The sequence below is a fragment of the Triticum urartu genome, chromosome 4A (assembly GCF_056163025.1).
Source record: "Triticum urartu cultivar PI428250 chromosome 4A, HENAU_Tu73, whole genome shotgun sequence".
Taxonomy (NCBI): Eukaryota; Viridiplantae; Streptophyta; class Magnoliopsida; order Poales; family Poaceae; genus Triticum; species Triticum urartu.
In genome coordinates, this window is record NC_141876.1 from 125,352,787 (window position 1) to 125,424,875 (window position 72,089).

Here is a 72,089-nt window from a genome sequence, read left to right on the forward strand (position 1 = left end):
ATCCAAACTGCTAAACATACATATACAGGTCCCTGTTGCATGACAAAAGTGGACCAGACACTGTGGTCCGGACATATAGTGGAGGTTTGAGAATCCGCTTTGGAGATGCCCTAGTGGACTTTTCTATTTATGGGAAGTCTTTTTACGATTGTTTAAGCAATCTTGATCGAGTTTTGCGGAGATGTGAACAAACAAATCTTGTCTTGAATTGGGAGAAGTGCCACTTTATGGTTAATGAAGGCATTGTCTTGGGTCATAAAATTTCTAAAAGAGGTATTGAAGTGGACCAAGCTAAGGTTGATGCAATTGAGAAAATGACATGTCCCTAAGATATTAAAGTTATTCGTAGTTTCTTAGGTTATGCTGGTTTCTATAGGAGATTTATCAAAGACTTTTCTAAAATTTCTAGGCCTCTTACTAGTCTCTTGCAAAAGGATATCGCTTTTGTTTTTGATGATGATTGTTCAGAAGCCTTTGAAACACTCAAGAAAGCCTTAATTTCTGCACCTATTGTTTAACCACCTGATTGGAACTTGCCTTTTGAAATTATGTGTGATGTTAGTGATTATGCTGTTGGTGTTGTTCTAGGACAAAGAGTTGATAAGAAACTGAATGTTATTCATTATGCTAGTAAAACTCTAGACAGTGCTCAAAGAAATTATGCTACTACTGAAAAAGAATTCTTAGCAGTTGTGTTTGCTTGTGATAAATTTAGACCTTATATTGTTGATTCCAAAGTAACTGTTCACACAGACCATGCTGCTATTAAATATCTTATGGAAAAGAAAGATACTAAACCTAGACTCATTCGATGGGTTCTCTTGTTACAAGAATTTGATTTACATATCAATGATAGAAAAGGAGCTGAGAACCCAGTAGCTGATAATTTGTCTAGGCTTGAAAATTTGCCTGATGACCCACTACCTATTGATGATAGTTTTCCTAATGAGCAGTTAGCTGCAATAAATGTTGCTCATAATACTCCTTGGTATGTTGATTATGCTAATTATATTGTTGCTAAATATTTACCACCTAGGTTTACATACCAACAAAAGAAAACATTCTTCTATGATTTAAGACATTACTTTTGGGATGACCCACATCTTTACAAAGAAGGAGTAGATGATATTATTAGACGTTGTGTACCTGAGCATGAACAGGGACAAATCCTACGGAAATGTCACTCCGAAGCTTATGGAGGACATCATGCTGGAGATAGAACTGTTCACAAGGTATTGCAATCTGGATTTTATTGGCCTACTCTCTTCAAGGATGCCCGTAAGTTCATCTTATCTTGTGATGAATGCCAAAGAATATGTAATATCGGTAAGCGTCAAGAAATGCCTATGAATTATTCACTTGCTGTTGAACCATTTGATGTTTGGGGAATTGATTATATGGGACCTTTTCCTTCCTCTAAAGGGTATACACATATCTTGGTTGCTGTTGATTATGTTAATAAATGGGTAGAAAATATTCCAACCAGTAGTGCTGATCACAACACCTCTATTAAAATGCTTAAGGAAGTTATTTTCCCAAGGTTTGGAGTCCCTAGATATTTAATGAATGATGGTGGTTCACACTTTATTGATGGTGCTTTCCGTAAAATGCTTGCCAAGTATGATGTTAACCATAGAATAGCATCACCTTATCATCCTCACTCTAGTGGTCAAGTTGAACTTAGCAATAGAGAAATAAAATTAATTTTGCAAAAAGATTGTTAATAGGTCCAGGAAGAATTGGTCTAAGAAATTAGATGATGCACTTTGGGCTTATAGAACTGAAGGGTTTCGTAGTAATTTCAAAAATTTCCTACGCTCACGCAAGATCATGGTGATGCATAGCAACGAGGGGAGGAGTATGATCTACGTACCTTGTAGATCGACAACGGAAGCGTTTGGTTGATGTAGTCGTACGTCTCCACGGCCCGACCGATCAAGCACCGAAACTACGGCACCTCCGAGTTCTAGCACACGTTCAGCTCGATGACGATCCCCGGACTCCGATCCAGCAAAGTGTCAGGGAAGAGTTCCGTCAGCACAACGGCGTGGTGACGATCTTGATGCACTACTGCAGCAGGGCTTCGCCTAAACTCCGCTACAATATTATCGAGGACTATGGTGGAAGGGGGCACCGCACACGGCTAAGAATATGATCACGTGGATCAACTTGTGTTTCTCTGGGGTGCCCCTGCCTTCGTATATAAAGGACCAAAGGGGGGGTGCGGCCGGCCTAGGAGAGGCGCGCCAGGAGGAGTCCTACTCCCTCTGGGAGTAGGATTCCCCCCCCCCCAATCCTAGTTGGAATAGGATTCGCGGAGGGGGGAAAAGAGAGAGGGAGGCCGGCCCCCTCTCCTTGTCCTATTCGGACCAAGGGAGGGGAGGGGCGCGCGTCCCACTTTGGGCTGCCCCTTCTCTTTTCCACTAAGGCCCATTAAGGCCCATTCAGCTCCCGGGGGGTTCCGGTAACCTCCCGGTACTCCGGTAAAATCCCGATTTCACCCGGAACACTTCCGATATCCAAACATAGGCTTCCAATATATCAATCTTTATGTCTCGACCATTTCGAGACTCCTCGTCATGTCCGTGATCACATCCGGGACTCCGAACAACCTTCGGTACATCAAAACTCATAATAACTGTCATCGTAACCTTAAGCGTGCGGACCCTACGGGTTCGAGAACAATGTAGACATGACTGAGACACGTCTCCGGTCAATAACGAATAGCGGGACCTGGATGCCCATATTGGCTCCTACATATTCTACGAAGATCTTTATAGGTCAGACCGCATAACAACATACGTTGTTCCCTTTGTCATCGGTATGTTACTTGCCCGAGATTCGATCGTCGGTATCCCATACCTAGTTCAATCTCGTTACTGGCAAGTCTCTTTACTCGTTCTGTAATACATCATCCCGCAACTAACTCATTAGTCGCAATGCTTGCAAGGCTTAAGTGATGTGCATTACCGAGAGGGCCCAGAGATACCTCTCAGACAATCGGAGTGACAAAACCTAATCTCGAAATACGCCAACCCAACATGTACCTTTGGAGACACCTGTAGTACTCCTTTATAATCACCCAGTTACGTTGTGATGTTTGGTAGCACCCAAAGTGTTCCTCCGGTAAACGGGAGTTGCATAATCTCATAGTTACAGGAACATGTATAAGTCATGAAGAAAGCAATAGCAACATACTTAAACGATCAAGTGCTAAGCTAACGGAATGGGTCAAGTCAATCAGATCATTCAACTAATGATGTGATCGCGTTAATCAAATAACAACTCTTTGTCCATGGTTAGGAAACATAACCATCTTTGATTAACGAGCTAGTCAAGTAGAGGCATACTAGTGACACTCTGTGTTGTCTATGTATTCACACATGTATTATGTTTCCGATTAATACAATTCTAGCATGAATAATAAACTTTTATCATGACATAAGGAAATAAATAATAACTTTATTATTGCCTCTAGGGCATATTTCCTTCAGTCTCCCACTTGCACTAGAGTCAATAATCTAGATTTACACAGTAACGATTCTAACACCCATGGAGCCATGGTGCTGATCATGTTTTGCTTTTGGAAGAGGCTTAGTCAACGGGTCTGCAACATTCAGATCCGTATGTATCTTGCAAATCTCTATGTCTCCCACCTGGACTAGATCCCGGATGGAATTGAAGCGTCTCTTGATGTGCTTGGTTCTCTTGTGAAATCTGGATTCCTTCGCCAAGGCAATTGCACCAGTATTGTCACAAAAGATTTTCATTGGACCCGATGCACTAGGTACGATACCTAGATCGGATATGAACTCCTTCATCCAGACTCCTTCATTTGCTGCTTCCGAAGCAGCTATGTATTCCGCTTCACACGTAGATCCCGCCACGACACTTTGTTTAGAACTGCACCAACTGACAGCTCCACCGTTTAATGTAAACACGTATCCGGTTTGCGATTTAGAATCGTCCGGATCAGTATCAAAGCTTGCATCAACGTAACCGTTTATGATGAGCTCTTTGTCACCTCCATATATGAGAAACATATCCTTAGTCCTTTTCAGGTACTTCAGGATGTTCTTGACCGCTGTCCAGTGATCCACTCCTGGATTACTTTGGTACCTCCCTGCTAGACTTATAGCAAGGCACACATCAGGTCTGGTACACAACATTGCATACAAGATAGAGCCTATGGCTGAAGCATAGGGAACATCTTTCATCTTCTCTCTATCTTCTGCAGTGGTCGGGCATTGAGTCTTACTCAACTTCACACCTTGTAACACAGGCAAGAACCCTTTCTTTGCTTGATCCATTTTGAACTTCTTCAAAATCTTGTCAAGGTATGTGCTTTGTGAAAGTCCAATTAAACGTCTCGATCTATCTCTATAGATCTTTATGCCTAATATGTAAGCAGCTTCACCGAGGTCTTTCATTGAAAAACTCTTATTCAAGTATCCTTTTATGCTATCCAGAAATTCTATATCATTTCCAATCAGTAATATGTCATCCACATATAATATCAGAAATGCTACAGAGCTCCCACTCACTTTCTTGTAAATACAGGCTTCTCCAAAAGTCTGTATAAAACCAAATGCTTTGATCACACTATCAAAGCGTTTATTCCAACTCCGAGAGGCTTGCACCAGTCCATAAATGGATCGCTGGAGCTTGCACACTTTGTTAGCTCCCTTTGGATCGACAAAACCTTCCGGTTGCATCATATACAACTCTTCTTCCAGAAATCCATTCAGGAATGCAGTTTTGACATCCATCTGCCAAATTTCATAATCATAAAATGCTGCAACTGCTAACGTGATTCGGACAGACTTAAGCATCGCTACGGGTGAGAAGGTCTCATCGTAGTCAATCCCTTGAACTTGCCGAAACCCTTTTGCAACAAGTTGAGCTTTGTAGACAGTAATATTACCATCGGTGTTAGTCTTCTTCTTGAAGATCCATTTATTCTCAATTGCTTGCCGATCATTGGGCAAGTCAACCAAAGTCCACACTTTGTTCTCATACATGGATCCCATCTCAGATTTCATGGCTTCAAGCCATTTTGCGGAATCTGGGCTCACCATCGCTTCTTCATAGTTCGTAGGTTCATCATGATCTAATAGCATGACTTCCAGAACAGGATTACCGTACCACTCTAGTGCGGATCTTACTCTGGTTGATCTACGAGGTTCAGTAGTATCTTGTTCTGAAGTTTCATGATCATCATCATTAGCTTCCTCACTAATTGGTGTAGGTGTCATAGAAACAGTTTTCTGTGATGCACTACTTTCCAACAAGGGAGCAGGTACAGTTACCTCGTCAAGTTCTACTTTCCTCCCACTCACTTCTTTTGAGAGAAACTCCTTCTCTAGAAAGTTTCCGAACTTAGCAACAAAAGTCTTGCCTTCGGATCTGTGATAGAAGGTGTATCCAATAGTCTCCTTTGGATATCCTATGAAGACACATTTCTCCGATTTGGGTTCGAGCTTATCAGGTTGAAGTTTTTTCACATAAGCATCGCAGCCCCAAACTTTCAGAAATGACAACTTTGGTTTCTTGCCAAACCATAGTTCATAAGGCGTCGTCTCAACGGATTTTGATGGTGCCCTATTTAACGTGAATGCGGCCGTCTCTAAAGCATAACCCCAAAACGATAGCGGTAAATCTGTAAGAGACATCATAGATCGCACCATATCTAGTAAAGTACGATTACGACGTTCGGACACACCATTACGCTGTGGTGTTCCGGGTGGCGTGAGTTGCGAAACTATTCCGTATTGTTTCAAATGTACACCAAACTCGTAACTCAAATATTCTCCTCCACGATCAGATCGTAGAAACTTTATTTTCTTGTTACGATGATTTTCAACTTCACTTTGAAATTCTTTGAACTTTTCAAACGTTTCAGACTTATGTTTCATTAAGTAGATATACCCATATCTGCTTAAGTCATCTGTGAAGGTGAGAAAATAACGATATCCGCCACGAGCCTCAATATTCATCGGACCACATACATCTGTATGTATGATTTCCAGCAAATCTATTGCTCTCTCCATAGTACCGGAGAACGGCGTTTTAATCACTTGCCCATAAGGCACGGTTCGCAAGTACCAAGTGATTCATAATCAAGTGGTTCCAAAAGTCCATCAGTATGGAGTTTCTTCATGCGCTTTACACCGATATGACCTAAACGACAGTGCCACAAATAAGTTGCACTATCATTATCAACTCTGCATCTTTTGGTTTCAACACTATGAATATGTGTGTTACTACTATCGAGATTCAATAAGAATAGACCACTCTTCAAGGGTGCATGACCATAAAAGATATTACTCATATAAATAGAACAACCATTATTCTCTGATTTAAATGAATAACCGTCTCGCATCAAACAAGATCCAGATATAATGTTCATGCTCAACGCTGGCACCAAATAACAATTATTTAGGTCTAATATTAATCCCGAAGGTAGATGTAGAGGTAGCGTGCCGACCGCGATCACATCGACTTTGGAACCATTTCCCACGCGCATCGTCACCTCGTCCTTAGCCAATCTTCGCTTAATCCGTAGCCCCTGTTTCCAGTTGCAAATATTAGCAACAGAACCAGTATCAAATACCCAGGTGCTACTGCGAGCATTAGTAAGGTACACATCAATAACATGTATATCACATATACCTTTGTTCACCTTGCCATCCTTCTTATCCGCCAAATACTTGGGACAGTTCCGCTTCCAGTGACCAGTCTGCTTGCAGTAGAAGCACTCAGTTTCAGGCTTAGGTCCGGACTTGGGTTTCTTCTCTTGAGCAGCAACTTGCTTGCTGTCCTTCTTGAAGTTCCCCTTCTTCTTCCCTTTGCCCTTTTTCTTGAAACTAGTGGTCTTGTTGACCATCAACACTTGATGCTCCTTTTTGATTTCTACCTCCGCAGCTTTCAGCATTGCGAAGAGCTCGGGAATGGTCTTATTCATCCCTTGCATATTATAGTTCATCACGAAGCTCTTGTAGCTTGGTGGCAGTGATTGGAGAATTCTGTCAATGACGCGATCATCTGGGAGATTAACTCCCATCTGAATCAAGTGATTATTATACCCAGACATTTTGAGTATATGCTCACTGACAGAACTGTTCTCCTCCATCTTGCAGCTATAGAACTTATTGGAGACTTCATATCTCTCAATCCGAGCATTTGCTTGAAATATTAACTTCAACTCCTGGAACATCTCATATGCTCCATGACGTTCAAAACGTCGTTGAAGTCCCGGTTCTAAGCCGTAAAGCATGGCACACTGAAATATCGAGTAGTCATCAGCTTTGCTCTGCCAGACGTTCACAACATCAGGTGTTGCTCCAGCAGCAGGCCTGGCACCCAGCGGTGCTTCCAGGACGTAATTCTTCTGTGCAGCAATGAGGATAATCCTCAAGTTACGGACCCAGTCCGTGTAATTGCTACCATCATCTTTCAACATTGCTTTCTCAAGGAACGCATTAAAATTCAACGGAACAACAGCACGGGCCATTTATCTACAATCATACATAAACAAGCAAGATACTATCAGGTACTAAGTTCATGATAAATTTAGGTTCAATTAATCATATTACTTAAAGAACTCCCACTTAGATAGACATCCCTCTAATCCTCTAAGTGATTACGTGATCCAAATCAACTAAACCATGTCCGATCATCACGTGAGATGGAGTAGTTTCATTGGTGAACATCACTATGTTGATCATATCTACTATATGATTCACGCTCGACCTTTCGGTCTCCGTGTTCCGAGGCCATATCTGTATATGCTTGGCTCGTCAAGTATAACCTGAGTATTCCGCGTGTGCAACTGTTTTGCACCCGTTGTATTTGAACGTAGAGCCTATCACACCCGATCATCACGTGGTGTCTCAGCACGAAGAACTTTCGCAACGGTGCATACTTAGGGAGAACACTTCTTGATAATTTAGTGAGAGAGCATCTTATAATGCTACCGTCAATCAAAGCAAGATAAGATGCATAAAAGATAAACACCACATGCAATCAATATAAGTGATATGATATGGCCATCATCATCTTGTGCTTGTGATCTCCATCTCCTAAACACCGTCATGATCACCATCGTAGCATCATGACTTGACCATATCACATCACAACATGCCCTGCAAAAACAAGTTAGACGTCCTCTACTTTGTTGTTGCATGTTTTTACGTGGCTGCTACGGGCTTAAGCAAGAACCAATCTTACCTACGCATCAAAACCACAACGATAGTTTGTCAAGTTGGTGCTGTTTTAACCTTCGCAAGGACCGGGCGTAGCCACACTCAGTTCAACTAAAGTTGGAGAAACTGTCACCCGCAAGCCACCTATGTGCAAAGCACGTCGGGAGAACCGGTCTCGCGTAAGCGTACGCGTAATGTCGGTCCGGGCCGCTTCATCCAACAATACCGCCGAACCAAAGTATGACATGCTGGTAAGCGGTATGACTTATATCACCCACAACTCACTTGTGTTCTACTCGTGCATATAACATCAACATATAAAACCTAGGCTCGGATGCCACTGAAGGGTTTCGTAGTAATTTCAAAAATTTCCTACGCTCACGCAAGATCATGGTGATGCATAGCAACGAGGGGGGGGGAGTATGATCTACGTACCTTGTAGATCGACAACGGAAGCGTTTGGTTGATGTAGTCGTACGTCTCCACGGCCCGACCGATCAAGCACCGAAACTACGGCACCTCCGAGTTCTAGCACACGTTCAGCTCGATGACGATCCCCGGACTCCGATCCAGCAAAGTGTCGGGGAAGAGTTCCGTCAGCACGATGGCGTGGTGACGATCTTGATGCACTACTGCAGCAGGGCTTCGCCTAAACTTCGCTACAATATTATCGAGGACTATGGTGGAAGGGGGCACCGCACACGGCTAAGAATATGATCACGTGGATCAACTTGTGTTTCTCTAGGGTGCCCCTGCCTCCGTATATAAAGGACCAAAGGGGGGGTGCGGCCGGCCTAGGAGAGGCGCGCCAGGAGGAGTCCTACTCCCTCTGGGAGTAGGATTCCCCTCCCCCAATCCTAGTTGGAATAGGATTCGCGGAGGGGGGAAAAGAGAGAGGGAGGCCGGCCCCCTCTCCTTGTCCTATTCGGACCAAGGGAGGGGAGGGGCGCGCGGCCCACTTTGGGCTGCCCCTTCTCTTTTCCACTAAGGCCCATTAAGGCCCATTCAGCTCCTGGGGGGTTCCGGTAACCTCCCGGTACTCCGGTAAAATCCCGATTTCACCCGGAACACTTCCGATATCCAAACTGTTGGAAATATGCCCTAGAGGCAATAATAAAAGCATTATTATTATATTTCCTTGTTCATGATAATTGTCTTTATTCATGCTATAATTGAGTTATCCGGAAATCGTAATACATGTGTGAATAACAGACACCAACATGTCCCTAGTAAGCCTCTAGTTGACTTGCTCGTTGATCAACAGATAGTCATGGTTTCCTGACTATGGACATTGGATGTCATTGATAACGAGATCACATCATTAGGAGAATGATGTGATGGACAAGACCCAATCCTAAACATAGCACAAGATCGTATAGTTCGTTTGCTAGAGTTTTCCAATGTCAAAGTATCTTTTCCTTAGACCATGAGATCGTGTAACTCCCGGATACCGTAGGAGTGCTTTGGGTATACCAAACATCACAACGTAACTGGGTGACTATAAAGGTAGACTACGGGTATCTCCGAAAGTGTCTGTTGGGTTGACATGGATCAAGACTGGGATTTGTCACTCCGTATGACGGAGAGGTATCACTAGGCCCACTCGGTAATGCATCATCATAATGAGCTCAAAGTGACCAAGTGTCTGGTCACGGGATCATGCATTACGGTACGAGTAAAGTGACTTGCCGGTAACGAGATTGAACGAGGTATTGGGATACCGAGGATTGAATCTCGGGCAAGTAACATATCGATTGACAAAGGGAATTGCATACGGGGTTGATTGAATCCTCGACATCGTGGTTCATCCGATGAGATCATCGTGGAGCATGTGGGAGCCAACATGGGTATCCAGATCCCGCTGTTGGTTATTGACCTGAGAGTCGTCTCGGTCATGTCTGCTTGTCTCCCGAACCCGTAGGGTCTACACACTTAAGGTTCGGTGACGCTAGGGTTGTGAAGATATGTATATGCAGTAACCCGAATATTGTTCGGGGTCCCGGATGAGATCCCGGACGTCACGAGGAGTTCCGGAATGGTCCGGAGGTAAAGAATTATATATAGGAAGTGCTGTTTCGGCCATCGGGACAAGTTTCGGGGTCACCGGTATTGTACCGGGACCACCGGAAGGGTCCCGGGGGTCCACCGGGTGGGGCCACCTATCCCGGGGGGCCCCATGGGCTGAAGTGGGAGGGAACCCAGCCCAAAGTGGGCTGGGGCGCCACCCCCCAAGGGCCCATGCGCCTAGGGTTGGGGGGGAACCCTAGAGGGGGCGCCCCCTTGCTTGGGGGGCAAGCCCCCCACCCTTGGCCGCCGCCCCCCTAGTAGATTCCATCTACTAGGGCCGGCGCCCCCCCCTTGGCACCCCTATATATAGTGGGGGAGAGGAGGGACTTCATACACCAGCCCCTGGCGCCTCCCTCTCTCCCCGTTATGTCTCTCCCTCGTAGTATAGGCGAAGCCCTGCTACTGTCACGCCCTGCATCCACCACCACGCCGTCGTGCTGTTGGATCTTCGTCAACCTCTCCTTCCCCCTTGCTGGATCAAGAAGGAGGAGACGTCTCCCGTCCCGTACGTGTGTTGAACGCGGAGGTGCCGTCCGTTCGGCGCTTGGTCAACGGTGATTTGGATCACGTCGTGTTTGACTACATCATCACCGTTCTTTTGAACGCTTCCGTGCGCGATCTACAAAGGTATGTAGATGCATCCAATGACTCGTTGCTAGATGAACTCCTAGATGATCTTGGTGAAACGAGTAGGAAATTTTTTGTTTTCTGCAACGTTCCCCAACAGTGGCATCATGAGCTAGGTCTATGCATAGTTCTTCTTGCGCGAGTAGAACACAATTTGTTGTGGGCGTAGATTTGTCAACTTTCTTGCCGTTACTAGTCTTTTCTTGCTTCAGCGGCATTGTGGGATGAAGCGGCCCGGACCAACCTTACACGTACGCTTACGTGAGACCGGTTCCACCGACTAACATGCACTAGTTGCATAAGGTGGCTGGCGGGTGTCTGTCTCTCCCACTTTAGTTGGAGCGGATTCGATGAACAAGGTCCTTATGAAGGGTAAATAGAAGTTGACAAATCACGTTGTGGCTTTAACTTAGGTAAGAAGACGTTCTTGCTAGAACCCTAATTCAGCCACGTAAAACTTGCAACAACAATTAGAGGACGTCTAACTTGTTTTTGCAGCAAGTGGTTTGTGATATGATATGGCCAAAGTTGTGATGAATGATGAATGATCTATATGTGATGGATGAGATGTTCATGCTATTGTAATAGGAATCACGACTTGCATGTCGATGAGTATGACAACCGGCAGGAGCCATAGGAGTTGTCTTTATTCTTTTATATGACCTGCGTGTCATTAAGAAACGCCATGTAAATTACTTTACTTTATTGCTAAACGCGTTAGCCATAGTAGTAGAAGTAATAGTTGGCGAGCAACTTCATGGAGACACGATGATGGAGATCATGATGATGGAGATCATGGTGTCAAGCCGGTGACAAGATGATCATGGAGCCCCAAGATGGAGATCAAAGGAGCTATGTGATATTGGCCATATCATGTCACGTTTATTATGTGATTGCATGTGATGTTTATCATGTTTTGCATCTTGTTTACTTAGAACGACGGTAGTAAATAAGATGATCCCTCATAACAATTTCAAGAAGTGTTCTCCCCTAACTGTGCACCGTTGCTAAAGTTCGTCGTTTCGAAGCACGCCATGATGATCGGGTGTGATAGATCCTTACGTTCACATACAACGTGTGTAAGACAGTTTTACACATGCAAAACATTTAGGGTTAACTTGACAAGCCTAGCATGTACAGACATGGCCTCGGAACACAGTAGACCGAAAGGTCGAGCATGAGTCGTATAGAAGATACGATCAACATGAAGATGTTCACCGACGTTGACTAGTCCATCTCACGTGATGATCGGACACGGTCTAGTTAACTCGGATCATGTAATACTTAGATGACTAGAGGGATGTCTGATCTAAGTGGGAGTTCATTAATAATTTGATTAGATGAACTTAATTATCATGAACTTAGTCTAAAATCTTTGCAATATGTCTTGTAGATCAAATGGCCAACGTAGTCCTCAACTTCAACGCGTTCCTAGAGAAAACCAAGCTGAAAGACGATGGCAGCAACTATACGGACTGGGTCCGGAACCTGAGGATCATCCTCATAGCTGCCAAGAAAGATTATGTCCTACAAGCACCGCTAGGTGAAGCTCCCGTCCCACAGAACCAAGACGTTATGAACGCTTGGCAGACACGTGTTGACGACTACTCCCTCGTTCAGTGTGGCATGCTTTACAGCTTAGAGCCGGGGCTCCAAAAGCGTTTTGAGAGACATGGAGCATATGAGATGTTCGAAGAGCTGAAAATGGTTTTTCAAGCTCATGCCCGGATCGAGAGATATGAAGTCTCCGATAAGTTCTTCAGCTGTAAGATGGAGCAAAATAGTTCTGTCAGTGAGCACATACTCACTATGTCTGGGTTACATAACCGCTTGTCTCAGCTGGGAGTTAATCTCCCGGATGATGCGGTCATTGACAGAATCCTCCAGTCGCTTCCACCAAGCTACAAGAGCTTTGTGATGAACTTCAACATGCAGGGGATGCAAAAGACCATTCCTGAGTTGTTCTCAATGCTGAAATCAGCGGAGGTAGAAGTCAAGAAGGAACATCAAGTGTTGATGGTCAATAAAACCACTAAGTTCAAGAAGGGCAAGGGTAAAAAGAACTTCAAGAAGGACGGCAAGGAAGTTGCCGCGCCTGGCAAGCAAGCTGCCGGGAAGAAGCCAAAGAATGGACCCAAGCCCGAGACTGAGTGCTTTTATTGCAAGGGAAGCGGTCACTGGAAGCGGAACTGCCCTAAATACTTAGCAGACAAGAAGGCCGGCAAAACAAAAGGTATATGTGATATACATGTAATTGATGTGTACCTAACCAGTACTCGTAGTGACTCCTGGGTATTTGATACCAGTGCCGTTGCTCATATTTGTAACTCACAGCAGGAGCTGCGGAATAAACGGAGACTGGCGAAGGACGAGGTGACGATGCGCGTCGGGAATGGTTCCAAGGTCGATGTGATCGCCGTCGGCACGCTGCCTCTACATTTACCTACGGGATTAGTTTTAAACCTCAATAATTGTTATTTAGTGCCAGCTTTGAGCATGAACATTGTATCGGGATCTCATTTAATTCGAGATGGCTACTCATTTAAATCTGAGAATAATGGTTGTTCCATTTATATGAGAGATATGTTTTATGGTCATGCTCCGATGGTGAATGGTTTATTCTTTATGAATCTCGAGCGTAATGCTACACATATTCATAGTGTAAGTACCAAAATATGTAAGATTCATAATGATAGTCCCACATACTTGTGGCACTGCCGCCTTGGTCACATAGGTGTCAAACGCATGAAGAAGCTCCATGCAGATGGACTTTTAGAGTCTCTTGATTATGAATCATTTGACACGTGCGAACCATGCCTCATGGGTAAAATGACCAATACTCCGTTCTCAGGAACAATGGAGCGAGCAACCAACTTATTGGAAATCATACATACTGATGTGTGCGGTCCAATGAGTGTTGAGGCTCGCGGTGGCTATCGTTACGTTCTCACCCTCACTGATGACTTGAGTAGATATGGGTATGTCTACTTAATGAAACACAAGTCTGAAACCTTTGAAAAGTTCAAGGAATTTCAGAGTGAGGTTGAAAATCAACGTGACAGGAAAATCAAGTTTCTACGATCAGATCGTGGAGGAGAATACTTGAGTCACGAGTTTGGCACACACTTAAGAAAATGTGGAATAGTTTCACAACTCACGCCGCCTGGAACACCTCAGCGTAACGGTGTGTCCAAACATCGTAATCGCACTCTATTAGATATGGTGCGATCTATGATGTCTCTTACTGATTTACCACTATCTTTTTGGGGCTATGCTTTAGAGACTGCTGCATTCACTTTAAATAGGGCTCCGTCGAAATCCGTTGAGACGACACCGTATGAATTATGGTTTGGGAAGAAACCTAAGCTGTCGTTTCTAAAAGTTTGGGGATGCGATGCTTATGTCAAGAAACTTCAACCTGAAAAGCTCGAACCCAAGTCGGAAAAATGCGTCTTCATAGGATACCCAAAAGAAACTATTGGGTACACCTTCTACCTCAGATCCGAAGGCAAGATCTTTGTTGCCAAGAATGGGTCCTTTCTAGAGAAAGAGTTTCTCTTGAAAGAAGTAAGTGGGAGGAAAGTAGAGCTTGATGAAGTATTACCTCTTGAACCGGAAACTGGCGCAACTCAAGAAAATGTTCCTGAGGTGCCTGCACCGACTAGAGAGGAAGTTAATGATAATGATCAAGATATTTCTGATCAAGCTCCTACTGAGATTCGAAGGTCCACAAGGACACGTTCCGCACCAGAGTGGTACGGCAACCCTGTCTTGGAAATCATGTTGTTAGGCAACGGTGAACCTTCGAACTATGAAGAAGCGATGGCGGGCCTGGATTCCGACAAATGGCTAGAAGCCATGAAATCCGAGATAGGATCCATGTATGAAAACAAAGTATGGACTTTGACTGACTTGCCCGTTGAACGGCGAGCCATAGAAAATAAATGGATCTTTAAGAAGAAGACAGACGCGGATGGTAATGTGACCATCTATAAAGCTCGGCTTGTCGCTAAGGGTTATCGACAAGTTCAAGGGATTGACTATGATGAGACTTTCTCACCGGTAGCGAAGCTGAAGTCCGTCCGAATCATGTTAGCGATTGCCGCATTCTATGATTATGAAATATGGCAAATGGACGTCAAAACGGCATTCCTTAATGGTTTCCTTAAGGAAGAATTGTATATGATGCAGCCGGAAGGTTTTGTCGATCCTAAGAATGCTGACAAGGTATGCAAGCTCCAACGCTCGATTTATGGGCTGGTGCAAGCATCTCGGAGTTGGAACATTCGCTTTGATGAGATGATCAAAACGTTTGGGTTTACGCAGACTTATGGAGAAGCCTGCGTTTACAAGAAAGTGAGTGGGAGCTCTGTAGCATTTCTCATATTATATGTAGATGACATACTTTTGATGGGAAATGATATAGAACTCTTGGACAGCATTAAGGCCTACTTGAATAAGAGTTTTTCAATGAAGGACCTTGGAGAAGCTGCTTATATATTAGGCATCAAAATCTATAGAGATAGATCAAGATGCCTCATAGGTCTTTCACAAAGCACATACCTTGATAAGATATTGAAGAAGTTCAATATGGATCAATCTAAGAAGGGGTTCTTGCCTGTGTTACAAGGTATGAAATTGAGCTCAGCTCAATGTCCGACCACGGCAGAAGATATAGAAGAGATGAGCGTCATCCCCTATGCATCAGCCATAGGTTCTATTATGTATGCCATGCTGTGTACCAGACCTGATGTAAACCTTGCCGTAAGTTTGGTAGGAAGGTACCAAAGTAATCCCGGCAAGGAACACTGGACAGCGGTCAAGAATATCCTGAAGTACCTGAAAAGGACTAAGGAAATGTTTCTCGTTTATGGAGGTGACGAAGAGCTCGTCGTAAAGGGTTACGTCGACGCTAGCTTCGACACAGATCTGGATGACTCTAAGTCACAAACCGGATACGTGTATATATTGAATGGTGGAGCAGTGAGCTGGTGCAGATGCAAGCAGAGCGTCGTGGCAGGATCTAAATGTGAAGCGGAGTACATGGCAGCCTCGGAGGCAGCACATGAAGCAATATGGGTGAAGGAGTTCATCACCGACCTAGGAGTGCGTCGGGGCCAATCAAACTCTTTTGTGACAACACTGGAGCTATTAGCTTGCCAAGGAGCCCAGGTTTCACAAGAAGACAAGGCACATCAAGCGTCGCTTCAACTCCATTCGTGAAAATGTTCAAGATGGAGACATAGAGATTTGTAAAGTACACACGGACCTGAATATAGAGGATCCGTTGACTAAACCTCTCCCTAGAGCAAAACATGATCAACACCAGAATTCCATGGGTGTTCGATTCATCACAATGTAACTAGATTATTGACTCTAGTGCAAGTGGGAGACTGTTGGAAATATGCCCTAGAGGCAATAATAAAAGCATTATTATTATATTTCCTTGTTCATGATAATTGTCTTTATTCATGCTATAATTGAGTTATCCGGAAATCGTAATACATGTGTGAATAACAGACACCAACATGTCCCTAGTAAGCCTCTAGTTGACTTGCTCGTTGATCAACAGATAGTCATGGTTTCCTGACTATGGACATTGGATGTCATTGATAACGAGATCACATCATTAGGAGAATGATGTGATGGACAAGACCCAATCCTAAACATAGCACAAGATCGTATAGTTCGTTTGCTAGAGTTTTCCAATGTCAAAGTATCTTTTCCTTAGACCATGAGATCGTGTAACTCCCGGATACCGTAGGAGTGCTTTGGGTATACCAAACGTCACAACGTAACTGGGTGACTATAAAGGTAGACTACGGGTATCTCCGAAAGTGTCTGTTGGGTTGACATGGATCAAGACTGGGATTTGTCACTCCGTATGACGGAGAGGTATCACTGGGCCCACTCGGTAATGCATCATCATAATGAGCTCAAAGTGACCAAGTGTCTGGTCACGGGATCATGCATTACGGTACGAGTAAAGTGACTTGCCGGTAACGAGATTGAACGAGGTATTGGGATACCGACGATCGAATCTCGGGCAAGTAACATATCGATTGACAAAGGGAATTGCATACGGGGTTGATTGAATCCTCGACATCGTGGTTCATCCGATGAGATCATCGTGGAGCATGTGGGAGCCAACATGGGTATCCAGATCCCGCTGTTGGTTATTGACCTGAGAGTCGTCTCGGTCATGTCTGCTTGTCTCCCGAACCCGTAGGGTCTACACACTTAAGGTTCGGTGACGCTAGGGTTGTGAAGATATGTATATGCAGTAACCCGAATATTGTTCGGGGTCCCGGATGAGATCTCGGACGTCACGAGGAGTTCCGGAATGGTCCGGAGGTAAAGAATTATATATAGGAAGTGCTGTTTCGGCCATCGGGACAAGTTTCGGGGTCACCGGTATTGTACCGGGACCACCGGAAGGGTCCCGGGGGTCCACCGGTTGGGGCCACCTATCCCGGGGGGCCCCATGGGCTGAAGTGGGAGGGAACCCAGCCCAAAGTGGGCTGGGGCACCACCCCCCCAAGGGCCCATGCGCCTAGGGTTGGGGGGGGAACCCTAGAGGGGGCGCCCCCTTGCTTGGGGGGCAAGCCCCCCACCCTTGGCCGCCGCCCCCCTAGTAGATTCCATCTACTAGGGCCGGCGCCCCCCCCTTGGCACCCCTATATATAGTGGGGGAGAGGAGGGACTTCATACACCAGCCCCTGGCGCCTCCCTCTCTCCCCGTTACGTCTCTCCCTCGTAGTATAGGCGAAGCCCTGCTACTGTCACGCCCTGCATCCACCACCACGCCGTCGTGCTGTTGGATCTTCGTCAACCTCTCCTTCCCCCTTGCTGGATCAAGAAGGAGGAGACGTCTCCCGTCCCGTACGTGTGTTGAACGCGGAGGTGCCGTCCGTTCGGCGCTTGGTCATCGGTGATTTGGATCACGTCGTGTTCGACTACATCATCACCGTTCTTTTGAACGCTTCCGTGCGCGATCTACAAAGGTATGTAGATGCATCCAATGACTCGTTGCTAGATGAACTCCTAGATGATCTTGGTGAAACGAGTAGGAAAATTTTTGTTTTCTGCAACGTTCCCCAACACAAACATAGGCTTCCAATATATCAATCTTTATGTCTCGACCATTTCGAGACTCCTCGTCATGTCCGTGATCACATCCGGGACTCCGAACAACCTTCGGTACATCAAAACTCATAATAACTGTCATCGTAACCTTAAGCGTGCGGACCCTATGGGTTTAAGAACAATGTAGACATGACCGAGACACGTCTCCGGTCAATAACCAATAGCGGGACCTGGATGCCCATATTGGCTCCTACATATTCTACGAAGATCTTTATCGGTCAGACCGCATAACAACATACGTTGTTCCCTTTGTCATCGGTATGTTACTTGCCCGAGATTCGATCGTCGGTATCCCATACCTAGTTCAATCTCGTTACTGGCAAGTCTCTTTACTCGTTCTGTAATACATCATCCCGCAACTAACTCATTAGTCGCAATGCTTGCAAGGCTTAAGTGATGTGCATTACCGAGAGGGCCCAGAGATACCTCTCCGACAATCGGAGTGACAAAACCTAATCTCGAAATACGCCAACCCAACATGTACCTTTGGAGACACCTGTAGTACTCCTTTATAATCACTCAGTTACGTTGTGATGTTTGGTAGCACCCAAAGTGTTCCTCCGGTAAACGGGAGTTGCATAATCTCATAGTTACAGGAACATGTATAAGTCATGAAGAAAGCAATAGCAGCATACTTAAACGATCAAGTGCTAAGCTAACGGAATGGGTCAAGTCAATCAGATCATTCAACTAATGATGTGATCCCGTTAATCAAATAACAACTCTTTGTCCATGGTTAGGAAACATAACTATCTTTGATTAACGAGCTAGTCAAGTAGAGGCATACTAGTGACACTCTGTTTTGTCTATGTATTCACACATGTATTATGTTTCCGATTAATACAATTCTAGCATGAATAATAAACTTTTATCATGACATAAGGAAATAAATAATAACTTTATTATTGCCTCTAGGGCATATTTCCTTCAAGAACAACATATAAAAATCATATGGGTATGTCTCCATATAAAATGGTTTATGGAAAAGCTTGTCATTTGCCTCTTGAGTTAGAACATAAAGCATATTGGGCCATCAAAAGAGCTTAATTATGATTTCAAACTTGCCGGTGAAAAGAGGTTATTTGATATTAGCTCTTTAGATAAATGGAGAACCCAAGCTTATGAAAATGCAAAATTATTCAAAGAAAAAGTAAAAAGATGGCATGACAAAAGAATCCAAAAGCATGAGTTTAAATTAGGAGAATTTGTTCTTTTGTACAACTATCGTTTCATATTCTTTGCAAGAAAACTCCTCTCAAAATGGGAAGGCCCCTATGTTATCGAGGAGATTTACCGATCTGGAGCCATCAAAATAAATAACTTCGAAGGTACTAACCTGAAGGTTGTCAATGGGCAATGAATAAAGCATTATATCTCAGGTACGCCCATTAATGTTGAAAGTAATGTTATCCAAACTTTGACACCGGAAGAACACATAAAAGAGTCCTTCCGGAACACTCTAGAATCATGAAAATATGGAGGTACGTGATAAGGTAAGTAAATGGACTTCGAAAAATCCGCAAAAATATGTATTATCAGTTTTGGAATATTTAAAATTTTGGAAATAAAGAAACTTCCAGGAAGCGTCCCCTGGTGGGCACAAGACACCAGGGTGCGCCAGGCAGCCTGGCGCGCCCAGGTGGGTTGTGCCCACTTGGGACACCTTCCGTACTTCATTTTTCTTCCTTATGCTAGTCCTCCAAGATAATATATATATACACACTTCCCGAACCTGTTGATCACCGTATCGCAGAGATAATCCTTTGTTCTCTTTTCTCGCTATTTTCTGCGCAGTTCTGGAAATATGTCGTCCCAAGACTCTGACGGAGAGTGTTATGTCTCACATCTCATTACTGACCCAAAGACCTATGGGGACCTATCCCCTTATGGTCGAACTACAGATGACGAAGAGGATGCTCACTTGATGAAGACCGATGATTCAAGCTCGGAGGAGGAGGATGTCCCTCTACCTGAACCTGGGGATATGCACGTGGAATTCAAGAAGTCAAGTCTTCCCAAGAGAGCTAACTGGTCTAAAATCCAATCTATTCCTTTTCGTTTTAGGCAGAAATGCAAAGGGGATTTATGTGACAAGATCTTGAAGCTGGAGTTGGAAGTCGATGATTTAAAGGAGGAAATTGCTCTCCTCGACTATAATATGAATAAGTTGAAGGCACAATTGTCATCATCACCATCATCTTCTTCACCACCAAAAGAGAACTGAGTATCGGGTATGGGCACTCCCCTTGGCTTCCGCCAAGCTTGGGGGAGGTGCCCCGGTATCGTATCACCCCACTATCTTTTTGCTTTTAATTATTTTAGTTCGATCTTTTGCTTTAGATGAATAAAAGTTTAGTTCGATCCTTTCTTCTTTGAGAGTTTTCTTAGTGATCTATCCTTCTAATCGTGTGCAAGTTATATAATAAAGTTAGTTTGAGTTTTTGCTTTCTTTACTTTCATGTTTGCAAATAAAAGAAAAAGAAATAAGAAAGAATAAAAGAAAGGAACTAAATAGGTGAAGAAAATATCATATGCTAATCCTATGGTAGGTGATGACACCACATAAGGAAAAGTAGAGTTAATACCACTTGTAGTGCATAAAATTGTCCTGGTGGGAACAAGTTCATACAAGAACTAAAAAACCCCACAAAAGTAGTACAACAACTTTGCTAACAGAACATTTTAGTCCATTTCCGTCTATTCTGCCGGTGCGTCATCTCCTGCCGTTATAACATGCTTCTACAGTTGCTGACGTGAAACCGGGCCCGTATGTCAGTGTCACAAAGAAAGAATAAACCAAAACAACAAAATAGCGAGCTGAGGGGTTTCGAACCGCAGACCTCGTGCACAAGTTAGCTTGCAACTAGCAGCGCGCTAACCACCCCAACATAAGGCGCGAGTCAATCCAAACAGAGCTGCACATCTTATAGTCTTTGGTCGCGCACGGCACGAGAACACTTCAACCGATCACTGATCGGTATACCTAAAAGAAATATGTACTCCTATTTAATACAAATACTTTTTGTGGGCCTAAGAGCAACTCCAACGGGGCAACCCATGTCCGTTTGAGTCGTCATGGACAAAAAAACCAGCCCAACGCACCGACCCATTTCAAAAATCGTTCGCTTCGCGTCCGCACGAACCCATTTCCGGCCCAAAATTGCGCCTAAAATGCATCGGCACGGACGCGAAGCGGACGCGCTGCGTGTCCCATCGGTGTCCGCCGCGGTCCCACTTGGCCGCCACGCAACTACTGACCGTCATCTAATTTATGACGACCACAGACACCAGGTCCACTAGTCAGCCGGTGAAAACGTTGTTTCTTAACCCACGTGTGCGGGGAAGGGGGCGGCCTCATCCACTTCCGTCCACATCTGGCCCCCACCACCCCTTCATGCTTCCTCGCCGGCGACAACCTAAACCCTAGCAATGGGCCTCTTCGGCAACAGCTCCGGCAGCGACAAGGGCAAGGGCACCCCGGCGCCTCATCCTCCCGTGCTCCTCCTCCCCCCCTCCTCCACCGGCGCGTTCCCACTTAGGTCGGCAGCGTCTGCACATCCCGGTGCACCAAACATGGTGGCACTAGGAGTACAGGCAGTCATTGCCTTACCCTGACATGACGCTGTCGTGCCACTGGCACCTTGATCTGTAACAGATCCCGGTGCCGGCGATTCCGCGGTCACAGCGGGCGCATGACGAGGAGGTGCGCAGCTCACGCCAGCGCAGCGGCGAATGCCCGAGTATGCCACTGACTCTCCCAACTGGGAGGCCTGATTTACCCTCGAACACGAGGAGCAACGGCGGTGAAGCGTCCACATCAACCCCTTGTTTCCACCGCCGCCCCTTAGGGTAGAGCCGGAGGAAGAGGAGGTGGAGGCGGAGTACCAAGCCACCCTCGAGGAGGCCCTGCAGCACGCACTAGAGACGAGCTGACTCAAGGAGGACGACCATTAGGATGGGATGGAGCAAGCCCTTTTGTCTGCGGCGGGGGACTCTTTCTAGGCACCCTTGTTCGTGCCGCCACCGCTGTCGGCACCGCCCGTCGTCGAGCTCAAGGCTGAGCTGGAGCCGAAGCACGATCCAACTCTCACGTGCAAGCGGTCCCCCCTCTTGGCCGGAGGAGACCTAATCGTGGACCGATGAGGTCCGTGAGTGGGTGAGCACGCCTCCCTGCTACTTCGATGCCACGCCGGAAGAAGAGGCGGCCCAATTGTGCCTCTACATCAAATGATGCACACAACCAATGATTTATGGTTACTGATGGTGAATTATGAGAAAATGATTCCTTACAGTGGCCGCCACCCCAAAACCATGGTTTCTTTGCCTCCCACTGACATCATCCCCGGTCTGCCTCGCCTCCTGTGAAGGGGACAATGTTGTGTTGTGGGATAGTGACTGTATCGGCGGGATGACGGATCTGCTCAATGTAGCCAGCACAGAAATATAGCTATGTTAGCTGGCCTGGTTATTTGGTCTCGGTCGTTGAATATATGCTAGTGGTTCATATATCGAAGCTAGTGAACAGCGGCATCGTGGTCCGGCTCATGTACAAGAAACCCTGGCTCAAACATGAAGCATACATACTCAAATGGATCACTGAACGTATCTTTAGTGGAGAATACAGCTCTTCGTATTTAAGAAAAAATTATGAGTGTAAACTGTACGTGAATAAAATATTATAAAGGTTGCAGCTCCAATTTGTACAACAAGTGTTTTTTGTCAGAGTGTTTAGCGCGTTGCAGTTTTGGCAAGCAGACTGAGTGCACGAGGTCTTCGTTTCGAATCCGGCTGCGTACTATTTTATTCTTTTGTGTGCGACACTGACAAATGGAGCCGGTTCCATACGTTATAACAGCAGAGACGGTGCACCGGCAGAATAGACGGAAATGGACTAAGATGTTCCGCTAGCAAAAGTTTGTGTACTACTTTTATGGGTTTTTTTTAATTCTTGTATGAACTTGTTCCCACCAGGACAAGTTTATGTACTAGAAGTGGTATTAACTCAGAAAAGTATAAGTAGAAAAAAATATTAGAGATTAACAAACATAGCATTAGTCAATGATGCAACTCATGAAAGAATTAATAAGGGAAGAGAAGATTCACATATAAATATACTATCCTGGAAATCCTTTGTGATTGTGAGCCCTCATCAAAATATTATATGCTAAAATTGTTGACGTTCGACAAGGAATACAACCTAATGGTTTATGTTTTTTATATTCACATAGAAGTCATATTGTCATAGATCCTTTAACATGTGGTGCTTGCCCCTTATTTTTGCTAGCCAAAAATTCCGCACTAAGTAGAGATACTACTTGTGCATCCAAAAACCCTTAACCCCAAATCTTATTTTCAAACGTCCACCATACCTACCTAGGGATTGAGCAAGATCCCTCGAGTAAGTTGTCATCGGTGCAAAAAGGCAATAAAAACTGCTTCTAAAAGTGTGATATCATTTAGTGTAAGAGAAAATTGAGTGTTGCATGAACTTGTGACGGTGAAGAATAAAAGCGACAAACTGCATAATAAAGGTCGCTATCACAAGGGGAAATGTAATGTGACATTCTTTTGCATTAAGGGGTTGACCATACAAACAAATAAGCGCATGGCAACCTCTGCTTCCCTCTACGAAGGGCCTATTTACTTTTATGTATTTACTTTTATGCAAAGGGTCAAAGTTTTCCTTCTATTCCTTTTAATTTTTCTCCTTTGGCAAGCATCATGTGGTGAGGAAAGATCTAGGCACATATGTCCAGTTGAATATAGATAGCATGAGTTATTATGTTGACATCACCCTTGAGGTGAATACGTTGGGAGGCGAAACTATAAGCCCCTATATTTCTATGTGTCCGGTTGAAATGTTTTGCTCATGTGTACACGGTGAGTGTTAGCAATCATAGAAGACCATATGATGGTTGAGTATGTGGACTTGCCTAAAGGCTCCAATACGTGACTCTTCCTGAAAAGATGATGAATTGTAGTTGCAAAGTTGACTGAGAACATGATTGTGTGATGAATTGTTACTTATCCATGAGAAGTATATGATAAAAGTTCTATGATAAAAGTCTTATGTTTAATTGTATTGCTGTTATAATAATCAACATGATGCTTCTATGTCCGTATTTTGTTTTATTGACACCTCTCTCTCAAAGCATGTGGACATGTTTTTCAATTTTGGTTTTCGCTTGAGGACAAGCGAGGTCTAAGCTTGGGGAGTTGATATGTCCATTTTGCATCATGTTTTCTTACTGTTATTTATAATGTTTTTATCCATAGTAATGCTTTTTGGAGTAATTCTAATGCCTTTTCTCTCATAATATGCAAGGTATACGCAAAGAGGAAGAATTCTGGTAGCTGGAAATCTGGACCTGAAAAAGCTACGTCAGGCTACCTATTATGCACAACTCCAAATGAGCTGAAACTTCATGAAGATTTTTTATGGAATATTTAAGAATTATTGGAGCAAATAACTACCGGAGGGGGCCCACCAGGCGGGCACAACCCGCCTGGGTGCGCCAGGGAGCCCAGGCGCGCCCTGGTGGGTTGTGCTCACCCAGGCCCACCTACGGTGCCCATCTTTTGGTATATAAGTCATTTTAACCTAGAAAAAAATAAGGAGAAGACTTTTAGGACGGAGCGTCGCCGCCTCGATTCGAAACTTGGGCAGGAGCACTTTTGCCCTCCGGCGGAGCGATTCCGCCGGGGGAACTTCCCTCCTGGAGGGCAAATCATCATCGTCATCATCACCAACAACTCTCCCATCTTGGTGAGGGCAATCTCCATCGACATCTTCAACAGCACCATCTCATCTCAAACTCGGGAGGCTCTTTATGCTTCCCCAAATTTTCCGGAAAATAAACCTTCGTGAGATCCGTTAGTATAAGAGTAATAAATCACTACTATAAGTGCTATATCAAACCAATTCATATTTTGTTCTTGTATTATATCTACTGTATTCCAACTTTTCTATGGCAAAAACTCATCAAAGAAAACCATAGAGCCATCAAAATAAGCACACAACACAAAGAAAACAGAATCTATCAAAACAGAACAGTCTATAGCAATCTGACTATTTCGAATACTTCTGTAACTCCAAAAATTCTGCAATATTAGGACAGCCTGAGTAATTTGTATATTGATCCACCGCAAGTGGAATGGGTATTTTATTGCTCTCTGATAAAACATGAAAATTATTTTTGTGAGCGCAAAAGTTTCTGTTTTTTCAGCAAGATCAAACAACTATCACCCAAGAAGATCCTAAAGGCTTTACTTGGCACAAACACTAATTAAAAGATAAAAACACAATCATAACAGTAGCATAATTGTTCTAACACTCAAAAACAGGAAGCAAAAAGCAAAAATAATTTTTATTCATTGGGTTGCCTCCCAACAAGCGCTATAGTTTTACGCCATTAGCTAGGCATAAAGCAAGGATCTAAGTTTTGTCTTCCAAAGTTTTAGCAACTTTTGTAAGTGTTTTCTCAAACCCGGGAGGCTCTTTACGCTTCCCCAAATTTTCCGATAAATAAACCATCTTTAGATCCAAAATACCCAATCGCTTGTTACAAAGAGTAATAAGGGTATTCATGTGATTGATACTACCATTGAGATGTTTGAGAGGTTCATTATATGTTTGTAATTCAACCATGTGTCTATGCAAATCACCAAGTTTGTCCAGCATTTGAACCCCCTCTGGGGTGAAAGTAAACCCCTTCTTTTGAGGTGGAATCCCCAAAATTCCTTCTAAAATTTCATAGGCAGCATTGGCATCAAGCTCAATAAAATTCCCTTTGGCAGCAAAATCTAGGAGTTGTCTATGACGCAAGGCTAGTCATATGTAAAAATTACGAAGCAAAACCTTAGCGCCCCCCTTTAGATTGGAAATACGATACGATTCCATAAGCCTATACCAAGAATCTTTCAAATTTTCTCCTTGTCTTTGATTGAAGTAAAGTACTTCAAAATCTGGTGACAAAGGAGGAGTAGGAACACTAGCCATTATGGCTAGGAAGCAAGAACTCAGATAGATCTGGCAAGAAAACAGTGAACGGAAAAGAGGGGCGAATAAAACGGCAATTTTTTTATGAAGTGGGGGAGAGGAAAATGAGAGGCAAATGGCAAATAATGTAAATTGCGAGGAGATGAGATTTGTGATTAGAAACCTGGTATATGTTGAAGATCCTCCCAGGCAACGGCGCCAGAAATTGGCACGTGGCCGGGAGACTATCTTGACTTGATCCTCCCCGGCAACAGCGCCAGAAATTCCTTTTGATGTCGCTTGAGCTACGTCGGTATTTCCCCAAAGAGGAAGGGATGATGCAGCACAACGGCGGTAGGTATTTCCCTCAGATATGAAACCAAGGTTATCGAACCAGTAGGAGAACCAAGCAACACAACGTAAACAACCCCTGCACACAGATAACAAATCCTCGCAACCCGACGTGTTAAAGGGGTTGTCAATCCCTTTCGGGTAATGGTGCCAGAAATTGGTGCGTGATGGGAAAAAGTTGTAATAGATTGAATAAATAGATCACAAATGAAATAAAGTGCAGAAAAGTATTTTTGGATTTTTGGATTAGTAGATCTGAAAATAGAAGCAAATAAAAGTAGAATGCAAAGGCAAATAATATGAGAAAGAGACCCGGGGGGCGTAGATTTCACTAGTGGCTTCTCTCTAGAAAAATAGCAAAGCGATGGGTGAACAAATTACTGTTGGGCAATTGATAGAACTTCAAATACTCATGATGATATCCGGGCAATGATCATTATATAGGCATCACGTCCAAGATTAGTAGACCGACTCCTGCCTGCATCTACTACTATTACTCCACACATCGACCGCTATCCAGCATACATCTAGTGTATTAAGTTCATGGAGAATCGGAGTAATGCAATAAGAACGATGACATGATGTAGACAAGATCTATCTATGTAGAGATAGATGATATGTCTCCAATGTATATACTTTTCCAAACACTTTTCCCCTTTTTTGGACTCTAACTTGCATGATTTGAATGGAACTAACCCGGACTGACGTTGTTTTCAGCAGAATTGTCATGGTGTTATTTTTGTGCAGAAATAAAATTTCTCGGAATGACCTGAAAATCAACGAAGAATATTTTTGGAATATATAAAAATACCGGCGACAGAATCAAGGGCAGGGGCCCACATCCTATCGACGAGGGTGGGGGCGCGACCCCTGCCTTGCGGGCCCCCTGGTGCTCCACCGACCTCAACTCCAACTCTATATATTCACGTTCGAGGAGAAAAAAATCAAAGAGAAGGATTCATCGCGTTTTATCGATACGGAGCCGCCACCAAGTTCTAAAATCTCTCGCGGGGCTGATCTGGAGTCCGTTCGGGGCTCCGGAGAGGGGAATCTGTCGCCATCGTTATCATCAACCTTCCTCCATCAGCAATTTCATGATGCTCACCGCCGTGCGTGAGTAATTCCATTGTAGGCTCGCTGGACGGTGATGGGTTGGATGAGATTTATCATGTAATCGAGTTAGTTTTGTTAGGGTTTGATCCCTAGTATCCATTATGTTCTGAGATTGATGTTGCTATGACTTTGCTATGCTTAATGCTTGTCACTAGGGCCCGGGTGCCATGATTTCAGATCTGAACCTATTATGTTTTCATGAATAGATGTGAGTTCTTGATCCTATCTTGCAAGTCTATATTCACCTATTATGTGTTATGATCTGTTAACCCCGAAGTGACAATAATCGGGATACTTACCGGTGATGACCGTAGTTTGAGGAGTTCACGTATTCACTAAGTGTTAATGCTTTGGTCCGGTACTCTATTAAAAGGAGGCCTTAGTATCCATTAGTTTTCAATAGGACCCCGCTGCCACGGGAGGGTAGGACAAAAGATGTCATGCAAGTTCTTTCCATAAGCACGTATGACTATTTACGGAATACATGCCTACTGTGACGCCCAGATAATTAGACTACAGTAATTCCCTGCTAATGATGCCACGTCACCTCTATCACTGTAATTAATCTCGGATTAGTTCAAAACCGATTCAAATTCAAAATTGAGTTAAAGGCAAACAACAAAAGTTTTTAAACATTTAAAACTAAAATGTTCTATATGTGCCAAATAATTCATAAGTAAATATGGTGAAGAAACCACTTTGTTATAAAATGCTTAAAGATAAATAAAACAGCAGCAAAATAATTATTAAAAGCCTTTTATAAATTTATAAAATATTAAACTATTTTATTTTGGGTTGAGAATTAAGGTGGCAGTAGTATATTTATAAATACAAGTTTAGGTGCCAGTGTTTATTTTTACAAAACTGTAATAATAGGGTACTTAAAAGAAAATAGAAAAGAAATAAAAGAAAAGCAAAAGCAAAAGGAAGTAAAGCCCCACCCCCCGGGCCTTAGCAACTAGGCAGGCCATGCCGGCACTGGCCCACAGGCCACAACCCCCTTCCCCGGTCACCCCTTTCTCTCCCTCCTGTTCAATCGACCAACCGACCGACCACACCGCTCGTCCCCGCCGGACCCGGTGCGGCGCCCCGCGCTGCCACGCCGACTGGGGGATAAGGCCACTCCCTGGCGCCTCGGTCCCCTGCCATTTTCCCCACTCGACCCCCTCCCCTTCCTCCCTCGCTCGCCTCTCTCTCTCGATCTGGATCGAGGCCGAGCGCCGAGGTCGCCGTGCGGTGCCCATAACCGCGGCCACCACCGTTGATTTGCCAGCACGCCGTGCCTGCGAGGTCCGCCTTAGGGTCTTCTTCCACTACACCGATGAACGCCTTCGGAGGAGCACCAAGATGACGCGACCGAACCCCGTCGCCAACCTTCTGCATTGCAGGCGGCCATCTTCAATTCACCACCACCGGAGACTCCTGAGCCCGCTGCCTGTCCCTACAAGCACCACTGTGAGCTCCTCTCCTAGATCCTCTCTCTCCCTGCTTTGATTTGTCGTCGTTGAGGTCGTCCCCGCGCTGCGCCGCCATGGCCGAAGCTCGCTCGGCACGTGCTCGCCCGCGGCCCTGACCGCGCCCGTCTCCGGGCTCCCCCCAGCGCACGCCCACGAGCTCCTAGGCGCCCCCGCACACGCGACCCATGCCATCCGGTCGCGCTCTGCAACTGCCCCGCTGTAGCCGGCGCGCGCCTGCCTCCTCCCCTGTCTGCTGCTCGCGCTGCTACAGCCGCCGGCGACCTCTCCGCCTGCGCGCACGCGCCGGCCGCGCCCTGTCCTGGGCACGCGCCTCCCCACGACGGCAAGGCCGTGTCTCCCGCACCATTGCCCCCACTCTTGGGCTTCCCCCGCTTCTCGCCTCAGGCCTCTGCCGCGGCGCCTCCCCTGGCCGCCCGCCCGGCTTCCCTCTGCCCTGCCGCGTTGTGGCCAAGCCGGCTCCGTCGACCACTGCCGCGGCTCGGCCCCACCCCGGCTCCCCTGGCCGCCCCAGTCACTACGCGCTCACCACTCCCCCTCCTTGTGTTAGGCCGCGATCGGCCATGGCCAGGCCTCGTCCTGTGCTCGCGCGGGCGCAGCTCCCCTCTGTGGCCGGTTGAGGCCACTTCCAGGTGGGGCCGGCCCTTAGAAAGTAAATGAAAGAAATACTAGTTAAATAATTAATTAGTTTAGTTAATTAATTGTTTAGGATAATTAGTCTAACTATCCTATGAAAGTGGCCCCCCTCACTTAAATACCCCTTTAAAAATAAAGGACAAGTCATTGTGTCAATGACATGTAGGCCCCGCTGACCCTTTTGACTAGTCAATGTTGACTGGTAAACTGCTGAGTGTGCATGCTGACCGGACCCCCTGGCCCACTGTCATACACTCTGGCTATTTCAGCACTAGGTGACAAAACTTTATTCTGCTTATTATTCGAATTAAACAATTTCAGAAATTCTAGAAAATCATTAAAACTTTGATAAATCATAGAAAATAAACCGTAACTCGGATGAAAATATTTCGTACATGAAAGTTGCTCAGAACAACGAGACGAACCCGGATACGAAGACCGTTCGTCCGCCACGCATCCCTAGCATAGCGAACATGCAACTTTCCTCTCCGATTCATCTGTCCGAAAACGCGAAACACCGGGGATTCTTTCCCGGATGTTTTCCCCCTTTGCCGATATCACCTCCTACCGCATTAGGGCACACCTAGCACCGCTCATTGTTATGACATGCATCATCATGCTTATGTTTGCATTGTATTTACTGTTTCTTCCCCCTCTTCTCTTCGGTAGACTACGAGACAGACGATGTTGATGCCCAGTTCGACTACGAAGTTGACGACCCGTCCTTCTTGCTAGAGCAACCAGGAAAGCCCCCCCCTTGATCACCAGATATCGCCTATTCTTCTCTATACTGCTTGCATTAGAGTAGTGTAGCATGTTACTGCTTTCAGTTAATCCTATACTGCTGCATAGCCTGTCCTTGCTACTACTGTTGTTACCTTTACCTGCTATCCTATTGCTTAGTATAGGATGCTAGCGTTCCATCAATGGCCCTACACTCTTGTCTGTCTGCCATGCTATACTACTGGGCCGTGATCACTTCGGGAGGTGATCACGGGCATATACTATATACTTTACGCCGTTACATTACCTCTGGTACTGTTCGGAGATGGGGGCTGAAGGGGCAGGTGGTTCCACCCAGGTAGTGGTGGGCCTGGGTTCCCGACGGCCCCCGACTGTTACTTTGTGGCGGAGTGACAGGGCAGGTTGAGACCACCTAGGAGAGAGGTGGGCCTGGCCCTGGTCGGCGTTCGCAGACACTTAACACGCTCAACGAGATCTTGGTATTTGATCTGAGTCTGGCCACTGGCCTATACGCACTAACCATCTACGCGGAGACAGTTATGGGCACTCGACGTCGTGGTATCAGCCGAAGCCTTCGTGACGTCAGCGACTGAGCGGCGCGCTCTGGATTGGACTGGAACGCCTGCTAGGCTAGGTATGCTTCCGGCCGCCCTCGCAACGTGCAGGTGTGCAATGGGCGATGGGCCCAGACCCCTGCGCCATAGGATTTAGACCGGCATGCTGAGCTCTCTATTGTGCCTAGGTAGGGCTGCGACGTGTTGATCTTCCGAGGCCGGGCATGACCCAGAAAAGTGTGTCCGGACAAAGGGGATCGAGCGTGTTGGGAAATGTGGTGCACCCCTGCAGGGAAGTTAATCTATTCGAATAGCCGTGATCTTCGGTAATAGGACGACTTCGAGTTGTACCTTGACCTTATGACAACTAGAACCGGATACTTAATAAAACACACCCTTTCAAGTGCCAGATATAACCCGGTGATCGCTCTCTAACAGGGCAATGAGGAGAGGATCGCCGGGTAGGTTTATGCTATGCGATGCTACTTGGTGAACTTACCATCTACTCTCTTCTACATTCTGCAAGATGGAGGTGGCCAGAAGCGTAGTCGTCGACAGGACTAGCTATCCCCCTCTTATTCCGGCTTTCTGCAGTTCAGTCCACATATGATACCCTTAATCCATTTGATACCAATGCATACATATGTAGTGTAGCTCCTTGCTTGCGAGTACTTTGGATGAGTACTCACGGTTGCTTTGCTCCCTCTTTTCCTCCTTTCTATACCCGATTGCTGCGACCAGACGTTGGAGCCCAGGAGCCAGACGCCACTGTCGATGACGACTACTACTACTCGAGAGTTGCCTACTACTACGTGCAGCCCGCTGATGACGACCAGGAGTAGTTAGGAGGATCCCAGGCAGGTGGCCTACGCCTCTTTTGATCTGTATCCCATTTTGTGCTAGCCTTCTTAAGGCAAACTTGTTTAACTTATGTCTATACTCATATATTGGTTCTTTCGCTGACTCGTCTATGATCGAGCTCTTGTATTCGAGCCTTCAAGGCCCCTGGCTTGTAATATGATGCTTGTATGACTTATTTTATTTGTAGAGTTATGTTGTGATATCTTCCCGTGAGTACCTGATCTTGATCGTACACGTTTGCATGTATGATTAGTGTACGATTGAATCGGGGGCGTCACAAGTTGGTATCAGAGCCAACTGCCTGTAGGAATTCCCCTTCCACACTCCTTGGCCGAAGTTGAGTCTAGACATTACAAAAACTTTTACTAACATGGATGTGTGCCTTACGGGCCCATGTCGCCATTTGGGTGGTATTAAGATCTTTTATTCCTTGTCTATACTCTGGGACTCTGATCTCTCTTCTATTCGGGTTTAAATGGTTTTACTAACTCTAACATTCGGATCTCATGATCACGTCCACCTGGAGTTCCCCTTATTACAGATGATTGCCTGCTGCACCAGAAGATTCTGAAGGTAATCTCCGATGTTCTCTTAAGACAGTTGTGCCCACCGCCTTTGCAAATTCCCTACCACTGTTGTATCATTATGGATAACTACATACACTTGCCCTTTCAAATCCCATTGATCTTGTTATTACAAGATACGCCGAAAATTCTCTCTATTGTTCCGAGAATACTTTATGCCTACTGCCTTGCAGTTCTAAGCCACCTGAATACCTCTACGGATAATTCCTCGCACTTACCAAGTATCCGCCCTTCCCCAGTTGTTTATGTGTTTCACTAAGGTATTCTAAATAATATTCGATCTCTCGAAAATCCTTAGCACTTATTGCTCTTGAAATTCCTGCTTGCTTGCATTATGGTTAAGCCCATAAGTATAGTAATCTTATTGGCAGCCTTTGTCACTATCATTTTGAGTCCATTGATTTAATATATTGTGAATGCTCGCAATTCTCAATCAGATCCTAGAATTCATCCTTTCGGCTCAGACGTCATTTTAAACATGAGCTGAATCTTGACCAATCAAATTGTTGTCGATTTTACCCCTAAGCTTACTCAACTTCTCCATCCCTAATCAGAGCATTGCTTCTGATCCCTTGTCTTGGAATTCATAATTCCTTTGCATTTGAGCCTTGAATTAGTCAGTTGTTTGTATAATCTTATGTCCTTGCATTCTTTCTTCTTCTGGTTGAGTACCGATGCTCACATCAGATCCCTTATGGACCACCAGATCCTTTGTTGGATTTTATCTGACAACATCCTTCATATTCAATAACCTTGTGAGCCTTCCCTCGGATACATAATGCCTTTGGTAAATTGTATCCTCTGCTTTCTCAACCTTGCTCTGCTCTCGAGCTGGTGATATTTACTCTTGAAGCTTGTGGTATATGTCTCTAAGATACCCAATGGTTTGAACTAATGCCTTCCCTAATCTGTGCGAACCCGGAAGATTTCATGGGTCATACTTATCTGGTATTGCAGCAGGTAAAACTTTCAACAACTAATGTCATTTTCAAAATACGAGAGGTGAATGAAAGGTTATGTGTTGAACAAGTGGGAGTCGACCTTGAGCCCTGTGTTCATGCCCATGGAAACGATGTATACCTTATCATGGAATCTTCTCTTAAAATAATTATCCCCTTGTTATAAGTTCATCTTGTATCTGTGGACATGGTTCCGACCATGTTTCTCCTTGATTCCATTTCTCGTGCAAGTTTGAGCACTTGTCTTCTGCAGAGCATTACCCTAGTCCAACCTCTACTATGATTTGTCGTCGAGTATTACCCCCTGGTATCTTGAGATTATCATGGAACTGCATACTTCTTATGAGTTCTTCATCAAGTGCTACATACTCACTGATTCCAATTTTTCACGGGTTCTGAGTTATTAAACACTCAAAGACACCGATAACTGACTGAAGTCCACACCGCAATTAAACAAATTTTGGTAAGCTTCATGACTTACGAATTTGAACTCGATCATGTCATTCCTAGCCTGCTTGGCTATATCCTTGTCATGCCGATTTTAACTGTGCTACCTGGTCCTTCTTCCCAGAGCAAAAATTTCGAGGTAAGCTAATCTTACATCGATCTTCCTCGTCATAATAATTGTCCTTGAATGACAAGCTTGATTTCAAGTTTTTGTCGTACCTATGGTTCCAATAACCTTTCGCTTCATCATTCCTATTGACTTGATGTCATCTCCGACCGATTACATCTTCATGAAATCTCTCGACAACTGTGTCGTGATCATCATCAACATCCTAAGCTCTTCCAAGATATATATCGAATTCTTGATGGGTAATACCATCCTTGCCCCTCGATGATTCGTGTTATCATCAACCACTTTATTGCCTTCCGTTCAACACAAACTTGTTCGTGTTTTGTGTTATACCTTGAGATCCTTGCTACCCAGCAGTTGTTCTTCTTTACCTTGGAAGTATTACCATCTTTTATGTCAAGAAAGTCATGAGAATTTCGCCACCTCTTTAAGAACTCTTGATACTAGTAATACTTCTTGCCATCTCCATTCATTCCTTGGTCCGCGTGTTGTTTCTAACCGGAAAATCGACAATTGAGTTATGATATGTGACTTTAAAACTTCAAGCAACCCTATTACTTTGAAGTTAATGGTCGATAATTCATTCTTAGACCATTGGTTATCGAATCACCATTCTAACATTGATCATGCTACCTAAGCCCATATTTCGGGCGCACGTTTCAACCAATGTTTAACTGTGTATGTTTTCCTCGAGCATACCTCATTATATCATTTGATCTGACAAATGTTATCTCCTTGTTCACATAATTGTGAAATCCACCTTTTTGAAAATCTTGACGAAATGTTGCTGAATCCATCAGCCACCTCCTCATCTCTCCTTGGATTAATGATGAACTCTTGTTTCGTAACTCGCTTCCATAGTTCATTTCCTGGAAATCTTACAATGTCAACTCGTCAATTGTGTTCCACCTTTTCTTCTCAGGCATCCCGAGTCTGAGGTATCCTGCCAATCAAATCTAAATCTCGGTCAGATATGATGGTTGGAACATATTTCCAAGAGTTATAACATTGGTCTTTATATGACCCGGTAAGGTGATGTCATGCCTATCACACCTGGCCGGAGGACCTATTGCTATAGTTTCCTTTTGGCAAGGTTAGTAATTCTTCCGTGAGGAAATTGTAAGACTTATTCTAAAAGTTGTTCCTGATGGATCCTTTTTGTTTCCAAAGTCTGATCTTCACCTGTTGACCATGTCAATGCTATCTTGAAGCATGTCTATGGTACCCTGATTTTCAACAGGAACATTTGAAGACCAATGTTAAATGTTTCCTACTCAATTATCCAAACACTGTTGTATGGGTAATGTCATGAAAATTCTCTCCCGTACCTAAAGAGTTTTCTACATTATATCTTGTCACGGATATCAGGATCTGCTTGTCCTTGGGAAGGATATACCCTTGAAATATGTGCTTAAACACATTTTCCTTTCCATTGTTTTGTTTAATCTGATAATCATATTTTCCTTTCCATTTGGTTGGTTTAACGTTGCTTGTGATCTATATGATCTAAGCAGTAATATTCTCCTGCTTATGTAAACACCCCGGTGTACTATTCTGTCAGCAAGACCCTGTTACTATTGTTGATGACATCCCGGTAGCTACCGATGGACGAGAACTTTTCCTATTGGTTCGCCTCGTTTCAACGAGCGGGAAAATGATTCTCTTCGTCCCTCGCCCTTGGTATCGATGTTGTTGCCGACATAGCTGACAGGCTATCCTCTGACATACCTTGCTTGCATGATCGTGCAAATCGTCACTGCCTTCCTACTTTTAACCCACATGGTGGGCCCATAACCCACAGGTCCTAGGATCGAAACCTGACTCTCCTGTACACCTTGTTGTCAAAGTTATTCCTCGCGCTTGACTTCATATGTAATTCACGGGCCACCTGCCAAGTGATCTATTCTAGTATCAGACACAATACTTATTCTCGTTGCTCTAGACCCCTTTCACACTTTGTTTCAGGCATCGAACGATTCCCTACCCGCTTGAAACTTCTCATGGTACCTACTTACCTTGCTCTCGATATTGTCTTAAGTTTCCATTCAAGAGTTACTTTTTACCACATTCCCTGAGTTATAAACCAAGATAGCCACCTTGTAGAGTTCCATTCTTCCAAAGCTACCCCTTATCCTTTTCGTAAGTACGAAGGAGTTCCTGAAGGAAGGATGCCCACTTCATCATGATGACCTCAGGCCGAAGTATGAAAACCTCAGCGTTATGGATCGACCACTTCGAGGAGAGCAACTAAGACCGAGAACACTCGCTAGAATTTCGTAACTAGAATCTTCTTTCCCCCTTACGCCTCCTAAATCTCGGGACAAGATTTCTTGTAGTGGAGGAGAATTGTGACGCCCGGATAATTAGACTACAGTAATTCCCTGCTAATGATGCCACGTCACCTCTATCACTGTAGTTAATCTCGGATTAGTTCAAAACCGATTCAAATTCAAAATTGAGTTAAAGGCAAACAACAAAAGTTTTTAAACATTTAAAACTAAAATGTTCTATATGTGCCAAATAATTCATAAGTAAATATGGTGAAGAAACCACTTTGTTATAAAATGCTTAAATGCTTAAAGATAAATAAAACAGCAGCAAAACAATTATTAGAAGCCTTTTATAAATTTATAAAATATTAAACTATTTTATTTTGGGTTGAGAATTAAGGTGGCAGTAGTATATTTATAAATATGAATTTAAGTGCTAGTGTTTATTTTTACAAAACTGTAATAATAGGGTACTTAAAAGAAAATAGAAAAGAAATAAAAGAAAAGCAAAAGCAAAAGGAAGTAAAGCCCCACCCCTCGGGCCTTAGCAACTAGGCAGGCCCTGCCGGCAGTGGCCCACAGGCCACAACCCCCTTCCCCGGTCACCCCTTTCTCTCCCTCCTGTTCAATCGACCGACCGACCGACCACACCGCTCGTCCCCGCCGGACCTGGTGCGGCGCCCCGTGCTGCCACGCCGACTGGGGGATAAGGCCACTCCCTGGCGCCTCGGTCCCCTGCCACTTTCCCCACTCGACCCCCTCCCCTTCCTCCCTCGCTCGCCTCTCTCTCGATCTGGATCGAGGCCGAGCGCCGCGGTCGCCGTGTGGTGCCCATAACCGCGGCCACCGCCGTTGATTTGCCAGCACACCGTGCCTGCGAGGTCCGCCTCAGGGTCTTCTTCCACTACACCGATGAACGCCTCCGGAGGAGCACCAAGACGACGCGACCGAACCCCGTCTCCAACCTTCTGCATCGCAGGCGGCCATCTTCAATTCGCCACCACCGGAGACTCCCGAGCCCGCTGCCTGTCCCTACAAGCACCGCTGTGAGGTCCTCTCCCGGATCCTCTCTCTCCCTGCTTCGATTTGTCGTCGTTGAGGTCTTCCCCGTGCTGCGCCGCCATGGCCGAAGCTCGCTCGGCGCGTGCTCGCCCGCGGCCCTGACCACGCCCGTCTCCGGGCTCCCCCAGCGCAGGCCCACAAGCTCCTGGGCGCCCCCGCACACGCGACCCACGCCATCCGGTCGCGCTCTGCAACTGACCCGCTGCAGCCGCCGTGCACCTGCCTCCTCCCTTGCCTGCTGCTCGCGTTGCTACAGCCGCCGGCGACCGCTCCGCCTGCGCGCACGCGCCCTGTCCTGGGCCTGCGCCTCCCCCGGCGAGCCGCCCCGCGCCTGCCCCACGACGGCAAGGCCGTGTCTTCCGCGCCGTTGCCCCGCTCTCGGGCTTCCCCCGCTGCTCGCCTCGGGCCTCTGCTGCGGCGCCTCCCCTGGCCGCCCGCCCGGCTTCCCTCTGCCCTGGCGCGTCGTGGCCGCGCCGGCTCCGCCGACCACTGCCGCGGCTCGCCCCCACCCCGGCTCCCCTAGCCGCCCCCATAGCTACGCGCTCACCGCTCCCCCTCCTCATGTTAGGCCGCGCTCGGCCATGGCCAGGCCTCGTCCTGTGCTCGCGCGGGCGCAGCTCCCCTCCGTGGCCGGTTGAGGCCACTTCCAGGTGGGCCCGACCCTTAAAAAATAAATAAAAGAAATACTAGTTAAATAATTAATTAGTTTAGTTAATTAATTGTTTAGGATAATTAGTCTAACTCCCCTATGAAAGTGGCCCCCTCACTTAAATACCCCTTTAAAATAAAGGACAAGTCATTGTGTCAATGACATGTAGGCCCCGCTGACCCTTTTGACTAGTCAATGTTGACTGGTAAACTGCTGAGTGTGCATGCTGACCGGACCCCCTGGCCCACTGTTATACACTCTGGCTATTTCAGCACTAGGTGACAAAACTTTATTCTGGTTATTATTCAAATTAAACAATTTCAAAAATTCTAGATAATCATTAAAACTTTGATAAATCATAGAAAATAAACCGTAACTCGGATGAAAATATTTTGTACATGAAAGTTGCTCAGAACAACGAGACGAACCCGGATACGCAGTCCGTTCGTTCGCCACACATCCATAGCATAGCGAACATGCAACTTTCCTCTCCGATTCATCTGTTCAAAAACGCGAAACACCGGAGATTCTTTCCCGGATGTTTTGCCCCTTTGCCGATATCACCTCCTACCACGTTAGGGCACACCTAGCACCGCTCATTGTCATGACGTGCATCGTCATGCTTATGTTTGCATTGTATTTACTGTTTCTTCCCCCTCTTCTCTCCGGTAGACTACGAGACAAACGCTGTTGATGCCTAGTTCGACTACGAAGTTGATGACCCGTCCTTCTTGCCAGAGCAACCAGGCAAGCCCCCCCCCCCTTGATCACCAAATATCGCCTATTATTCTCTATATTGCTTGCATTAGAGTAGTGTAGCATGTTACTGCTTTCAGTTAATCCTATACTGCTGCATAGCCTGTCCTTGCTACCACTGTTGTTACCTTTACCTGCTATCCTACTGCTTAGTATAGGATGATAGTGTTCCATCAGTGGCCCTACACTCTTGTCCGTCTGCCATGCTATACTACTGGGCCGTGATCACTTCGGGAGGTGATCACGGGCATATACTATATACTTTACAATGTTACATTACCTGTGGTACTGTTCGGAGATGGGGGCTAAAGGGGCAGGTGGTTTCACCCAAGTAGTGGTGGGCCTGGGTTCCCGATGGCCCCCGACTGTTAGTTTGTGGCGAGCGACAGGGCAGGTTGAGACCACCTAGGGGAGAGGTGGGCCTGGCCCTGGTCGGTGTTCGCGGACACTTAACACGCTTAACGAGATCTTGGTATTTGATCTGAGTCTGGCCACTGGCCTATACGCACTAACCATCTACGCAGGGACAGTTATGGGCACTCGACGTCGTGGTATCAGCCGAAGCCTTCGTGACGTCAGCGACTGAGCGGCACGCTCCGGATTGGACTGGAACGCCTGCTAGGCTAGGTCTGCTTCCGGCCGCCCTCGCAACGTGCATGTGTGCAATGGGCGACGGGCCCAGACCCCTGCGCCATAGGATTTAGACCGGCGTGCTGACCTCTCTGTTGTGCCTAGGTAGGGCTGCGACGTGTTGATCTTCCGAGGCCGGGCATGACCCAGAAAAGTGTGTTCGAACAAAGGGGATCGAGTGTGTTGGGAAATGTGGTGCACCCCTGCAGGGAAGTTAATCTATTCGAATAGCCGTGATCTTCGGTAACAGGACGACTTGGAGTTGTACCTTGACCTTATGACAACTAGAACTAGATACTTAATAAAACACACCCTTTCAAGTGCCAGATATAACCCGGTGATCGCTCTCTAACAGGGCAACGAGGAGAGGATCGCTGGGTAGGTTTATGCTATGCGATGCTACTTGGTGAACTTACCATCTACTCTCTTCTACATTCTGCAAGATGGAGGTGGCCAGAAGTGTAGTCTTCGACAGGACTAGCTATCCCCCTCTTATTCCGGCTTTCTGTAGTTCAGTCCACATATGATACCCTTAATCCATTTGATACCAATGCATACATATGTAGTGTAGCTCCTTGCTTGCGAGTACTTTGGATGAGTACTCACGGTTGCTGTGCTCCCTCTTTTCCTCCTTTCTATACCCGATTGCTGCGACCAGACGTTGGAGCCCAGGAGCCAGACGCCACTGTCGATGACGACTACTACTACTACTACTACTACTCGGGAGTTGCCTACTACTACGTGCAGCCCGCTGACGACGACCAGGAGTAGTTAGGAGGATCCCAGGCAGGAGGCCTGCGCCTCTTTCGATCTGTATCCCAGTTTGTGCTAGCCTTCTTAAGGCAAACTTGTTTAACTTATGTCTGTACTCAGATATTGTTGCTTCCGCTGACTCGTCTATGATCGAGCTCTTGTATTCGAGCCTTCGAGGCCCCTGGCTTGTAATATGATGCTTGTATGACTTCTTTTATTTGTAGAGTTGTGTTGTGATATCTTCCCGTGAGTCCCTGATCTTGATCGTACACGTTTGCGTGTATGATTGAATAGGGGGCGTCACACCTACATTATATTTATGAACTGGAGCTAGTGTTGTATCGCCCTATGTTATAACTTTTGTATGAGGAATCGCATCCGAAATAATTATCTATCACCGCTCCAATGCCTATGCGCTTTCCATATATTGATCTTTGCTTAGTTACTTTTCCGTTGCCACTGTTACAATTACTACAAAACTGCTACTGTTACTTTTGCTATCGTTACCGCTACTATCATATTACTTTGCTAATAAATACTTTACTGCAGATATTAAGTCTTTCAGGTGCGGTTGAATTGACAACTCAACTGTTAATACTTGAGAATATTCTTTGGCTCCCCTTGTGTCGAATCAATAAATTTGGGTTGAATACTCTACCCTTGAAAACTGTTGCGATCCCCTATACTTGTGGGTTATCAAGACTATTTTCTGGCGCCGTTTCCGGGGAGCATAGCTCTATTCTTTGAGTCACTTGGGATTTATATCCGCTGATCACTATGAAGAACTTGAAAGATAAAAGAACCAAGATTTATCCCTCAACTACGAGGGGAGGTAAGGAACTACCATCTAGCTCCGCACTTGATTCACCTTCTGTTTTGAGTAAACTTGCTACACCTACTCCTGCTATTCATTCTGATATGACGCATGTTATTGATGATGCCACTTCTGCTTTGCATGATACTTATGATGAAACTACTTCTATGCTTGCTAATATTGTGCCACTAGGTGAATTTCTTGATTAACAACTTGCTAGGGTTAGAGAGAATGAAATTATTGAAACTGATAATATTGATGAAAATAATGATGAAGATTCTCCCCCTAGATATGAATTGCCTGTTGTGCCTGAGGGTTATGTTATGGATGAAGAAACTGCTAGAGATTTTTTAGCTTGCAATGATAGATATGATCTTACGAAACTGTTAGCTAAGCTGAAAGAAAAATCTTTGAATGCTAGAATGAAATATGACCCTGCTTTTGCTACTTCACCTATATGTATTTCTGATAAGGATTATGATTTCTCTATCGATCCCAAGTTATTTACTTTGGTTGAATCTGATCCTTTTTATGGCTATGAATCCAAAACTGTTGTGGCACATCTTACTAAATTAAATGATATAGCCACCCTATTCAGTAATGATGAGAAAACTAGCTATTACTTTATCCTTAAGTTTTTTCCGTTCTCATTAAAGGGTGATGCTAAAACATGGTTTAATTCTCTTGATCCTGGTTGTGTGTGTAGTCCCCAGGATATGATTTATTACTTCTCTGCTAAATATTTCTCCGCTCATAAGAAACAAGCTGATTTAAGGGAAATATACAATTATGTGCAAATTGAAGAAGAGAGTGTCCCACAAGCTTGGGGGAGGCTTCTCCAATTACTTAATGCTTTGCCTGATCATCCTCTCAAGAAAAATGAAATAATTGATATCTTTTATAATGGACTAACTGATGCTTCTAAAGACCACGTGGATAGTTGTGTTGGTTGTGTTTTCAAGGAAAGAAATGTTGATCAAGCTGAATTGCTATCGAATAATATGTTGAGTAATGAAAATGCTTGGACACTTCCTGAACCAACTCCTAAGCCAACTCCGAAGAAAAGGGGTATTCTATTTCTCAGTCCTGAAGATATGCAAGAGGCAAAGAAATCTATGAAAGAAAAGGGTATTAAAGCTGAAGATGTTAAGAATTTACCACCTATAAAAGAAATACATGGTCTTGATAACCCGACATAGGTAGTGAAGGTAAATTCTCTCTGTAGATTTGATGAAGGTGATATCCCTCATTATAAGTCTGCTAGCCAATGCTTAGATGAGTTTGATAATTTTATTGTTAAGCAAGAAAACTTCAATGCTTATGTTGGTAGACAATTGAAATGCAATGCTGATATGCTTGAACACTTGAGTGATTATATGTCTAGAGTTAAAGGTGAACTTAAACTTATTAGTAAACATGCTTCTATGGTGACCACTCAAGTAGAACAAGTACTTAAGGCTCAGAATGATTTGCTCAATGAATTAAATAATAATAAAAATGATAATGCTGTTAGAGTTGTGACTAGAGGGGGTAAAATGACTCAGGAACCTTTGTATCCTGAGGGCCACCCTAAGAGAATTGAGCAAGATTCTCAGAGAACTAATGTTGATGCACCTAGTTCTTCTAAGAAGAAGAAAAAGAAAAATGATAGGACTTTGCATGCTTCTAGTGAACCTGTTGTAGACACACCTGAGAATCCCAATGATATTTCTATTTCTGATGCTGAAACACAATCTGGTAATGAACATGAACCTAGTGATAATGTTAATGATGATGTTCATGTTGATGCCAACCTAGCAATGACAATGATGTAGAGATTGAACCTGCTGTTGATCTTGATAACCCACAATCAAAGAATCAATGTTATGATAAGAGAGACTTTGTTGCTAGGAAGCACGGTAAAGAAAGAGAACCATGGGTTCAAAAACCAATGCCTTTTCTTCCTAAACCATCCAAGAAAAAGAATGATGAGGATTTTGAGCATTTTGCTGAAATGATTAGACATATCTTTTTGCGTATGTGTTTGACTGATATGCTTAAAATGAACCCTTATTCTAAGTATATGAAAGATATTGTTACTAATAAAAGAAAGATACCGGAAGCTGAAATTTCCACCATGCTTGCTAATTATAATTTTAAAGGTGGAATGCCAAAGAAACTAGGAGATCCCGGAATACCAACTATACCATGCTCCATTAAAAGAAACTATGTTAAAACTGCTTTATGTGATCTCGGAGCCGGTGTTAGTGTTATGCCTCTCTCTTTATATTGTAGACTTGATTTGAATAAGTTGACACCTACTGAAATATCTTTGCAAATGGCTGATAAAGCAATTGCTATACCTGTCGGTGTTTGTGAGGATGTGCCGGTTGTGGTTGCAAACGTTACTATTTTAACAGACTTTGTTATTCTTGATATTCCTGAGGACGATAGTATGTCCATTATTCTTGGAAGACCCCTTTTGAATACTGCAGGGGCTGTTATTGATTGCAACAAAGGCAATGTCACTTTTCATGTTAATGGTAATGAGCATACGGTACACTTTCCAAGGAAACAACCTCAAGTCCACAATATCAATTCTATTGGAAAAAATCCAACAATTACTGTTGGAGGTTTTGAATTTCCTCTTCCTACTCTCAAGAAGAAATATGATATTCTTATTGTTGGGGACATGCATATCCCCGTTGAGGTAACCTAGTATTATTCGAATTTTTTTCGGTTTCATGCGATTCTGAATGAGTTTGTGAACAAGACTTGATCAACCTTGTTAGTTGATTCCTTTTGATGAGCATGAGATGGATGAAGTTAGAAAGCACAACTCTCTGTACCCTCCTTTTACTTTCTGTTATTTAGATTAAATAAAGAAATAATAGTTTTTCTGTGTGTATTCTGAATTATCCTTGCAATAAAAAATACCCCGAAAATAAAAGTTCTCCAAATGCCCTGAAAATGAAATATGATTTTTTGTAGAATATTTAAGAATTATTGGCACTGAGAACACACCAGAGGGGGCAACCACGTGGCCACGAGGGTGCAGGGCGCGCCCTACCCCCTAGGCATGCCCCTGCCTCGTGGGCCCCTCGTGGCCCCCCTCCACTTATTATTGCACCCACACACTCCTTCCTCCAGAAAATTCACCACACAGCTCAAACCTAAGTTCTAGCTTATCTTGTTGCCATTTTCGATCTCCTTACTCAAAGCTCCATTCACAAAACTACTTTGGGGGATTGTTCTTCGGTATGTGACTCCTTCAATGGTCCAATTAGTTTTTGTTCTAATGCTTTATTTATTGCAAATTTTTGTTGCTTAGGTGACCCTATTCTTGAGCTTGCATGTCAAATTTATTTGGTCCCAAGTAGTTCTATTGCATGATATGGCCTCTAGGCACTTGTGGGAGTAGTTGCTATCAATCTTGTTGAGTTTGGTTCACTTTTATTTTAAGTTACTAAATTTTTTAGAAAATTTTCAGAGGAAATGATGAAGAGATTGTTGAGGGGCTCTTCGAGCCGAAGCTCGAAGGATAAGCAAAGTGAAGAGAATACGAAGCCCAAATATAATCTCCCTCGCACTGCGGAGGTTCGGCCGTGCGAATGGCCTTGTAATGAGTTCTTGAGAGCAGCCGGGATTTATGAAGACTTTTATTATTTGGCTGAGAATGCAGGCCTCACCGACTTCCTCCACGACCAGCTCGAACAGTATCTCCTACTCACTAATTTTTTTGTGCAAAATTTTCATTTCCATGCTAGGAGGTCTCCACCTTATGTGGATATTTATTTGTATGATGAGTATAAGGAGATGTCACTTTATGAATTTTTGCGGTTTGTGAGTTACCCTTTGAGGGCAGCATAGAGGAATCACATCGTAATGATGTGGAAGGGTTTATTGATATGATTGTTGTAGGGGAAACGAGGAAAGTTTCCGATGCAAGAATTACTAGCATACATTTTCCTGTTCTACGTTACTTTGCAATATTTGCTAGTAGATGCTTAATTGGTCGCAGGAACAGTGGAAACCTTAGTGCCCCTGATATTGTTATTTTGCGCCATGCCTTGTTTCGTGATGCTACTTTCAGTTTAGGCACTATTGTTGCTAAACGGTTAAATCTGAACCGTACGAAGGGTCCCATCTTTGGAGGCATCTTTGCTTTGCGCCTTGCTGCACACTTTAACATACCTATTAGGCATTATGAGAAAGAGGAAAAGTTGCTGCCTCCTATTTTCTTAGATTATAAAAGTACGGTAGCACATGATTTTATTCGCGAGGATAAGGAGAAGAGACTCATTTATAGACTGATATTTGATAAAAATTACTTTGAGACTATTACCTTGCCTGCTCCCTCTTTGTTCAACATATTTTCAGGCACGTACCTTGTTTTGCCGGAGGCCGTTCATGCATACCGGAGCCTGACATCAGCTCCAGAGCTTGAGCCGGAGTCACCACTTGATCCTCACCATTGGTATGTTTATCAGTGGGATCCGGAGGAGATCGCTAACTAGTGGCACCCTGAGGATCCTCCTTAGTACACTGGAGAGGACCATTTTGATCCATGGGCATAGACCAACTTAGGCCAAAAGCCTAAGCTTGGGGGAGTACGTATTTCTCACCAACATTACATTCATGTCCACACACTCATGCCAGTTGTCGGCACTCATACTTTTTCATTGTACTATCCATGTCAGTTTATTTTCTTTTCCAGTTTTCTTCTTGCATGTTTGAAAAACCTTAAGAAAAAAAATTAGTTGTAGCTTTTAGCTAGTTTACTTTCTATGCCTATAATAGTAATAATTAAAAGAAACCCAAAAAGATTTCTCGTTCTTCTTTTGCTTGTTGGGAGCTTTCCCGTGTAAATAGTTTTGTTTCTTTTCTTTTCTTTGGGGGTCGAGAGGAGAAGACCATGATGAAAATGTTGAAGTGGCTCTCATATGCATTATTGTTGATCTAACCAAGAGCCCATATTACCTTGTCTTCTCCTGTATATTGAATGCTTGTAGATTCCAGCTTAGTCCAATGCACGTGCACTATTATTATTATCTGCACCATTTGGTCATGCAAGTGAAAGGCAATAATGACGATATATGATGAACTGATTGAGATGAGAAAAACTGGTATGAACTCGACCTATCTTGTTTTTGTAAATATGATTAGTTCATCGTCCCTGCTTCAGCCTATTATGAATGAAACATGTTTGCAGTGACAATTAGAGATTATAGTTTCTCATGCCATGCTTAAGTAGCTAGGAGTTTATAATGGTTTACCTTGCATGCCAACATGTTATTAAAATGGTTGTGATGTGGTATGATAGGATGGTATCCTCCTTTGAACGATTCGAGTAGCTTGACTTGGCACATGTTCACCCATGTAGTTGAAACAAAATCAACATAGCCTCCACGATGTTTATGTTCATGGTGAATTATATCCTACTCATGCTTGCACTCAGTGTTGATTAATTTTAATGCATGTTTATGACTGTTGTCGCTCTCTAGCTGGTCGCTTCCCAGCCTCTTTCTGGCCTTCACTTGTACTAAGCGGGAATACTGCTTGTGCATCCAATTCCATAAACCCCAAAGTTATTCCATATGAGTCCACCATACCTTCCTATATGCGGTATCTACCTGCCGTTCCAAGTAAATTTGTATGTGCCAAACTCTAAACCTTCAAATGAAATTCTGTTTTGTATGCTCGAATAGCTCATGTATCAACTAGGGCTGTCTATATCTTATATGCTAGGCGGGTTATTCTCAAGAGGAGTGGACTCCGCTCCTCACTCACGAGAAAATGGCTGGTAACCGGGATGCCCAGTCCCATGCTCAAATGAGATCAAAATAATTGCAAACAAAACTCCCCCAGGATTGTTGTTAGTTGGAGGCACCCGTTGTTTCGGACAAGCCATGGATTTATGTTTGTTGGTGGTAGGGGGAGTATAAACTTTACCATTTTGCTTGGGAACCGCCTATAATGTGTGTAGCATGGAAGATATCGTGATCTCTTAGTTGTTATGTTGACAATGAAAGTATACCACTCAAAATATTATTTATATCTATTTCAAAATCGAGCTCTGGCACCTCTACAAATCCCTGCTTCCCTCTGCGAAGGGCTATCTATTTACTTTTGTGTTGAGTCATCATCCTCTTATTAAAAAGCACCAGTTGGAGAGCACCGCTGTCATTTGCATGCATTACTATTAGTTTACATTGAGTATGACTGTGGTTGGATCTCTTTTACCATGAATTACAATTTCCAGTTAGTCCTTGATCTTTAGAGGTGCTCTGCATTTATGTTTTGCGGTCTCAGAAAGGGCTAGTGAGATATCATCTTGTTATATCATATTATGATTGTTTTGATAAAGTGTTGTCATCCGAGATTTACTATTATTGCTCGCTAGTTGATTATGCCATTGATATGAGTAAACATGAGACCTAAATGTTATTGTGAGTATGGTTAGTTCATAACCTTTGCTGAAAACTTAAATGCTGGCTTTACATATTTACAACAACAAGAGCAAACAGAGTTTGTATAAGTTTTTCTTTATCACTTTCAGTTTGTCAACTGAATTGCTTGAGGACAAGCAAAGGTTTAAGCTTGGGGGAGTTGATACGTCTCCAACGTATCTACTTTTCTAAATACTTTTGCCCTTGTTTTGGACTCTAACTTGCATGATTTGAATGGAACTAACCCAGACTGACGCTGTTTTCAGCAGAATTGCCATGGTGTTATTTTTGTGTAGAAATAAAAGTTCTCGGAATCACCTGAAAATCAACGGAGAATATTTTTGGAATATATAAAAAATACTGGCAAAAGAATCAAGTCCAAGGGGCCCACACCCTATCCACGAGGGTGGGGGCACGCCTACCCCCCGGGCGCGCCCCTGCCTTGTGGGCCCCCTGGTGCTCCACCAACCTCAACTCCAACTCTATATATTCACGTTCAGGGAGAAAAAAATAAAGAGAAGGATTCATCGCGTTTTACGATACGGAGTCGCCGCCAAGCCCTAATATCTCTCGGGGGGATGATCTGGAGTCCGTTCGGGGCTCCGGAGAGGGGAATCCATCGCCATCGTCATCATCAACCTTCCTCCATCACCAATTTCATGATGCTCACCGCCGTGCGTGAGTAATTCCATCGTAGGCTTGCTGGACGGTGATGGGTTGGATGAGATTTATCATGTAATCGATTTAGTTTTGTTAGGGTTTGATCCCTAGAGATTGATGTTGCTATGACTTTGCTATGCTTAATGCTTGTCACTAGGGCCCGAGTGCCATGATTTCAGATCTGAACCTATTATGTTTTCATGAATATATGTGAGTTCTTGATCCTATCTTGCAAGTCTATAGTCACCTTTTATGTGTTATGATCCGTTAACCCCGAAGTGACAATAATCGGGATACTTATCGGTGATGACCGTAGTTTGAGGAGTTCATGTATTCACTAAGTGTTAATGCTTTGGTCCGGTACTCTATTAAAAGGAGGCCTTAATATCCCTTAGTTTCCAATAGGACCCCGCTGCCACGGGAGCGTAGGACAAAAGATGTCATGCAAGTTCTTTTCCATAAGCATGTATGACTATATTCGGAATACATGCCTACATTACATTGATGAACTGGAGCTAGTTATGTGTCACCCTATGTTATAACTATTGCATGAGGAATCGCATCCGACATAATTATCCATCACTGATCCAATGCCTACGAGCTTTACATATATTGATCTTTGCTTAGTTACTTTTTCGTTGCCACTGTTACAATTACTACAAAACTGCTACTGTTACTTTTGCTACCATTACCGCTACTATCATATTACTTTGCTACTAAATACTTTGCTGCAGATATTAAGTGTTTCAGGTGCGGTTGAATTGACAACTCAACTATTAATACTTGAGAATATTCTTTGGCTCCCCTTGTATCGAATCAATAAATTTGGATTGAATACTCTACCCTCGAAAACTGTTGCGATCCCCTATACTTATGGGTTATCAGTAGATCCCATCATTTTATCCTTAGTAGCAACGATACATATGTGTCGGTTCCCTTTCTGTCACTGAGATCAAGCACCGTAAGATCGAACCCACTACAAAGCACCTCTTCCCATTGCAAGACAAATAGATCAAGTTGGCCAAACAAAACCCAAATATCGAAGAAGAAATACGAGGCTATAAGAGATCATGCATAAAAGAGATCAAAGAAACTCAAATACTTTCATGGATATAAAAAGATAGATCTGATCATAAACTCAAAGTTCATCGATCCCAACAGACACACCGCAAAAAGAGTTACATCATATGGATCTCCGAGAGACCATTGTATTAAGAATCAAGAGAGAGAGATGAAGCCATCTAGCTACTAACTACGAACCTGAAGGACTACAAAGAACTACTCATGCATCATCGGAGAGGCACGAATGGAGGTGGTGAACCCCATCCGAGATGGTGTCTAGATTGGATCTAGTGGTTCTGGACTCTTCGGTGGCTGGATCAATATTTCGTCGACTCCCCTAGGGTTTTGGGAATATTGGGGTATTTGTAGAGCAAAGAGGCGGCCCGGGGGCCACCCGAGGTGGGCATAACCCACCAGGGCATGCCTATGCCTCCTGGCGCGCCCTGGTGGGCTGTTCCTCCTTCTGGGAACCCCCCCGGCGTAGCCAGTGCCCATTGTGTTCCTTCTGGCCCATAAAAAATCTCCATAAAGTTTCGTGGCATTTGGTCTCCGTTTGATATTGATTTTCTGCGATGTAAAAAACAGCAACTGGCACTTGGCACTATGTCAATAGGTTAGTATGAAAAAATGATATAAATTTTTTTGAAATGATTATGAAACATCCAAGATTGATAATATAACAACATGGAACAATCAAAAATTATAGATACGTTGGAGACGTATCAGCATCCCCAAGCTTAACTCCTACTCATCCTCGAGTAGGGAAGTGATAAAAACAGAATTTTTGGCATGGAATGCTGCCTAACATGTCATATCATATTTCTTTTCTTTATAGCATGGACATTTGGACTTTTATATTGTTTAAAGCAATAGTCTAGTTTTGACATGATAATTTAAATACTCAAGTATATCAACAAGCAACCATGTCTTTCAAATTATCAACGCTAAAATAAGCTATCCCTAGCCCATCATGCCCAACCATTGGTCCATTCATCAAACACACTCGTATATTAGCTATGTCCAATACTCAAGTACGGTCATATTGCCTCCTAGTTGGTGCTTTTATAAGAGAAGATGGAGACTCAAATTCAAAATAAAAATTGCATAAAGTAAAAGATAGGCCCTTCGCAGAGGGAAATAGGGATTTGTAGAGGTGCTAGAGCTCAAAGCGAAAAACTTAGAGATAAAAACATTTTGGGAGGTGTATCCATCCCACCAACGAAAACGACTTAGAGTTCCCAATACTTTCCATGCTTAGATATATCATAGGCGGTTCCCAAATAGAAAATAAAGTTTTATTCCTTTTTCCACCATACTTTCACTTTCCATGGCTAGTCGTATCCACGGTTGCCCTCCATACCAACACTTTCCAAGGAATTTATTATTTGACAACATAAAGTAAATTCATTTTTTTGCATTTTCGGACTGGGCATCCCAAATACCTTTGCCTTACTCTTGTGCAATGACAAGTGAATAAACACTCATCTTGAGAATAACACATCTAGCATGGAAAATATTAGCCACCCCTCACCGCTCCGCGAGCGAAACAAACACACAAAACAAAAGTTTATTTTTGAAAATTAGAGATGGCACATGCAAATTTGCTTAGAATGGCAAAAGAATACCGCATATAGGTAGATATAGTGGACTCATGTGGCAAAACTGGGTTAATGGTTTTTGGATGCACAAGTAGTGATCATACTTAGTGCAAAATTAAGGCTAGCAAAAGATTGAGAAGCGACCAACCAAGAAACGAATAATCTCATAAGCGAGCATTAAGCATAACTAACACCGAATAATGCACATAAGTAGGATATAATTTCATTGCATAACTATTGACTTTCGTGCTTGCATAGGGAATCACAAACCTTAACACCAATATTCTTACTAAAGCATAATTACTCATCAAGATGACTCACATATCACATCATCATATCTCAAAACTATTACTAAGAATCAAGTTTATTTCGTCCATTGATCTTCATGAAAGTTTTTATTATATCCTTCTTGGATATTTATCACTTTGGGATTAATTTTCATATGTTGCTTTTCATAAGCTCAAACAAATATAAGTGAAGATCATGAGCATAATATTTCTTTCTCTCAAATTAATTTAAGTGAAGCAAGAGAGAATTTCTTGAAATTTTTACTAACTCTCAAATAAATCTAAGTGAATCAAGAGAGCATTTATTCAAAAAATACTAAAGCACACCGTGCTTAAAAATATATAAGTGAAGCACTAGAGCAAGTCCATAGCTCATAAAGAATTTAAGTGAAGCATAGAGAGCAATTCTAACAAGTCATGACATAATTTCAGCTCTCTCAAATAGGTGTTTCCAGCAAGGGATCAAGACTTAAAACACAAAATAAAACAAGCAAAGACTCATATCATACAAGTCGCTCCAAGCAAAACACATAGTATGTGACGAATAAAAATATAGTTTCGAGTAAAATACCGGTGGTCGTGAGAAGAAAGAGGGGATGTCACTCGGGGGCATCCACAAGCTTAGTTGGTTGCTCATTTTTGGATAATAGCTTGGGATGCCGGGGCATCCCCAGTCTTAGGCTCTTCTACTCCTTATTCCTTCATCCATCGTAAGATAACCCAAACCATGAAAACTTCAATCACACAAAACTCAACAAAACCTTCGTGAGATCCGTTAGTATAAGAATAATAAATCACTACTATAAGTGCTGTATCAAACCAATTCATATTTTGTTCGTGTATTATATCTAATGTATTCCAACTTTTCTATGGAAAAAACCCATCAAAGAAAACCATAGAGCCATCAAAATAAGCACACAACACAAAGAAAACAGAATCTGTCAAAACAGAACAGTCTGTAGCAATCTGACTATTTAGAATACTTCTGTAACCAAATTTTTTGAAAAATTAGGAAGACCTGAGTAATTTGTATATTGATCTACTTCAGGTGGAATGGGTATTTTATCGCTCTCCAGTAAAAAACGAAAATTACTTTTGTGAGCACAATAGTTTTTGTTTTTTTCAGCAAGATCAAACAACTATCACCCAAGAAGATCCTAAAGGCTTTACTTGGAACAAACACTAATTAAAACATAAAAAACACAATCATAACAGAAGCATAATTGTTCTAACACTCAAAAACAGGAAGCAAAAAGCAAAAATAATTTTTATTCGTTGGGTTGCCTCCCAACAAGCGCTATAGTTTTACGCCCTTAGCTAGGAATAAAGTAAGGATCTAAGTTTTGTATTCCAAAGTTTTAGCAACTTTTGTAAGGGTTTTCTCAAAACCGGGAAGCTCTTTACGCTTCCCCAAATTTTCCGGAAAAGAAACCATCTTTAGATCCAAAATATCCAATCGCTTATTACAAAGAGTAATAAGGGTATTCATGCGATTGATACTACCATTGAGATGTTTGAGAGGTTCGTTATATCTTTGTAATTCAACCATGTGTTTATGCAAATCACCAAGTTTGTCCAGCATTTGAACTCCCTCTGGGGTGAAAGTAAACCCCTTCTTTTGAGGTGGAATCCCCAAAATTCCTTCTAAAATTTCATAGGCAGCATTAGCATCAAGCTCAATAAAATTCCCTTTAGTCGCAAAATCTAGGAGTTGTCTATGATGCAAAGTTAATCCTACGTAAAAATTACGAAGCAAAACCTTAGCGTCCCCCTTTAGATTGGAAATACGATACGATTCCATAAGCCTATACCAAGCATCTTTCAAATTTTCTCCTTGTCTTTGTTTGAAGTAAAGCACTTCAAAATATGGTGACAAAGGAGGAGTAGGCACACTAGCCATTATGGCTAGGAAGCAAGAACACAGATAGATCTGGCAAGAAAACGGCAAACGGAAAAGAGGGGCGAATAAAACGGCAATTTTTTTGTGAAGTTGGGGAGAGGAAAACGAGAGGCAAATGGAAAATAATGTAAATTGCGAGGAGATGAGATTTTTGATTAGGAACCTGGTATATGTTGAAGATCCTCCCTGGCAACGGCACTAGAAATTGGCACGTGGCCAGGAGAATATCTTGACTTGATCCTCCCCGGCAACGGCACCAGAAATTCCTTTTGATGTCGCTTGAAGCTACGTCGGTATTTCCCCAAAGAGGAAGGGATGATGCAACACAGTGGCAGTAGGTATTTCCCTCAGATATGAAACCAAGGTTATCGATCCAGTAGGAGAACCAAGCAACACAACGTAAACAGCCCCTGCACATAGATAACAAATCCTCGCAACCCAACGTGTTATAGGGGTTGCCAGTCCCTTTCAGGTAACGATGCCAGAAATTGGTGCGTGACGGAAAAAAGTTGTAATAGATTGAATAAATAGATCGCAAATGAAATAAAGTGCAGCAAAGTATTTTTGGATTTTTGGATTAATAGATCTGAAAATAAAAGCAAATAAAAGTAGATCGCAAAGGCAAATAATATGAGAAAGAGACCCGGGGGCCGTATATTTCACTAGTGGCTTCTATCTAGAAAAATAGCAAAGCCATGGGTGAACAAATTACTGTTGGCAATTGATAGAACTTCAAATACTCATGACGATATCCAGGCAATGATCATTATATAGGCATCACGTCCAAGATTAGTAGACCAACTCCTTCCTGCATCTACTACTGTTACTCCACACATCGACCGCTATCCAGCATGCATCTAGTGTATTAAGTTCATGGAGAAACAGAGTAATGCAATAAGAACGATGACATGATGTAGACAAGATCTATCTATGTAGAGATAGACCCCATCGCTCTATCCTTAGTAGCAACGATACATACGTGTCGGTTCCCTTTCTGTCCCTGGGATCAAGCATCGTAAGATCGAACCCGCTACAAAGCACCTCTTTCCATTGCAAGATAAATAGATCAAGTTGGCCAAATAAAACCCAAATATCGGAGAAGAAATACGAGGCTATAAGAGATCATGCATAAAAGAGATCAAAGAAACTCAAATACTTTCGTGGATATAAAAAGATAGATCTGATCATAAACTCAAAGTTCATCGATCCCAATAAACACACCGCAAAAAGAGTTACATCATATGGATCTCCGAGAGACCATTGTATTGAGAATCAAGAGAGAGAGAGAGAGATGAAGCCATCTAGCTACTAACTACGGACCCAAAGGTCTACATAGAACTACTCACACATCATCGGAGAGGCACCAATGGAGGTGATGAACCCCATCCGAGATGGTGTCTAGATTGGATCTGGTGGTTCTAGACTCTGCGGCGGCTGGATCAATATTTCGTCGACTCCCCTAGGGTTTGGGGAATATTGGGGTATTTATAGAGCAAAGAGGCGGTCTGGGTGGCACCCGAGGTGGGCACAACCCACTATGGCGCGCTTGGGCCTCCTGGCGCACCCTGGTGGGTTGTGCCTCCCTCGGGGCACCCACAGGCGCAGCTAAGGCCCATTGTGTTCCTTCTGGCCCATAAAAAGTCTCCGTAAAGTTTCATGGCATTTGGACTCCGTTTGATATTGATTTTCTGCGATGTAAAAAACATGGAAAAAACAGCAACTGACACTTGGCACTATGTCAATAGGTTAGTACGAAAAAATGATATAAAATGACTATAAAATGATTATAAACATCCAAGATTGATAATATAACAACATGGAACAATAAAAAATTATATATACATTGGAGACGTATCGCTCGTTACAAATTATCTTTATATCAAACTACTCTGCTACTTACAATTTCAGCACTTGCACACATTACCTTGCTAAAAACCACTTGTCATTTCCTTCTGCTCCTCGTTGGTTTTGACACTCTTACTTATCGAAAAGAGCTACAATTGATCCCCTATACTTGTGGGTCATCAATCCCCAAGAGGGAGCGCAAACGCACATTAAGGGATGTCTATGCTGTAGAGCCCGTCGCCCCAAAATTCAACCCATGGTCGGCTTGTCCGATCACTTTTGATCGCAGGGACCACCCAACTGAAAGGATCGATACGGTTGACTAGTGGGGGGGGGGGGTGAATAGGAAACTAACAATTTTTAGCCTTTCTTTACCAAATTAAAGTTTGCATCAAAGTAGGTTGTCTAGATGTGCAACTAGGTGAGCAACCTATATGATGCAACAACAACAAGCATACAAGCAAGCACGGGAAGTAACACTAAAAAGCTTGCACAAGTAAAGGTGCGAGATAACCAAGAGTGGAGCCGGTGAAGACGAGGATGTGTTACCGAAGTTCCTTCCTTTTGAGGGGAAGTACGTCTCCGTTGGAGCGGTGTGGAGGCACAATGCTCCCCAAGAAGCCACTAGGGCCACCGTATTCTCCTCACGCCCTCACACAATGCGAGATGCCGTGATTCCACTATTGGTGCCCTTGGAGGCGGCGACCGGACCTTTAAAAACAAGGTTGGGGCAATCTCCACAACTTAATCAGAGGCTCCCAACAACACCATGAAGCTTCACCACAATGGACTATGGCTCTGTGGTGATCTCAACCGTCTAGGGTGCTCAAACACCCAAGAGTAACAAGATCCGCTAGGGATTGGTGGGGGAATCAAATTTCTCTTGGTGGAAGTGTAGATCGGGGCCTTCTCAACCAATCCCGAGCAACTCAACAAGTTTGATTGGCTAGGGAGAGAGATCGGGCGAAAATGGAGCTTGGAGCATTAATGGAGCTTTTGGGGGGAAGAGGTAAGTCAACGAAGAAGAAGAGGACCCCCTTTTATAGAAGGGGATCCCATCCAATCGTTACCCCCAAAACAGCCCCGCAGAGGGCAGTACTACCGCAGGTGGCAGCGGTACTACCGCTGGACCCAGCGGTACTACCGCTCCCCCTTGCGGTACTACCGCTCCCCCTTGCGGTACTACTGCCCAGCCTGGGAGGGCTTGAAGAGAGAGTAGGAATCATGCCCAGCACGGTACTGCCGCGGAGGTAGGGCGGTACTACCGCCCTCGAGTGGTACTGCCGCTTCTCCTACCACTGCAAAGTGCCACTCAACCCGACACGAGATGCGACCCCCTCGAGTCGATGCGATAGTAGCCCGGTACCGCAGTGGTACTACGGCTGAGAACCAGAAGCGGTACTACCGCTCAGACACAAAACATCACAACTGCAAGGGGAACAAAATCTCCAGTCGAAGAGGAAAGGCACAAAGGGTGAGAGAAGGATGTGTACGTGTTGATTCCACCCAAGCCATACCAAAGCGGACCCCCTCTTGATAGAACGGTGACTCCTACGAAACTAGTCCACCAAACAAGAAATGAAAGAGCTACACCGTCTTGAAAAACACTTCGAGGGGAAGGAAATCGTCGCGTGCCAAAGGATGAATCTCTGAAAGGCTCAAAGCACACGGTTAGTCCACAAACATGTTGTCATCAATCACCAAAACTACATAGAGAGAGATATGCCGTAACAATCTCCCCCTTTTTGGTGGATTGATGACAACCAGGGATTTACACAGGGATAAGGCAATAAAGTAAAGATACTTAGAACTACAAAATATAGACGTGCTCCCCCTGAATGTGTGCACCTAGTTAGTAGGCCTTTGGAATGCAAGACACACACATTAGGATCAACACTCCCCCTATATTTTATAGTCCAACAATCTAAGCACAGGATACATGAGAGCAGGGTATATAACAGGATAAGCATGTAACTCATAAGATACCAAAGTACTAGATAGACATAGATAATGAAGATTAAAGATAAGGTAGCATATGTCTCACACCATATGTCTGGAACTTAGGTCTAACTGGCACAAAACCAAACAAAGCAAATGGCGATAAAACACAACAACACCACAAACCACAAAGACACACCCACAACACGGCAACAGCAACAACACAAATCCCTAAACTCTCTCCCCCTTTGGCATCGAGACACCAAAAGGGCAAAGGGCGTTGCTACGGCTCCAGGTGATAGCACGCTAAGGAACTCGAACATCACATCCCAGCGGGATCGTCTGCACCGCCGTCATTGGTCGGAAACTATTCTGTGTCTGAATCGGTCCACTGGCAATGCTACTGAACCCACTCCTCCTCATCAGTGATCCTCTCCTCAGATCCGCTGTTAACAGTGGCACCCAACTGGTGCATGAGCTCCTTGTGATGTCTGCGGGCCTTCTTCTCAGATACATGAGACATGTACCGGCCATGAGACTCCATGCAGAAAAGTTTCTTCATCTTGCGCTTAATCCTCTTAGCCCATGAGGGCTCCACACCGGAGGGCTCATAGTCCTCATCCTTGTCGGCCTCAGCCTCGTCCTCGGTCTCCCTGTCAGCCTCAGAAGGTGGATCACCAGATCGAGGGGCCTGGGTGCCCCAGTTGTCCTTCTTCCTTAGACGCTTGATATCATAAGAAATCAACTCTCTAGTTTCCAGCGCACTCCTGGGATAGTGATGTGCCCAGGCCTTCTCAATGAGCAGCATGATGAAAGGACCATAGATCAGGCACTTGCGCTCAGAAATGGCAGAAAGAAGTTCAAACCACATAACATGAGAAATGTCCAGGGACTCTCCAGTGTTTGCTTCATTCTCATGCTGGCAGAAGAGAAGCATGTCCACAAGATAGGAGTGGACCATATATCCAGATTCCCAATGCGAGGGAAAAGAGTCTCTCGGAAGACCCGGTGAAGGATGTCCAGATAGGTAGACAGCTCATAGGTTACCTTCTTTGTCTTGGGGTTAACCTTCTTAGAACAGTAGGGCCAGAGGGCTTGCTTGTGAGTGGAGGTGACATTGCGGTGAGGACGGAAGCCGACTGGATTCTCAAGCCCGTGATCTTCCACCCCAAGTAACTCCATGAAGGCCTTCCACTTGACAGTGAGCAACTTGCCATTGGTCATCCAAGTCAGAGACCTTTCTGCATCAGTTCCAAGATGGACAGCGGCATAGAATTGGCATATCAAATCGGCATCAAAGTCCTTGTTGAACTGCATGATTCTGAGAATGTTCAACTGAGTGCACATCTGAAGGGCTTCGCCAAAGTACTCAGGGTCCTTTTCCATAGGATCGGTGTCGATGGAACGAACATCAACAAAGTGATTCTTCTTAGCCTTGATCACATCATAGAAGATGGCAAACTGAAAGCGGTTCCAGAATGGGCGGTTGACCAACGTGGGATCTTGGTCTTCCTCATAGGGGTTGCGGCGACGCTTTGCTCAAAATTCCTTGGCAGTCATCTCAGACACAGTCTTTCCCTTTGGCTTGCTTGCCGATCTCTTCGAGAGCTGAGGCGGCGGTGGATCACTTGAGGTAGCACCCGCTGGCGGCGATGGAGCACTAGTGGAACCACCTGCTGACTCAGATGTGCGGTAGCACTTTGACGTTGCACGACTGGGGTTGACACGGCGGACCTGCTGCTCAGGATGATCATCACCTGGAACCAAACACACGAGCAGAAGAAACAACACGAAATAAAGAGCATAAGCCACCAAACAAAACAACAAGGATCAAAACATGGTAGGAAATGATGGAACAGGGCATGTAGCGGTAGTACTGCGACCCAACCGCGGCAGTACCGCTTGCGCGGTAGTACCGCTCAAGGAGGGCGGTAGTACCGCTCAAGACGGGGAACGGCGGTTCCCTTACCGCCGTGGACAGATCCGGCACTACCGGAGATGCCAAATTCAAAAATAAGCCTACCAAACTTCAATCCAAAGGGCCTAGAAGCCATCTCCATCCTACTCAAGCCTCGACTTATCCAAAAGACGAGAAAAACAATGCCTATTGCCCCTAAAAACTAGATGCAAGATCTAGGCAAAGAGAGAATGGGATCGGGGGCAATACCGGCATCCATGGCTAGAGGACGTGCTGGGGATCGACTCCACCAGAGGAAATGGAGAGGGATGGCACAAAACGGCGGCCGGCCGAGGCCTTCCTGCGGCGTGGCGTCGCTGGAGCGACGAAGAAGACGAGCGAGTGGGGGCGAATGGGTATTGGGGAGAAAACAACTCCCCCTGCCCCGACATAACCCCCACTCCCCGCCCCGCAGAGGTAGTACCGCTTGACGCTTGTCAGCGGTAGTACCATGCACGCCGCAGTAGTACCGCTCTGCCGCAAAGAGGAGTGGCCAAAAGTCTTAGCTCAAGAAAAAGAAACCGAAACGAAAGTGAGAACAAACACACACACACACAACCGACAAAAACAAACCTCTCCAAGAGAGGACGGTGGCCGAGGCCACCTATGTTTGAGTTCATAGGTATGGCACCACGAAGATTTTAACCTTGGGCCCATGACCAACACTCATCTTTGAAGCACACGTACCGTCAAAAATGGCTAATGTGAAAGAGTTTGATTAGTTTATGCATTATGGGGGGAGGGAAAGTTCATTGAGAGAACAACACTCCCCCTATGTCCATGCCTACACCTAAAATAGACAACAAGTTGAGTGTGGTGGGGTGTGCAAGGGTTCAAGTCACATTGCCCGAATCAATGATATTTAGCTCATGCCTTAACTCGCGAAATCTTGCTTCATCCAAAGGCTTCGTCAAAATATCTGCAAGGTTATCATGAGTGTTGACATAGTTGAGCCCGATCTCCCCTCGCCTAATATGATCCCGGATGAAGTGATACTGAATCTCAATATGCTTCATCTTGAAGTGTTGCACCGGGTTGAGAGAGATTTTGATGGCACTTTCATTGTACACCAAAGTGTCACTTTGTCACAAATGACACCGCAATCCTTTAAAATTTGCCTCATCCATAGAAGTTGTGCACAACAACTACCGGCAGCCACATACTCCGCTTTCGTGGACGAGAGAGACACGCAACTTTGCTTCTTGGAAGACCAACTCACCAAAGAGCAACCAAGAAATTGGCACCCTCCGGAAGTGGACTTCCTATCCACTTTGTCTCCCGCCCAATCCGAGTCCGAATAACCTACAAGCTTGAAGTTTGCTCCTCTTGAGTACCATAAGCCAAAGTTTGGGGTATGAGCCAAATATCAAAATATTCGCTTGACCACCACAAAGTGACTTTCGTTAGGAGCGGCTCGAAACCATGCACAAATACCCACACTCAACATGATATCCGGTCTAGATGCACAAAGGTAAAGCAAGGAGCCAATCATCGAGCGATATACCTTTTGATCCACCGCTTTACCATTGGGGTCAATGTCAAGTTGGCACTTGGTGGGCATGGGAGTGGAAGCCGGCTTGACATCACTTAGCTTGAATCTCTTGAGCATGTCTTGAGTGTATTTGGCTTGGTTGATGAAGGTTCCTTCTCTCCTTTGCTTCACTTTGAGCCCGAGAAAGAACTTCAACTCTCCCATGGAGGACATCTTGAACTTTGAGGTCATGAGAGCGGCAAATTCCTCATTGAAAGCTTTGTTAGGGGAACCAAAGATAATATCATAAACATATAATTGACACATAAACAACTCCCCTTTGACCTTCTTAGTAAAAAGGGTGGGGTCGATTAGCCCAACTTCAAAACCACGGTCTTGTAAAAACTCGGTAAGGTGGTCATACCACGCACGTGGGGCTTGTTTAAGGCCATAGAGTGCCTTATTGAGTTGATACACATGATCGGGAAAGTAGGGATCCTCAAACCCGGGGGGTTTCTTGACATATACCAATTCATTAATCAGACCATTAAGAAAAGCACTCTTCACATCCATTTGTTGTAACTTAAAGTTATGATGAGAAGCATATACAATCAACATGCGAATGGATTCAAGACGAGCAATGGGAGCAAAGGTTTCACCGTAGTCGATACCCTCGACTTGGAAGTAGCCTTGTGCTACCAAACGAGCCTTGTTGCGAATGATTATCCCATGAGCATCTTGCTTGTTCTTGAATATCCACTTAGTTCCAATGACATTGTGGTTCCCCGTTGGCCTTGGCACCAATCTCCACACTTTGTTGCGCTCAAAGTCGTTGAGTTCTTCATGCATGTCATTGAGCCAATCCGGATCTTCGAGCGCCTCATAGACCTTATGGGGTTCAACACATGAGACAAACGGGTGATGTTCACAATAGTTTGCTAATTGTCTATGAGTGCTTACCCCCTTTCTTAAGCTTCTAAGCACATTTGTCATGAGATGATCCTTGGTGGAGAGCTTGGAAGCAATCTTTGTGGCACGACGCTCCAATTCCTCCTCGGGGGTGAGATGAGGAGTGGTCACTTGATCATCTTGAGCGCCGTCTTTAGCTTGTTCTTGATCTCGAGGAAGCTCTTGATCTTGAACTTGCTCGGAGGAGAGAACTTGACCTTGGGCATCACTTGATGTTACAACACAATCTTGAGATTGACCTTGCCCTTGGTCTTGTTCTTGAGGTTGAGGGCCTTCACTTTGTTCTTCGGAAGCGTGTGGGTCTTGGGTTGGTGAAGGTTCCACTTGAGTGGAACATTGTCCTTCTCCTTCGGCCACAACGGGTTCCTCAATGGGTAGGATATGACCAACACCCATTCTTCTTATGGCTTGGGGAGGAATTTCATCACCTACATCACAAGTACCACTTTGCTCCACTTGGGAGCCATTATTCTCATCAAACTCCACGTTACACGTTTCCTCAATAAGTCCCGTGGACTTGTTGAGAACACGGTAAGCATGAGAGTTTGTAGCATAACCAACAAATATGCCCTCATAAGCTCTAGCCTCAAATTTAGACAAACGAACACCTTTCTTGAGAATGAAACACTTACACCCGAACACCCGGAAGTACTTGAGGTTGGGCTTGTTACCGGTGAGTATCTCATATGGAGTCTTGTTCAAGCCTTTGCGGAGGTAGAGTCGATTAGATGCATGACACGTGGTGTTGATGGCTTCGGCCCAAAAGTTGTAGGGAGACTTGAACTCCGCCATCATGGTCCTTGCCGCATCCATCAACGTCCGGTTCTTCCTCTCCACTACACCATTTTGTTGAGGGGTATAAGGTGCGGAATATTGATGCTTGATTCCCTCATCACTCAAAAACTCATCCAAGGTGTAGTTCTTGAACTCGGAGCCATTGTCACTCCTTACAGTCAAGAACTTTGTATTGTGTTGTCGTTGAGCTTCATTTGCAAAGTCGATGATGGTTTGTTGAGTCTCGATCTTCCTCTTGAAGAAATATACCCAAGTGTATCTTGAATATCCATCCACAATCACCAAGCAATACTTTCTACCGCCAAGACTATCAAAGGATGGGGGGCCGAAGAGATCCAAATGAAGGAGCTTGATACGTCTCCAACGCATCTATAATTTTTGATTGTTCCATGCTATATTATATTCTCTGTTATGGACATTATTGGGCTTTATTATACACTTCTATATTATTTTTGGGACTAACCTATTAACCGGAGGCCCAGCCCAGAATTGCTGTTTTTTTGCCTATTTTAGGGTTTCGCACAAAAAGAATATCAAACGGAGTCCAAATGGAATGAAACCTTCGGGAACATGATTTTCGGAACGAACATGATCCACAGGACTTGGACCCTACGTAAAGACATGAACCAGGAGGCCACGAGGTAGGGGGGCACGCCTACCCCCCTGGGTGCGCCCTCCACCCTCGTGGGCCCCCTGTTGCTCCACCGACGTACTCCTTCCTCCTATATATACCTGCGTACCCCCAAACTACCAGATACGGAGCCAAAACCCTAATTCCACCGCCGTAACTTTCTGTATCCACGAGATACCATCTTGGGGCCTGTTCCGGAGCACTGCCGGAGGGGGCGTCGATCACGGAGGGCTTCTACATCAACACCATAGCCCTTCCGATGAAGTGTGAGTAGTTTACCTCAGACCTACGGGTCCATAGTTATTAGATAGATGGCTTCTTCTCTCTTTTTGGATCTCAATACAAAGTTCTCCCCCTCTCTTGTGGAGATCTATTCGATGTAATCTTCTTATGCGGTGTGTTTGTTGAGACCGATGAATTGTGGGTTTATGATCAAGTTTATCTATGAACAATATTTGAATATTCGCTGAATTCTTTTATGTATGATTGGTTATATTTGCAAGTCTCTTCGAATTATCAGTTTGGTTTGGCCTACTAGATTGATCTTTCTTGCAATGGGAGGAGTGCTTAGCTTTGGGTTCAATCTTGCGGTGTCCTTTCCGAGTGATAGTAGGGGCAGCAAGGCACGTATTGTATTGTTGCCATCGAGGATAACAAGATGGGGTTTTCATCATATTGAATGAGTTTATCCCTCTACATCATGTCATCTTGCTTAAAGCGTTACTCTATTCTCTTGAACTTAATACTCTAGATGCATGCTGGATAGCGGTCGATGTGTGGAGTAATAGTAGTAGATGCAGGCAGGAGTCGGTCTACTTGTCTCAGACGTGATGCCTATATACATGATCATACCTAGATATTCTCATAACTATGCTCAATTCTGTCAATTGCTCAATAGTAATTTGTTTACCCACCGTGAATACTTATGCTCTCGAGAGAAGCCACTAGTGAAACCTATGGCCCCCGGGTCTATCTTCTATCATATTAATCTTCCAATACTTAGTTATTTTTATTGCCTTTTATTTTACTTTACATCTTTATCATAAAAATACCAAAAATATTATCTTACCATATCTATCAGATCTCACTCTCGTAAGTGGCTGTGTAGGGATTGACAACCCCTTATCGCGTTGGTTGCAAGGACTTATTTGTTTGTGTAGGTGCGAGGGACTCGTGTGTGGCCTCCTACTGGATTGATACCTTGGTTCTCAAAAACTGAGGGAAATACTTACGCTACTTTGCTGCACGACCCTTTCCTCTTTAAGGGAAAACCAACGCAAATGCTCAATAGGTAGCAAGAAGGATTTCTGGCGCTGTTGCCGGGGAGGTCTACGCAAAAGTCAACATACCAAGTACCCATCACAACCCTTATCTCCCGCATTACATTATTTGCCATTTGCCTCTCATTTTCCTCTCCCCCACTTCACCCTTGACGTTTTATTCACCCTCTCTCTCTCTATCCTCCCTCTCTTTCTCTATTTGCCTCTTTTTGCCCATTTCTTGTTTGCTTGTGTGTTGGATTGCTTGCTTGTCGTTATGGCTAGTCCCCTATCTTTCCCTTTTTCTCCCGAGTTTGAGGTTCTTCACTTCAAACAAAGACAAGGAGAAAAAGTGAAAGACGCTTGGTTTAGAATGATGGGGTTTTATCGTAATTTCACCCTAGAGGTGAATTTTAGAATTCTGCTTTGCAACTTTTATGTTGGATTAAATTTATCTCATAGACAACTCTTGGATTGCGTCGCCAAAGGCAATTTTATTGAAATTGATCCCAGTATTGCTCATGAAATTATAGAGGGTATAGTGGGAACACTACCCCAACAAAAGGGGCATCATCATACCCAAGAAGAAATGCAAATTTTCGAGAAAATTTTCCAAGTAACCAAGATCTTACAAAAATCTCTTGAACCTCTTAAGAGTGTTAGCGGGAATCTCCACCGCATGAATATGTTGATTACCCTTTGCAATAAGCGTTTGGATTCTTTAGATCTCAAAATTTCCGAATATGAGGGTAAACTTAAGGAACCTCCCGGATTCGAGCATAACTCCGCAAAAGAAGTTAAAAACCCAAGATGATATTACTTAGATCTATCCTTGCTTTTTATGCCTAGCTAGGGGCGTTAAACGATAGCGCTTGTTGGGAGGCAACCCAATTTTATTTTTTATTCCTTGATTTTTTCTCCTGTTTAGTAATAAATAATTTATCTAGCCTCTGTTTTGGTTGTGTTTTTTGTGTTTAATTAGTGTTTGTTCCAAGTAGAACCGTTGGGAAGACTTGGGGAAAGTCTTGTTAATCTTGCTGTAAAAAACAGAAACTTTAGCGCTCACGAGAACTGCTGCCATTTTTATTTGGAAATTCATATTTAGTTAATTATTTTTGCATATGATTAATAGATAAATTACTCACGTCCATAAATTTATTTTAGATTTTTTGGGGTTCCAGATCTTGCGTTAGCCAGAGATTACTACAGACTGTTCTGTTTTTGACAGATTCTATTTTTCGTGTGTTGTTTGCTTATTTTGATGAATCTATGGCTAGTAAAATAGTTTATAAACCATAGAGAAATTGGAATACAGTAGGTTTAACACCAATTTAAATAAATAATGAGTTCATTACAGTACCTTGAAGTGGTGTTTTCTTTTCTTTCGCTAACGGAGCTCACGAGATTTTCTACTTTAAGTTTTGTGTTGTGAAGTTTTCAAGTTTTGGGTAAAGATTTGATGGATTATGGAACAAGGAGTGGCAAGAGCCTAAGCTTGGGTATGCCCATGGCACCCCCAAGATAATCTAAGGACACCCAAAATCCAAAGCTTGGGGATACCCCGGAAGGCATCCCTTCTTTCGTCTACTTCTATCGGTAACTTTACTTGGAGCTATATTTTTATTTACCACATGATATGTGTTTTGCTTGGAGCGTCTTGTATTATTTGAGTCTTTATTTGTTAGTTTTCCACAATCATCCTTGATGCACACACCTTTTTGAGAGATACACACATGATTTTGAAATTATTAGAATACTCTATGTGCTTCACTTATATCTTTTGAGTTATATAGTTTTTGCTCTAGTGCTTCACTTATATCTTCTAGAGCACGGTGGTAGATTTGTTTTATAGACACCATTGTTCTCTCATGCTTCACTTAGATTATTTTGAGATTCCTACAAAACAGCTTGGTAATTTGCTTTAATTATTTGAGGCATTCAAGATTAATAAATAAAATTTTCTTATGAGTGTGTTGAATACTATGAGAAGTTTGAAACTTGATTATTGTTTTGAGATATGGAGATGGTGATATTAGAGTCGTGCTAGTTGAGTAGTTGTGAATTTGAGAAATTCTTGTGTTGTAGTTTGTGATTCCCTTAGCATGCACGTATGGTGAACCGTTATGTTAAGAAATCGGAGCATGATGTATTTATTGATTGTCCTCCTTATGAGTGGCGGTCGGGGAAGAGCGATGGTCTTTTCCTACCAATCTATCCCCCTAGGAGCATGCGTGTAGTACTTTGCTTCAATAACTAATAAATTTTTGCAATAAGTATGTGAGTTCTTTATGACTAATGTTGAGTCCATGGATTATACGCACTCTCACCCTTCCACCATTGCTAGCCTCTCTAATACCGTGCACCTTTCGCCGGCATCATACACCCACCATATACCTTCCTCAAAACAGCCACTATACCTACCTATCATGGCACTTCCATAGCCATTCCGAGATATATTTCCATGCAACTTTCCACCATTTCTTTTATGATGACACACTCCATCATTGTCATATTGCTTTGCATGATCATGTAGTTGACATTTTAGTTGTGGCAAAGCCACCGTTCATAATTCTTTCATATAAGTCACTCATGCATCATTGCTATCCTGGTACACCGCCGGAGGCATTCATATAGAGTCATAATTTGTTCCTGTATCGAGTTGTAATCATTGAGTTGTAAATAAATAGAAGTGTGATGATCATGATTCATAGAGTATTGTCCCAAAGAAAAAAAGGCCCAAAAAAGAAGGCCCCAAAAAAGGGGCAATACTACTATCCTTTTTCCACACTTGTGCTTCAAAGTAGCACCATGATCTTCCTGATAGAGTCTCCTATGTTATCACTTTCATATACTAGTGGGACTTTTTTCATTATAGCACTTGGCTTGTATATTCCAACAATGGGCTTCCTCAAAATGCCCTAGGTCTTTGTGAGAAATCAAGTTGGATGCATACCCACTTAGTTTCTTTTTGTTGAGCTTTCATATACTTATAGCTCTAGTGCATCCGTTGCATGGCAATCCCTACTCACTCACATTGATATCTATTGATGGGCATCTCCATAGCCCGTTGATACGCCTAGTTGATGTGAGACTATCTTCCCCCTTTTTGTCTTCTCCACAACCACCATTCTATTCCACCTATAGTGCTATGTCCATGGCTCACTCTCATGTATTGCGTGAAGATTGAAAAAGTTTGAGAACATTAAAAGTATGAAACAATTGCTTGGCTTGTCATCGGGGTTGTGCATGATTTGAATACTTTGTGTGGTGAAGATGGAGCATAGCCAGACTATATGATTTTGTAGGGATAACTTTCTTTGGCCATGTTATTTTGAAGAGACATAATTGCTTAGTTAGTATGCTTGAAGTATTATTATTTCTATGTCAATATTAAACTTTTGTCTTGAATCTTTTGGATCTGAATATTCATACCACAATTAAGAGAATTACATTGAAAATATGCCAAGTAGCATTCCACATCAAAAATTCTGTTTTTATCATTTACCTACTCGAGGACGAGCAGGAATTAAGCTTGGGGATGCTTGATACGTCTCCAACATATCTATAATTTTTGATTGTTCCATGCTGTATTATATTGTGTTTTGGACATTATTGGGCTTTATTATACACTTTTATATTATTTTTGGGACTAACCTATTAACCGGAGGCCCAACCCAGAATTGTTATTTTTTTGCCTATTTTAGGGTTTCGCAAAAAAAGAATATCAAACGGAGTACAAACGGAATGAGACCTCCAGGAACGTGATTTTCGGAACGAACATGATCCAGAGGACTTGGACCCTACGTCAAGACTTCAACCAGGAGGCCACGAGGTAGGGGGGCGCGCCTATCCCCTGGGTGCACCCTCCACCCTCGTGGGCCCCCTGTTGCTCCACTGACGTACTCCTTCCTCCTATATATACCTGCGTACCCCCAAACAACCAGATACGGAGCCAAAACCCTAGTTCCACCGCCGTAACTTTTTGTATCCACGAGATCCCATCTTGGGGCCTGTTCCGGAGCTCCGCCGGAGGGGGCATCGATCACGGAGGGCTTCTACATCACCATAGCCCTTCCGATGAAGTGTGAGTAGTTTACCTTAGACCTACAGGTCCGTAGTTATTAGCTAGATGGCTTCTTCTCTCTTTTTGGATCTCAATACAAAGTTCTCCCCCTCTCTTGTGGAGATCTATTCGATGTAATCTTCTTTTGCGGTGTGTTTGTTGAGACCGATAAATTATGGGCTTATGATCAAGTTTATCTATGAACAATATTGGAATCTTCTCTGAATTCTTTTATGTATGATTGGTTATCTTTGCAAGTCTCTTCGAATTATCATTTTGGTTTGGCCTACTAGATTGATGCTACCTCTTGAGCATCGCGTTGGTTTTTCCCTGAAGAGGAAGGGATGATGCAGCAGAGTAGCGTAAGTATTTCCCTCAGTTTTGAGAACCAAGGTATCAATCCAGTAGGAGGCTACGCACGAGTCCCTCGTACCTGCACAAAACAAATAAATCCCCACAACCAACAGGATAAGGGGTTGTCAATCCCTACACGACCACTTACGAGAGTAAGATCTGATAGATATGATAAGATATTTTTTTGGTATTTTTATGATAAAGATGCAAAGTAAAATAAAAGCAAAGTAAATAACAAAGTATTGGAAGATTAATATGATGGAGATAAACCCGGGGGCCACAGGTTTCACTAGTGGATTCTCTCAAGAGCATAAGTATTCTACAGTGGGTGAACAAATTACTGTTGAGCAATTAACAGAATTGAGCATAGTTATGAGAATATCTAGGCATGATCATGTATATAGGCATCACGTCCGAGACAAGTAGACCGACTCCTAACTGCATCTACTACTATTACTCCACTCATCGACCGCTATCCATCATGCATCTAGAGTATTAAGTTAATGAAAACAGAGTAACACCTTAAGCAAGATCACATGATGTAGAGGGATAAACTCATGCAATATGATGAAGACCCCATCTTGTTATCCTCGATGGCAACAATACAATATGTGCCTTGCTGCCCCTACTGTCACTGGGAAAGGACACCGCAAGATTGAACCCAAAGCTAAGCACTTCTCCCATTGCAAGAAAGATCAATCTAGTAGGCCAAACCAAACTGATAATTCGAAGAGACTTGCAAAGATAACCAATCATACATAAAAGAATTCAGAGAAGATTCAAATATTGTTCATAAATAGACTTGATAATAAACCCACAATTCATCGGTCTCTACAAACACACCGCAAAAAGAAGATTACATCGAATAGTTCTCCACAAGAGAGGGAGAGAACATTGTATTGAGATCCAAAAAGAGAGAAAAAGCCATCTAGCTAATAACTGTGGACCCGTAGGTCTGAGGTAAACTACTCACACTTCATCGGAGGGGCTATGCTGATGATGTAGAAGCCCTCCGTGATCGATGCCCCCTCCGGCGGAGCTCCGGAACAGGCCCCAAGATGGGATCTCGTGGATACAGAAAGTTGCGGCGGTGGAATTAGGGTTTTGGCTCCCTATCTGATCGTTTGGGGGTACGTAGGTATATATAGGAGGAAGGAGTACATCAGTGGAGCAACATGGGGCCCACGAGGGTGGAGGGCCCGCCTGGGGGGGGGGGTAGGCGCGCCCCCTACCTCGTGGCCTCCTCTTTTGTGTCTTGATGTAGGGTCCAAGTCTCCTGGGTCTTGTTCGTTGAGAAAATCACGTTCCCGAAGGTTTCATTCCGTTTGGACTCCGTTTGATATTCCTTTTCTTCGAAACCCTAAAATAGGCAAAAAACAACAATTCTGGGCTGGGCCTCCGGTTAATAGGTTAGTCCCAAAAATAATATAAAAGTGGATAATAAAGCCCAATAATGTCCAAAACAGTAGATAATATAGCATGGAGCAATCAAAAATTATAGATACGTTGGAGACGTATCAATTGGTCTTTCTTGCAATGGGACAGCACGATCTTTGGCAAAACTAACATTTGTTAGTCCACGGACATGGTCCCCCTTGAGAAGACTTTGCAAAGATCTTGACGTGGGCTAAACAGCGATGCCAAAGCCATCCCACATCAACTTTAGCCATTAGGCATGTCGCGGTCTTAGTGGGTCGCCCCGAAAAGTTAATCACATAGTGGCCATTCTCGACATGCCCAACAAAGGCTACTTTAAGAGTCTTGCTCCACAAGAGGGCCATGGTATCAATATCAAAAAGTGGCAAATCCCATAAGTGCTAGTTGACGAACGGAAAGTAAATTGTATGCAAGGGACTCAACAAGCATGACCTTCTCGATCATAAGATCATGAGAAATGACAACTTTGCCGAGTTTTAACGCCCCGAGACCGATGTGCCAGGTGTCGTCCAGTTATTCGCTATTGTTGCCTTGTCATTGCTTGCGTGTCATGCATTGCATATCATGTCATCATGTGCATTTCATTTGCATACGTGTTCGTCTCATGCATCCGAGCATTTTCCCCGTTGTCCATTTTGCATTCCGGCGCTCCGTTCTCCTCCGGTGGTCCTTTCTACCTTTATTTCATGTGTGGGGATTAACCATTTCCGGATTGGACCGAGACTTGCCATGCGGCCTTGGTTTACTACCGGTAGACCGCCTGTCAAGTTTCGTATCATTTGGACTTCGTTTGATACTCCAACGGTTAACCGAGGGACTGAAAAGGCCTCATGTGTGTTGCAGCCCAACACCCCTCCAATTTGGCCCAAAACCCACCTAAACCTCCTCCGTCATCTCGGTCGTTCGATCACGATCGCGTGGCCAAAAACCGCACCTCATTTGGACTCTCCTAGCTCCCTCTACCTATATATATGTGCAACCCTCCGAAATTCGCGGTGCAAACCCTAGCTTCTCCTACCTCGCGCCACCGGACAAAAATCCCCACCACCCGGACATGTCCGACCGCCGCCTCCGACGAATCAGACGCCGCCACCTGTCCCCGCGCCTCCTTTCTCTCCTCTGGAGCCGCCGCCGGCCCGTAGAGCCCACGACCGGCCCGCGCCGGGCCGCGCCAGGCCCGACCGCGCCTCGCGCCGACTCGGCGGTCGTGCCGCCCCGGATCCGATGAAGCTCGCCGTCGCCGCCACGGCGCCTCGCCGCCTGCCTCCTCCACCGGCCATCGCCGCCACTCCACCTCGCCGCCATACCTCGTCGCCGCCACCGCGCGCAACCGACGCCGTCGAGCTCCGCCACTTCGCCGCCTCCGGCGATCCCCGCCGCCCTGGCCGAGCGCCACCGCCACCTCGACGCCGCCTCGCCTCCCGTGCGCCTCCGGCGACCTCGCCGGACCCGGCCGCCGCCTTGTCTCAGATCCGGTCCGGGTGGAACAGATCCACCGGGCCAGCCATCCAAACGACCTCGCCTCGCCCGGATCTACTCGTCCCGGGTCCTCCTCGTCCTGGTTCCCGCGGGGTAAAATTTCTCCAAGTCCCGAAATCCCAGATCCAAGTGCTCATGTTCATAGCCTCGTAACTTTGCATCTGTAGCTCCGATTCATGCATATAGCATATCAAAATGTTCATCTCAGAGAGTACATCATTTCATTCCATTGCATCATTTTCATTTGAGTTCATCTTGATGCCCGAAATGCTGTTAGAAGAGGGCTACTTGAGTTAATTGTCAGATCTGCTACTCCATTTAGATTTTTGTCATTTTTGCCATGGTTATTGTGTGCATGATATGCCCTGAGTTCTACATATGTTTTGTTAAGGGTTTTGTCATCTTTCCAGAGGTGCAACCCATGTATTTTTGTGATGTGTGTGGTGTCTAGTACAAGCTTGCAAAGTGGTGCACTTGTTAATTCTGTTTTCAGGGACTTAGCATTTCCACTAAGTCCTTGATCTGTTTATCTCATGATGCCATATGTTCATGTTGTTTCCTAGTGATCCGTGCCTCTTTTGAGGATGATCAGTAAGGATGTTTTGTTAATCTTGTAGTGCTCTATCCATCCATGTCTTTGTTTGCATTTATGTAGCAACCTAGCTTGAGTCAATCGAACTCTACTTTTGCTACTTTGTGAATCTGGGCAGATTGTCAACTTGTTTGCAATTTTGCCGATGATGTTGTAGTTGATCCGTGCATGCTATGTTATTGTTCTTGCCATGTCTAGCTTGCATTTTGTGTATTCTTGATGGGTGTATGATTAGCTTATCATGACTTGCACCGTAGTGAGTGCATCGAGCTCGCAAACATGCCTACTTGAGTTATGTTTCAGCATGTGCCAGTTTTCACAAAGTCTGAAAACTTATTATGTTTTTGCCATGTCCGCATGCTTGCAATTGTATGTTCTGATCCCTTTTGGCTCAAGGTCACTAAGGGACTTTTGTTAAGATCTTTGAGTATCTCCATGCCATGCTTTACTTTGCCATGTTCAGGTCCTGTAGCATGTAGTTTTGTTGCTCCGAAGAGGGCTACCTGATCTGAAATTCCAGACAAGTGTTAATTTCACCAAGTCTGAGATCTGTT

At 44.1% G+C, this 72,089-nt stretch overlaps 1 long non-coding RNA gene across 2 annotated transcripts; it reads left to right on the forward strand.

Moving 5' to 3' along the window:
* Positions 1–36,726: 36,726 nt before the first annotated feature.
* On the forward strand, positions 36,727–40,235 carry LOC147975082 (uncharacterized). 2 transcript variants are annotated; one of them, XR_015600495.1, is made up of 3 exons: positions 36,770–37,197; positions 38,530–38,604; positions 39,902–40,235. It is a non-coding gene; the product is annotated as an uncharacterized LOC147975082 (long non-coding RNA). The 2 variants fall into 2 exon arrangements; XR_015600494.1 differs by lacking the exon at positions 38,530–38,604 and having other exon boundaries at positions 36,727–37,197.
* The last annotated feature ends 31,854 nt before the right edge of the window (positions 40,236–72,089 follow it).